The 69,888-nt window shown below is 54.4% G+C and overlaps 2 protein-coding genes across 3 annotated transcripts; both read left to right on the top strand.

The window, feature by feature from the left end:
- Positions 1–2,847: 2,847 nt before the first annotated feature.
- Positions 2,848–20,710, top strand: NPTXR (neuronal pentraxin receptor; the record flags this gene model as incomplete). Its single annotated transcript, XM_079714424.1, has 5 exons — positions 2,848–3,444; positions 16,133–16,358; positions 17,160–17,407; positions 19,995–20,174; positions 20,486–20,710. The coding sequence occupies exons 1-5, from the start codon at positions 2,872–2,874 to the stop codon at positions 20,708–20,710; spliced, it is 1,452 nt and encodes a 483-aa protein (XP_079570550.1). The 5' UTR covers positions 2,848–2,871.
- A 21,104-nt stretch (positions 20,711–41,814) lies between these two features.
- Positions 41,815–45,983, top strand: DNAL4 (dynein axonemal light chain 4). Of its 2 annotated transcripts, XM_079715950.1 has the most exons (4): positions 41,815–41,886; positions 43,514–43,597; positions 44,843–44,941; positions 45,674–45,983. In XM_079715950.1, exons 1-4 carry the CDS (start codon positions 41,818–41,820, stop codon positions 45,689–45,691), a joined length of 270 nt encoding a protein of 89 aa, XP_079572076.1. In that variant the 5' UTR covers positions 41,815–41,817; the 3' UTR covers positions 45,692–45,983. The 2 variants fall into 2 exon arrangements, with proteins under 2 accessions (XP_079572076.1, XP_079572075.1); XM_079715949.1 differs by lacking the exon at positions 45,674–45,983 and having other exon boundaries at positions 44,843–45,053.
- The last annotated feature ends 23,905 nt before the right edge of the window (positions 45,984–69,888 follow it).

Raw genomic sequence — 69,888 nt, 5'->3', positions numbered from 1 at the left:
CAGAGAGATGGGTTTCAAGTCCTCCCTGTCCTAATCTCCCCCCTCCACCTCCAGCAGAAGCCAGGGTTGCCCGTGGAGGAAACAGTTCTACAAGCATTCACCAAGCAGCTGCCCTGGGCGTGGCCCCATGCTGGATGCTAGGGATAGAGATGAATCACGGAAGAAGGAGGGGGTGACCTTCCAGGCAGGGGACAGCGTGAACAAAGGCAGAGATAGGAGACATTCTGGTGTTTGGGGGGAATTATGCACAGTTTGGTACTGCTCCAGCCAGTGAGGGTAGGAGATGAGGCTGGAAGAGTGAGCCACGTCCAGATTACCAACAGTCTCATAAACCAAGAGAAGCTAACATAATAAGGCCCAACGTTTATTAAGGCTTTGCACGTACTCTTATTCCCCCATTTTACAGACTGCAGAAACTGAGGCACAGAGAGGATGTCAGGAACTGTCAAAGACCTGAGACTTTACCCTCTTTGGAAACTAGGTCATGCAACTGGTAACAGCTAGAGGCAGGGTTTGAACTAGGCCTTCTGGCTCCAGAATCCATGCCCTTGACCACTAGGTAATACTGCCTCTTAAGGAATTTGGACTTTATTTCACAAAGGGATGGGGATGGGGAGCCACTAATAGGTTTGTAAGCAGGAGCGTGACGTGTTCATATCATAGATTTAAAAAGTCATTCTAGGGACTTCCCTGGTGGTCCAGTGGGTAAGACTCCACGCTCCCAATGCAGGGGGCCCGGGTTCGATCCCTGGTTGGGGAACTAGATCCTGCATGTATGCCACAACTAAAGATCCCACATGCCGCAATTAAAGATCCTGCATGCCTCAACTAAGACCCAGCGCAGCCAAAAAAAAAGTCATTCTAGGGGATAAACAAATCACTTTAAACAAAATTCAACTCCAGCTTCTGGACCCACTTATCCAACTGCTGTCCATCTCTCATGGAGCAGCTCACATAAAGGGGGTACCATTTAGTACCCAAACCACAGAGGCTTTGCTGCTCTTGGCAGCAGCCCCCTCTCCTGGCCTCCTCTGTCCTTCCCAGATGTAATGTGTGTGCTTCTGTCTTCACAGAACATACGTAGATGCACCAGGAGTCCCGATGCCTCACGCACCTGAATGACTTCACAGCGCCCCTACTGCCTGCCTTCACCTTCAGAGATCCTGGCCCACCTCTCCATCGGGAAGGCGCTTCCTCCGAGCTGTGCTGCTTGGCAGGTTTCCAGGTCACTGCTCCAATGAGTATTAACTCACGTGCACGCACATACGGCTCTGGGGGGGTTCATCGTGTACAGAGCTGGCATTTGATTTGCTCCTACTTTACAACTCAGGTAACCTTTGACTCCCAGAGATCGCGTAAGCAGGGAAGGCATTATCCTGAGGCTGGGGGTGGGGTGGGGTGTGTGGAACATGTGCCCAGGGACCACTGGGCAGGATCCGCATAGCCAAACAGGGTATCTCAGGGCTGTTGCTTCCTGAGGAATGTTCTGGTCTCTCCCCACCACTCTGCAGAGACCACACAGCAGCCATGGTGGTCCAGAGCCCCAGGGTGAGCCTTCCCTTCAAGTCAAGAATGCAGGCTTGGAAGGTTGACAGGCCTGGGTGTGGCCTTGGCCAGTGCTCGCACGAGCCATAGCCCCTCTCCTCTAACCCAGCCTTCCGAACACCCTTCCAGCTCTGGGAACCCACGCTGGTCAGGAGATGCCTTGTGGAAAACTGGAGATGGAGCTGGATTGTGAAGGATGGTAGAATTTTTTTAAACATTTTTAATTTTTAATTTGCAACAAAATATATATAGATTTTTTTTGACAGGAGAAAGTAAAAGCCTCCTGCATCACCCCCGCACCAGAGCCCTGGCCCACGCCTGCTTGTTCCAGCCAGTGCCTGATCCACATGCCCACCAGGGTCTTGCCATGCTAATGTAGTCTGCAGTGGGGAGAGAGGTCTTCTCTGGGACCCTCGATGTTCTGTGCTCCCAAAGATTCAGAGGGGGGAACTTCTGCCGCCCTCTGAAATCACAGGAAGATTCTTCTTTTTTTTGAAGGGGAGTGACCTCTGCTCCTTCAGGGAGTTGGGGGTGGGAAATGACAGGCAGGCGGCCATAATATAACGAGAGGTTGGATCAAAATCTCCAGTCCCCTGCCCCCAGCACTGGCCTCTTTCCTTGTTCTCCCCACTCCCACCCCAGCTCCATTCCATAGTCTGGGTCCAGTCAGATGCTCCTGAGCTCAAATGCTGCTCCCGCGCATCCTAGCCGCGTGATCTTGGACAGCGACCTGACCCCTGTGGGCCTCAGTTTCCTCATTTGTACCGTGAGTGTGTCCACGGTGAAGCTTAATTGTAAGCAAGCTCCTGGCTCCCTCAGCACAGAGCCCGACGCGGAGAAAAGCTCCCCGCAAGGTAGCAGGCGGCATCATGGGCTCCAGGAGGGGGCCAGAGCACAGGTGGGGTGGGGTGGGGGTCGCCCGGGAGTCCCGCCGCCCGGCCACTGGGTCGCCGCCCTCTGCGCAGTGACGGCAGCGGATAAGGCTCTCGCCGCATCCCGGGCAGCGCCCCCACTCGGCACCCGGCACGGAACTGGTGCGGGGCTGGGCCGGCCCGGAGGAGCCGGAGGGGCGGGGCCGCCGCGCCAGCTCCCCCTCCCCGCCGCCCGTCGCCTTCTTCTCCTCGCGCTTCCCGGGCTCAGAGCGGCGGCAGCAGCGGCCGCGGCAACACCTTTGGCTCCGGCTCCTCCCGCTCCCGCTCCGGCCCCGCTCGGCCCCACGCGCCCGGGCCCCGCGCCCCGACCCCGCCGCCGCGCCTGCCGGGGGCCTCGGGTGCCCCCGCCGCCCGCCTCACGCTGAAGTTCCTGGCCGTGCTGCTGGCCGCGGGCATGCTGGCGTTCCTCGGTGCCGTCATCTGCATCATCGCCAGCGTGCCCCTGGCGGCCAGCCCGGCGCGGGCGCTGCCCGGTGGCGCCGACAACGCCTCGGGCGCCGCCGCGTCGCCGGGCCCGCAGCGCAGCCTGAGCGCGCTGCACCGCGCGGGCGGCTCGGCCGGGCCCCCAGCGCTGCCCGGGGCTCCGGCGGCCAGCGCGCACCCGCTGCCGCCCGTGCCCCTCTTCAGCCGCTTCCTGTGCACGCCGCTGGCGGCTGCCTGCCCGTCGGGGGCCGAGCAGGGGGACGCGGCGCCGAGCGAGCGCGAGGAGCTGCTGCTGCTGCAGAGCACGGCCGAGCAGCTACGCCAGACGGCGCTGCAGCAGGAAGCGCGCATCCGCGCCGACCAGGACACCATCCGCGAGCTCACCGGCAAGCTGGGCCGCTGCGAGAGCGGCCTGCCGCGCGGCCTCCAGGACGCCGGGCCCCGCCGCGACGCCATGGCCGACGGGCCCTGGGACTCGCCCGCGCTCATCCTCGAGCTGGAGGACGCCGTGCGCGCCCTCCGGGACCGCATCGACCGCATCGAGGTGAGCGCCGCGCCGCGCGCCGCGCCGCGCGCCGTCGGGACCTGGCCGGGGGGTGGGAGGGGCCGCTCGAGGGAGTCGAGAGCGTCCCGAGGTCCCGCCGCCACCGCCGGCTGAGGGACCCTGGGGAGCCCCCGCGAGTCTCGGAGCCTCGGGTTTCCGTCTGTGCAAAGGGGATGGTTGGTCCTGCCTCCCAGGGGGAGAAGGGAGGAGTCCGGTAGCGCACACAGACCGCAGACAGACACTGTGACTGAGGCACAGGAGGCGCACAGGAAAGGCTCGCTCCAGATCCTTTTTCCTCTGTAAGCCTCAGTTTCCGAGTCTGTAAAATGGGTATAACGGTGTCCACCTGTAGTGTGGATTGATGAAAATGTAGGTACGTGAAAATGCTAGGCACGTACTAGGACCTCGTTAAATGTCCGTTTTATTTCCTTCTTTCAGACACCCCCAAAGCAGCACCAGCCACACACTCAGTCCCTATGGTCAGAAGATAGGAGCGCTGTCCAAGGGACTCGGGGTCCTCCTCTCCTGCGGAAGAGCAGGGAACAGTGTCTCATAAGCCAAACGTGGGTGCCCCTCACCGCCTCCACCCCTAAGCCCCCCACCTGGGCTCGGACCACGGGCTTGATAGCAGGAGCTCAGATGGTGGTAGCCCAGACAAGATGCCTGGAAGCCGGCAGCTGTGGGGTGGGGGCTGAGTGGAGAATAGGGTCCCACCTGGGTCTCTCCCCCAACACTCACCTTTTTCAGATGTTCCTGGCCCAGGCTCAGGATCAGACACAAGGGGTCCAACAGGGGGAATCCCCTCTTGGCTGTCCTGTGATCCTGGGCCAGCCATTTCTCCTTTGAAGCTGCCAGACCCCTACCTCCCTGTGAGAACTTATTTGGGGCCATCTGGAGGGGAAGCTGGACACACTAGGCAGGACAGACATCTGGAGACACTGACCACCCCCAGCCATCCACGACTTCCAGACTGCAGGGAAGGGGGTTAGCAACAAAACTGGATCCGTGGAAGGAGGGGGGGAGAAAGAGGCCACAGCACCAGCTGCCCCCTTTATTACCTCCTTCGAAACTGAGTGCAGCTGTCAAAGGGAAGAGAATGGCTGGAAGGAAGGAAAGACAGGGACTCCTCCTCTCCACGGCTTTCTCAGTTACATCCCTGGCCGAGCAGCACAGGAGATGCTGCTGGTATGGAAGGTTGGCCATGCCCATGGCCCAGTGGCCCTCCAGAAAGTCCGTGCTGGTGTCAGCACCCACCGTGCAGGGTGTCACAGCACAGCCAGGCAGCTGTCACAGCACAGCCAGGCAGCTATCACAGCCAACCCCAAACCCGGGGCTCAGAGACCTCCTAAGGTGAGTGACAGAGACAGGAGGAAAGCCCAGAGTCTTACCTGCTGGCAGCATCCCTTTTCCCACTCCAGTTCTGGGGAGTTCTAGGATGAGAGCTAAGAGCAGGAAAATAATCAGGGAAACACAGAAAGTCAGCAGTGAAGGGAAGTCTCAGTTTCCTCACCTGTAAAATGGGGACAGTATTAGCACCTACCTCATTGGAGTGTTAGGAGGATTAAGTGAGTTAATCTTTTGGAAGGGCCCAGAACAGTGTCTGGCAGAGGTATGCTCAATCAATTTGATTGCTATTTTTAACATTAAGCTCTAATATTACCAATTTTTTAAATAGCCAAAATTTTAAATGGGAACAAATCCTCCTTTTAGAAATAGATTTATTAATGTAAAAAAAAAAAAGATCTGGTCTTCAATAAACTTCCCCTTGCCTGCCCTAGTCCCTGCCCCCACACCCAGATGGCACCCGTGGTTCCTCCCACGTCTGGGGCTGGCAGGGCTGGGCTTGCCCTGGACCTGCACCTGTGCATTTGGCAGGGTGGGCTCCCTTCCGGTTAGCCCACTGAGGTTGGGGGTATCCTGGTGGCTGGGATTTGGCACCAGGTCAGCCTCCTAGGTGGGGGAGTCCTGCTTCCCTATACACACTCCTCTGCTTTCTGAGTGCAGTGGACGTGGAGGGGCTGCCTGTCCTTCTGAGCCTGGCAGGCACCAGAGCCAGTCTCTTTGGGGTGTTTGGCAGGGGTCAGGGTCTGGAGCCCAACAGACACGGGGTCAGACTACTGGTCTCAGCTGGACCCCATGCACCTTTTAGCCACTGACTAGTTTTTCCCTTCCGTTCTCATCCAAAAGCCTCAGAAGGATGCCCCCAGGTTTTTAGGGTGTACTTTCTCACCACTAGTCTCTCTCCCACTTTGGTACACTGAAAGTGCTCGTGGTGACGTCACCACAGTTGATAAATTGAACGGGAATGTTTCAGTCCTTATCTTTCTGGACCCCTCTCCAACATCTGACCCCGTTGATCATCCCCTCCTACAAATCTCCATGCGGTTGGCTTCTAGGTACCTCTCACCTGCCCCTCCACCCTCTCTGCTTCTCTGTCCCCTCTTGGGTCCTCCTCCTGTAACATGAGCGCCCCTCCTGGCCTTCCTCTCACTTTCCCTGGGTGAACTCAGCCACACCCTGAGGCTTTCCAACACCATTCCACCGTGATGCCCCAAACCAACTTTGTCTCCAGCCCAGGTTTCTCTCCAAGCTTCAGACCAACAGATCCAACTGCTTCCTGAGCACCTCCCTCTGGATGTCCCACCAACCCCCTACCTTCATCATGTCCCAACCTGAACTCAGGTGCGCTCTGAGAAGCCATACTTGGCTCCTCCCCTCCCCTCCCCCTTTCAGTCGGTCTCATCTCCCCGAGGCTCCTTGCAGCAGCCTCCTTGCTGGTCTCCCACCTGCCCAGGCACACCCCTCCATCCATCCTCCTCCAGGCAGCCCCAGGGATCTTCCTTAAGCCCACCCCGTGGGGCTCTCCTGTGGTGCAAACTCATCCTGCCCCCAGGCTGCCATTTTGTATCTGGCCCATCTCCCAGTTTCTTCTTCTTCTGCCTAGATTACCCCCAGCATAGCCATACTCATCATTTAAGTCTGCTCTGAGTACACCTCCTCCTAGAGGCCTTCCCTGATCACCTTCTGTCTCCTTCCTATGCCCACCTCTCTGCATCACTCCCTTCCCCAGCCCACTGGGCTGACTGCCAAAGGGGAGGAAAGGTCTCCCTCGCCCACCCTCTCTCCACAGGCCTCGAGTTGGAGTCACATTTGAGGGCTTAGGAGAACTTGTTTGTCTTCTACGTTTTTATCTTTGTTGTTATTTTTGTTGTTAATTGAAAAAATGACAAAAGATTTCGGGGGGAGTTATATTTAATTCCACCATTTTATTTGTTTTTGCACCCCCTCCCTTTTGGTCCTTTATCCAAGTGTAGACATTGTTCCTGAGTTGCTGGGTTGCTGGTAATTACCATTGTAATAATGGCCATAATATCCTGGGATCCATCTCAGGCTCCACCATCCATCAATCCTTCGACTGTCTCCTGTTGCTGGAGATGTAAGTTGTTTCTGATTATTTTTGCTTCTAGATGCTCATTGCAGGATCGATTTCATGCAGATAGTTGTTTGTTTTTTTCTTTTTAAGTCTGTTGAAGTATTTCTTTAGGCTGAATTCCCAGGAGTGGTATTACTGGGCCAGATGCTATTGACTTTTATGGCTGTGGCCAAAAACCACTTTTCAAAAGGACCATTTATGGGGCAGCCAGCCATGTATGCGTGTTACAGTGTTCTGTTTTTGCACTAACTTACGTGTAAAATGAAATTTCAAGATAGATTTAAGCAGCAATTTTTTGACATAAATCACATTCTTAATCCTGCCTGGCAAGCTAGCTGCCTCCCCTCATCTTGGGGTGGAAGCCATGAAAAGGAACACCCTGATGATGGTCGCAGAAGCTCCTGGACCTAATAACAATTATAGCTCATGCTTCCTGAGCACTTACCATGTGTCAGGTGCTGTTCGTTATCTCATTTAATCCTGATAAAATCTGCATGAGGAAGGCACTATTCTCTCCCCCTTTTACAGATGAAGAAACCAAGGTTCAGAGAGGTTAGGAAACTGGCCCAAGTTCACACAGCATTGGAACCTGGATCTGACCCTGTCCGTGTTTGGCTCCAGAGCCCTTGTTCTTCATCATTAACTCTAGATCCATCTGGAGGGGTCAGACCTCACCTATCTTCAGGAGAGTGAGAAAGACAGGTGAGGGAAGGGCCTCTTGTTGGATAGTGCCCTGGACCATTTCTGCCTCAGAGCATATAGGACGAGAGTGATGAGGGCCAGTCCTCAAAGGCTTGTCGTGCTGGCTGGCAAGATAATCAGGAGGCTGAAAACAATAAGTAATAACAAGTAACATTGATTAGGCACTTACTATGTACATGTTAGCTTATTCAGTCTTCAGACCTATGAAGCAGGCTGTATGCATTCCCATTTTACGGATAAAGAAATGGAGGCTCATAGAGTCTGGAGGAACCAGAGCCAGACAAATCGTCTCCTGCCCTCCCCACCCCCGGCTTCTGTTTCCCCTTCATAAAATGATACAGTGGGCAGATGCTCCCTAAACACCTTGCAGCTTGGGCTTCCCTGGTGGCGCAGTGGTTGAGAGTCCGCCTGCCGATGCAGGGGACATGGGTTCGTGCCCCGGTCTGGGAAGATCCCACATGCCGCGGAGCGGCTGGGCCCATGAGCCATGGCCGCTGAGCCTGCACGTCCGGAGCACAGAAAAAAAAAAAACAAAAACACCTTGCAGCTCTAAATATTCACTGAAATAGGAAGGCTGGGTGGCATAAAGTTGAGTTCTTCTTGCTTGTGACCTTAGGCTAATCACTTTCTCTCTCTGGGGCTCCTTTTTTTTATCTGTAAAATGGTTAGGAGGGGTTGGGTTTGGTCTGGACCCTTTGGGCTCTAAATTCTGAGTTCTTGAGCAGATGTTTCCTGATTAGGAATTGTGGTGGGGAGTATGGAGGTTCCGTGTTTATGTGGCCCCTGACTCCCCAGCCACACACTCTCAGACCGCCAGTTCCTCAGGGGAGTCTGCAGATAAACAAAGTGGCTTATAGAATCTTTTGGTGCCTTTTTAAAAGTCTATGGGTTGCTTTTGCTTTCCTCTTACATTCCTGCCCATCCTGGAAGCTTCTGCTCTGCAGGGGCTGGTTCCCTTGACCCTGCCTCTTTGGCCACAAAAGGGGCCAGCAGAGTGCAGTGAGAGAGCTTCTGCCCATCGGCCTTTTGTTGGAGGACGTGGAACCTAGTGCCCTCTAGGCCACCTGCAGACCCCGATGGCCCCTCTCCCTGTGGCTGGCCTCCCCCCATCTCCAGGTGGGGCACCCATACTGAGAAGCCCTTACCCCCTACTCCTGCCAGCGTGGAACCTGCATTCTAGCAAGAAACCTTGGTTTTAAAAAACCCCAGCTCTGCCACCTGCTCACTGTGACCTCAGAAAATTCCTTCTTCTCTCTGATCCTGTTTCCCCATCTGTCAGATGGACGCGTGGGCAGGACACCCAGAGAACCCCTCTTTCTCTGTCATCCTGTGCCCTGGAGGCGCCTCATCCCCGCAGGCCTTCGCCTGGGAAAGGAGACCCTTCCTGCCGTTCCAAGCCTGGCAAGAGCCGCTTGGGCGGAAGACAGGGACTTACCTGTGGGCCTTTTTTTTTTTTTTTTTTAAGGTATATCTTACCTTCAATATATGTAAGAGCTCACATATCTTACTTTAAAAAGACACAAATCTTAAGTATACAGCTCAGTGAAAATGTATGTATGGCTGCATCCATGAAAGCGCCACCCAGATAAGAGTCAGGACTTTTCTGGCACCCCAGAAGGCTCCTTTGTGACCCCAAAGTCCATACTTCCCCAGAGGTACCACTGTTCCAGTTTCTGTCACTGTAGGTCAGTTTTCTCTGTGTTTAAATGTCACTCAGATCGACTCAGAGAAGCTGCACCCCTTTGTGTCTGGTGTTCTCTTGCAACATTGTCTGACCTTCAGTCGTGGTATGTGTGTCTGTGGTTTGTTATTTTCAGTGCTGTGTAGTGTTTCAATGTGTGGAGATACCTTAATTTATTTACCTATTCTTCTGTGGATGGGCATTTGGGTTGTTTCTGGTTTGGGGTTATTACGGATAAAGCTGCCGTGAATGTACTTGTGATATCTCTGGTTGGCTAAAAGTCCTCATTTCTCCTGGATGTATCCCCAGGAGTGGGATGCTTGGGTCCCAGGAGAGGCATATATTTAGCATTAGGAGTTTCTGCCAAACGCTTTTCCAAAGTGGCAGTGAGTGTTTGCACACCCACCTGCTGTGAAGCTTGTCAACCTTGCTATGGTCATTTTAAAGACACTCCCCGTTCTGGTGGGTGTGTAGTGAACTCATTGTGGTTTTAATTTGTATTTCTCTGATGACTTATGATGTTGAGCACCTTTTCTCATGTTTGTTGGGCATTTTGTGAAGTGCTTGCCTGGCTGGCGCTCCCCCACCCCCTCGAGTGACAATGCCGTTGGATTTCCCCAGGACAGTCGGGCACGTGATCCCCACTGAACTCGGGACAGAGATCGAGGCAGCCAACCTGAAGCGGAAGCTCTTAGGTGCCCCCCCCACCCCTCATTTGACTCCAGGGGAAGCTGAGGCTCAGAGAGGCTGAGTGACTTGCCCAAGGCCACACAGCACGGCAGAACTGAGCCAAGATGACAGCCAGGATTTTCTATGAAAATGGGCTGAGGGTGGGGTGCTCAGTCTCTGCTGCAGATTCTTGGCCAGGGCCCAGAAGGTGTGTGGGCAGGCAGGGCCTAAGAGAGAATTTTGTGGCAGCTTGACGGGGAGTACTTGAAGGGAGAGGAGAAGGGGCCTGGGGTTGGGGTGCCTAGTCACTTGCTCTGGGGCCTCAGAGCCCAGGAGGGTGTATGGGCACACCCTCTGGGAGCCATCTCCCCTGCTCCTGACCTCCTCCCCGCCCACACACCGACTGCCCTGACCTGGCACCCTTGGTGCACAGAGGTCCATTTGTCTTCTTTCCATTCCAGCTGCAAATTGGCAGTGGGGACCAGGACAAAGATCAGTCCGGCCTCTGCCACCGGCTCTCCTGCCCCTTCCCTGCCAGGGTTAGATGGAGACAGAGCAGCCCGCTGGGCCGGCTCCTGGGGAGGAAGGCGGGAGCAGGACAGCCCCTCTGAGAGGCCTTCTCTGACTCACCATGCCCCCGCCACCCCACCCCACAGAGAGCTTCTTGCGGGTGCTGTCCCTGTCACAGCTCCCAGACAGCCTCCCCCCCAGCTGAGAGCACTGCTGTGGCAGGCGCTGGCCTTATTTGCCTAGGGAGCCACAGCACCTGGCAGTTAGTAAGAGGCATCAGGGCTGAGCACGTCCTCTGTGCCAGCCTGTTCTAAGGGCCTTACAACTTAGCTCCATGAGAACCATGGGACCGTTACTCTCCCCATTTCACAGATGAGGAAACCGAGGCTCAGAGAGGTAAGAACCTTGGCCGGAGAGGTTAAGCACCTTGGTTAAGAACCGAGGCTCGGAGAGGTTAAGAACCTTGAAATCCCACTCAGCTGGGATTTCAGTCCTTGGCAGTCTGGCTCCAGGGCCCACATCCACACAGTTACTACTCACCATGCTCTCCTGTCCTCTCAATAATAGCAGGAAATAATAATGGTTATGACTCTTTATCAGCCATTTTTATATGCCAGACTTTATGTATTTTTTCATTTTGTTATTATGTATATCCTAAGATGTAGACACTACTATTATCCCCATTTTACAATTGAGGAAACCGAGGGTCAAAGGAGTTGAGCAGCTTGCCCAGGGCCACAGATCCAGTTAGTGGGGAGCCTGGGAATGACCCAAGCCTGTCTGACCTGAGAGTCATGCTGGTACCCATGGCATCGTGTTGCCACAGCACATGTTGACAGATGGATGAATAAATGAATGAATGAGTGAGTGAGGACTCACAGTTCCTCCAGAGACACCCTCTTTCCCTTTCCCTTTGGCGCATCTTAGCTGAGTCGTCAGGGAAGCTGCCATCTGGAGGGTGAGGAGGCATTGGCCAGAGGAGGTGGGATGGGGGTGGGAAGAGTGTTCTTGGCAGAAGGAACAGCGTGTGCGGAGGCCCTAGGGTGAGAGGGAGCTGGGGACTTTCAGTCGGAATGAAGTGTAGCCTCTGGGGGTGCATCAGGGCCGAGATTAGAGGGGCAGGGTATGTACTGGTGGGAGAAGGGGGCTCTTGAAGGATTTCAAGCAACCTGCTCGGATTTGCAATTAGGTGCTTGCCTCTGGCTGCTGTGTGGAGAAGGGCCAGAGTCGGAGCCTCATGATGGTGGCCTGGGCTGGGGTGGGGGACGCAGGAGCCGAGTGAGGCTATGGTTAAGATTCACGGTTAGATTCCACCCTCAGAGACTCTGCTTTTGGATTTTTCCCCCGTTTTTTAAAAGAAATTTATTGTGAAGTACCTCAGAGATATACAAAGGTTTATAATACCATCCAGGACTACCAAAGGACTACCATCCAGGTCCCCACCCAGGCTCAAGACCCAGAAGAGTTGCAAACAGCTGATGCCCCTCAGCATCTCCCTCAGGTGACAGAGGGTCACCACTGTCCCAAATTTGTATTTATCTCTCCGTGCATTCCTTCATGCTTTTATATATACATGATCTATATTTGCAACTTTGTGTGAATGGCATCTAACTGTTCTTCTGTAACTTGCTTTTTTTCTCAATATAATGATTTTTAAAAAAAATTTAGAGGCGGAGGGGAGGCTCCTTCAAGAGATGTTTCAGTAGTATTAAACATACATGTTTAAGTAGTAATAGCCATAATAATAACTGATGCATAGCACTTCATGTGCCAACTCTAAGGGCATTATATCTATTAACTTATTTAATTCTCACTACAATGCTATGAGACAATATTATTTTTGTACCTTTTTTTGCTGATGGGGAAACCGAGGCATGGAAGCTTTACATAACAAGGTCACTGGGCTGGCGGAGCCTAGGTGTGAGCCCGGGCAGACTCACACAGGACTTGGGGGCTGAGCAGATGTGGGAGATAGGAGGCCTGACCCACACCGCTGCTGCCGGGCCTGCTCTCTTGCCACCCTGCCCTGCTGCCCCTGGAGCTGGGTCTTGTGCTGTCTGGGGGTGAGCTGTGCAGAGGGTGGGACCTTGACCCCGAAATCCAGCACCTTCCCTCTGCTCCCCCAAGGAAAGGAGCTGTCCCCACTGGGGACAAGGTGGTAAGGTCTTCCCCACAGCCCCCAGCCTCAGAGCCACCCTGCATAGGCAGGTCCCTCGCATCCAGGCCCCTCTGTGAAGCTGCCCCAAGGCACGGTCTGACACCACCTGCCAGATCCTCCCAGCCTTCTCATGGCACTAAAACCTCTTCTGCTGGCCCTTGAGGTAGGCAGGGCAGCCGACACCGTGCCCATTTGGCAGACCAACGAACTGTCAGGGTAGGCGTGAAGAATGGGAACAGGTTCTGGAATCAGAAGGGGCTGGACTGGGGTCCTGGGTCTGCGACTTCGCAGCGGTGTGACCTCAGGCAGATGACTTCACCTCTCTGAGCCTCTGCTCTCTCATCTGTAAAGTGGGCCTCCTTACTTCCCCAGGTTGTCGAGAGGGGTTGTGGAATGTTTGCACAGTGCTTCTGGAGTGCAGGGCCTGGCACGCGGTGCGTGGCAAGGACAGCTGCCTCTGTCAGCCTCTTTTTACTGAGTGCTAATGAGCCCGGCACGTTACCTGAGCTGGACCCGAACGCTGGGCTCTGGCTCCAGGCCCCATATACTTACACCAAACCCCACCCTGGACTCCCAGCACGACAGGAGTGGGTTCTGAGCCCCCATCAGGACCCTTGTGGGGTGATGGCATCATCGTCCCCCTATCGTCTTGTGCTGGGGGCCCACTTGGCATCAGGCCGAGTCCACGCGGCACAGCCCGCGCCCGCAGCAGATGGGAAAGTGGGGGGAGTCATGTTCTTCTGATTCAGACGTTGGGGTGGGGAGGGGGCCACACAGGATCCGGTGAGCCCACCTCCTCCCTGGCCTTCCTGCAGAGCTGGCGGCTCTGACAAAAGAACAGCTTGTGTGCCCACCTCCCTCGGCCTGCGCTGTGTCTCCTCGCAACAGCATCTGTGTAAATAGCACTTGACGTCCTGTTCCTTCCTGGCAGGTCTTTCTCACTCCAAGGGAGGAGGACGCTTTGCTAGAGAGAGAAGGCTTTGGCTCCAGAAGGGTCAGCTTTGCCCAGCCCCATCACTGTAGAAAATTCAAAAGGACTTCTGCCTCGGTTTCCCCATCTGTGAAATGGGGACACTAAGAGTACCAACCAAAACAAGTGGCTGTGAGGATTCATGAGTAAATACATGGAAAGTGCTGAGGGTGGGCCTGGTACACTCTTCTTCAGGGGTATGCCCCTCATGCCCAGCTAGGCCCAGTGGAAGGAGGGAAAGTGAGGCTGGAATGGTGCTGGGCCCGAGGAGACCCAGTCCCGGCCCTCCCAGTGCTGACGTGGAAGGCAATCCATGAGCTAATTGCCTCAGTCCAAGGTTTCCCGAAAGTCCAGTCACCTCAGATGCAGTGGGTGGCTGGCCCTATCGCTCCATAAGGTGTCTGTGGTCAAGGGAAGATTCTGGAGGTAGCAAGCTCCCCATCAGCTGATGTATACAAGCCTCACAGTGTGCATTCTGCTTTTACAGTCCACGAGGAGCTGTTACTTCCACTCTTCCATCCTTACATCTGTCCTGTGGATGGACAGAGTAGGGCCCGTTGTCCCTGTTTTACGGAAGGGGAGACTGAGGCTTTGTGTTCAGTCAGCACCAGAGTCAGGATTCATACAAGGAGCCCCCCGATAGTGGAAAGTGAAGATTAGTGTAACATGGGTGGGGCCGGGTGTACCGAGCGGCTCATCCATCCGTGCCCCGCCCCCCTCACCTGGCCTCCCCACCTGGTGGGCCAGAGCAGGTGTCTGCATGGGTGGGGGGTGGCTGTGTCCTCTCCCATGGGACACTGTGAGGGATAAAGTGGCCCACGCCGGACCAGGCTTGGGCTCCCCTGATCACAGCCCCGCGAGCCAAACACTCCAAGTCCCCACTTTATAGGGAAGGACAAATGACACCAGAGAGGTTAGCCCACCTGCTGCCACTCTTGGGGTGGAATGGAGGAGCCAAGTGTCAGTCCCTCCAGCTCCTCAGCGCAAGGTCACGTCACTGTCTGTGGTGGCCGCTCCCTTCTCTCAGGCGCTGAGTGTGGCAGTGCCACTCTGCCTGCACTGCCCTCCCCACCCCCAGCACTTTGAAGCAGGGGACACATATATCCCCTCATCACATGGAGCTCAGAGACATGTGCCCAATGTCACACAGCAAATGACCAACAAGGCCAGGATTGGGTCAGTGAAGCTGGGAGGGGTCTTCTGTACTTGCCCTGAGCTGTGGGGCCATCCCTGCAGGCACGTGGCACTCAGGGAATGCTAGGCTGTGCTCTTGGTTTTCTGTTTGGCCCTCGGCCGTCTCTTCAGCACCTGGTGCAGTGCCCAGCCCATAGTAGGTGCTCACTGAATATTTGCTCGGTGAAGGAATCATGAGAATTCAGTGAGCTCAGGTCTGGGGCTAAGCCTGTGGTCAGGGCCCAGGGCAGGCGGAGTGGGAACCACCAGGGCCCCTGGGCAGTGAGGAAGCATTGGGCTGTCGGTAGGCAGCGTGGAGGAGGGGAAAAGGGAGATAGGGGACAGGGATGGTCTAATTTGGCTGCTAGAAGCTCACTGAATTATTAATTTCCTACCCACGTTCCTGTGATGTGTCTGCCAGAGGCTGCGCCCTCCCAGAGTCAAGACTTGTGGCCTCGCCTGCCTTCCTCCACCCCAGAAGGGGCTTCCTCCAGCAGGTGGGGGGAAAGGAGAGGTGCCCGGGCTTGTGCCCCAGTTCTTCCCGCTGGGGTCTTAAGACAGGAAGAAGGGGGGCCTCTAAACACTTTGTCCTCATCCTGGGAAGGATGGGGGTGTCAGAGACCACCCTGGAACACGCTGCCCTAGACAGTAAGTGCAGTAAATAGGCTCTGTTCATGGGCATTTACCACATGTAATCATCCCCACAACCCTTCTAAATAGGTACCGTTGTCCCGTGTTGCATGAGAGGAACCAGGGGTTCAGAGAGATGGAGACATTTGCCCCAGGCCACACAGCAGGTTGGTTCTCGAGCTGGATTTGAACCCTGGGCTGTATGCCTCCAGAGTCTGTGATCTTAACCACATGATAGCCTGGAGTGGCCGCAACACTGGAGCAGTATTCCAGAAGCCCCTGATTTGTGCCCCCCGGGTCTGCCCAGTATTCACACAGAGCCTTGCACCCCCTTAGAGAAGGTTGACACGTGACTAAGTGAAGACTAAGACAGTCCACCCCTTCAGGGACCCATCGGGATATAGCCTGCCCATGATGAAGGACTCAGTAGTGGCTCTCAACCCCAACTGCACGTTAGACCACCCAGGGGACTGTTACAGCCTCTACTGCCAGCTCCCCACCCCACCATATGCTGAGCTGTCCTGAGGGCAGAAGCCAGCCTGCTTTCAGCTCCCCGTCACGCATCAGCACTGGAAACAGCCTGCTAGACACCCAGTACACGTTTGTTGCCTGAAGCTGGTATTGCCATCCCATTTTACATATGGGGAAGCTGAGGCTCACCTGGGGTCACTCAGCAGGGGTGGTGGGCATCTCTGGGCCCTTTGTCTCTTTCCTTCCTCCCTCCAAGTGACCTCGTGGTCCCTTTCTGTGCCCCGTGAGCAGCAGGAGCTTCCAGCCCGGGTGAACTTCTCAGCGGCCCCAGCCCCTGCGCCCGTGGTGCCCACCACCCTGCACTCCGAGATGGACGAACTGGAGGGGCAGCTGCTGGCCAAGGTGCTGGCGCTGGAGAAGGAGCGCGTGGCCCTCGGTCACAGCAGCCAGCAGCAGCGGCAGGAGGTGGAGAAGGAGCTGGGCGCCCTGCAGGACCGTGTAGCTGAACTGGAGCGCGGTGGGTCCTGAGCCCCACAGAGGGCATGGCAGGCGAGGCCTTGGTCCTCAGATGGGTCCTCAGGGTGGCAGATTCACTCGGAAAGCATCTTCATGCTCTCCAGAGGCTAAAGCTAGATGGGATGGTGGGGAAGAGGCTGTGAAACACAAGAGAGAGAGAATAATTGGGAGAGAGCGTTATCATTATTGTAAACAGGTAGCATTTTCTGGCCCTTATTGTATTCTGGGAGTGGACTAAGTACTTGATACATCAGCTGGTTTAATCTTCACAGACCATACAGGGGTGGTAGTGTTATTATCCCCATTTCACAGCTGAGGAATATAAGGCTCAGAGAGGTCAAGTGACTTGCCCAAGGTCACACAGCCAGTAGCAGATCTAGACCTTAAACCAGGTCTGACTCCAAAGTCCATGCATTTAACCACCACCACAGTAGTACCTTCAATGTCAGAATTTTGTCATTTGTTTAACACCTGGGGCTGGCACTACCGGGGGGTCAGAAAAACATGATATATTTGGACAGTGTACAGGTATGAGCATCAGGGGACCTGGCTCCTCTGTCACCTTGGAAGCTCACCTCCTCTCCCCAGGCCTCATTTTCCTCATCTGAAAGATGCGGATTTAGGACTCATGAGCTCTCAAGGACCTTTCATCTTTTAAACTTTGTGAGGAGCACCCTCAAGAGGCTTATAGATGAGTTGGGGCTACCAGGGGACTAGTAACCCTCATTCTGGAGTATGCCCTGCCCACCCCCCATCAGTGTCCACTGACCCCCACCGTGTCGCCCTTGCTCACCCCCCTCAGGGTCCTCAGCCTACAGTCCCCCAGATGCCTTCAAGATCAGCATCCCCATCCGCAACAACTACATGTACGCCCGCGTGCGGAAGGCACTGCCCGAGCTCTATGCCTTCAGCGTCTGCATGTGGCTGCGGTCCAGGTCGGGCGGCACTGGCCAGGGCACCCCCTTCTCCTACTCGGTGCCCGGGCAGGCCAACGAGATTGTGCTGCTGGAGGCGGGCCATGACCCCATGGAGCTGCTGATCAATGACAAGGTGAGTGGGGGGCCGAGTGGGAGGGATGGGGCGGCGGGGCAGGGGGGCCCTTTCAGGAGCGCCTGTACTGTGCTGGGCCCCAGACAGATGGGCCCTTTCAGTTCTCCTGCTCAGCAGAATCAGCACACATGAAATGCCTGGTGTGTGCCAGGCTGGGTTTTGGGAATCCAAGACAAGCCAGACCCGGGGCTGCGAAGAGGAGCTCATGTCCGAGAGAGGCTGTCAGCGGTGGTTTGCCATTTACAGAGGAGCATGTGAGGCTCACAGAGATTCAGAGACTTCCCCAGTGATGCAGCTGTAGGAGCAGGGCTGCAAGTGTCTGCCCCCAGGGCCCTGCTCATTCTTCTGGACAAAGAGAGAAGCAAGTGATGTCCAAGGACCTCTCTGGGGAGGGAGGGAGGAAGGGCTAGTGGATTCCTTGCCCCCCTCCCCCCTGCAACCAGCCCCATGCTCCTCCCCTACGTGGTGAGTGGGATACTGCCATGGTCAGGCTCTGGGCTGCATGCTGGATGTGAGGCCTAGTTCTGCCACTCACCCACTGTGTGACCTTAGACTAGTCACTTACCCTCTCCATGCCTCACTTTCCTCATCTGTAAAGCAAGAATAACACTGTCTACCTCATAGGGCTGTGGTGAGAAATAAATGGCTTAAATACATGTAAAGGGCTTTGAGCAGAGCCTAGCATTTAACAAACTTCGATAAATGTGCCCTGTGCTAGTAAATACTTTACCCATATTATCACCCTTGACCCAACTGCACCAGGAGGTAGACACCCTATTATCCCCATTTTGCAGATGGAAAAGCTGAGGCTCGGTGAGGGCAAATAATGCACGCTGGCCACATAGCTGGTGAAGGGGTGATGATGTGAATTGGGGTCTTGGGCTCCAGAAACCACCTCTTAGCCCCTCCACTGTTCTGCCCCTGGGTCACCCATCTGCCCCATGCCCAGGACTCCCACCCCCTCCCCCCTCCCCCAGCCTGGCTTCAGGGCAGGACAAGGTAGGGGGACTGGGGGCAGTGATGTGGCAGGAGCATGGTGATCAAGGGGGAAGGAAGGGGAGCATCTTATCACCCCATTCCCCCAAAATATCTTCCCTGGCCTGCCACATGGATTTGGGTCTTGCAGGCATGGTGGTCTTTTGAGACTCCCTGAAAATGCAGGCAACATATATTGCACCCACTTGTGACCAGGCCACAGCCACAGAGAGCTGCTAGGAGTGGCTGACACCCAGCAGAAGCCTGCTTAGCAGGAGGTGCCTTTCATGGGTGTCCTGGAGGAGGCGGAGGGAGATGGGCCCAGGGGACAGTGAATTTCCCTTGTAGCCCAGTAGGTCCTAAGACCACCAGGGTAGCTGGATGACATCTAGATCGTGCCTCCTGGTTCCCTTCATACACCCCCCTGGCTGCCATTTTTTGGCTCTGCCCACGGTTAGCACTCAGTTCTAGTAAAAGGAATTCAGCACCCTGGACAGGGCCCAGTTCCCTGAACTTCTGGGGCCTTTTGAGCACCAACCTCACAAGCTACTCACAGTACTCATTTTATTCCAACCTCTAAGCCTTTGCCTCTGCTGTGCCCCCCGCCACTTGGTTTGCCTTGCAGCGGAGTTGCCAGAGGCCGTTGTACTTCCAGATGTGTTTAGATTTCACATCTTCTGTTCCCACACCCCTCTCTCCCTCTGGGCCTTCACAGCCTCTGTACCTCCCAGATGGCCCCTATGTTACTCTGTCTTGTAATATTGTCCCTGAAGTCCTTCCCTCCTGTGCAGACTCAGCTTATTTTATGACCAGGACCAGATCCATACCCCCAGTGTCCAGAACAAGGCCTGGCACCAAGTAGGCCTCAGAGAATGCTGCAATAAATTGTGATGTCAGAGAACTTAGGAGATGAAAGAGCCCTTTGGGAGCCCCAAATCCAGAGGCAGCAAGTACCTTTCATATCACAGGCCAACTCTAATCAATCATCAGTGGCTTCTGAGAGCACTGTGATGAGGAAGATTCCTAGGGTGAGTCTAGGCTCATGATTGATTAGCCATGTCTGCCTTGGGTGGAGGAGGAGGCAGAGGTGGCTGCATATTTGCTATCCTTTGCCCAAACCCCTAACTTTACGGATGAGGAGACTAAAGCCCAGGGAGGAAAGGGCAGCCTCCCCAGGGTCCCACAGGGGGTTGGTTGGCAGTGCCCGGCCTCTGAGTCTAAGGCTTGTTCTACCACTGCCAGTACTTCTTGAGCCCAGCTGTGTGCCAGGCACTTTGTGTGGTATTCAGGGGAAGGTAGGCTTGTGAGATTCAGCTCCCATCCTGCATAACCTTGCAGGCCTGTTAGAGAGTGAATAAACCACCTAGAAACAACTGAAAACCAACACTGAATAGTCCCTTGTGATCTGAGTGAAGCTGCCTGATTATATTGATATATTGTGGGGAAAGAGGAAAGAGTGGTTGGGAAGACACTGAGCTGAGAAGAAGGGGAGGGTCAAGCCTTGGGTCAGTCCCTGGAAGGAGGGACACCGGTCTCCCCATTCCCCATCCCACTGCTCCAGCCTTGGGCCTTGTGGCACCTCTGACCTGGGGCTGGGGGAACCTCTTTTCAGGTGGCCCAGCTGCCCCTGAGCCTGAAGGACAATGGCTGGCACCACATCTGCCTCTCCTGGACCACAAGGGACGGCCTGTGGTCTGCCTATCAGGATGGAGAGCTGCAGGGCTCTGGTGAGAACCTAGCCGCCTGGCACCCCATCAAGCCTCATGGGATCCTTATCCTGGGCCAAGAGCAGGTAAGGCTCAGGGTGGGATGCAGCTAGATATCCCACCCACTCAGGGCCCCTGAGGAGGAGGGGTAGGTGGAGGGTCCCTGAAAGCACAGCAGTGAGCACTCAGTCTGACCCAGCCATTCTGCAGATGGCCAGACCGAGTGAGACCCAGAGAGAGCAGAGACTTGCCCAAAGGGCTAGAACCTTGGGGCGGGGCTAGAACCTGGAGGGGGTAGGACTTCAGCAGGGACAGGGGGTTGACTCTGAGTGCCTGCCTGTCTCTTCTGCTCCCTCACTCCATGTCTCTCTTCTTTCTCTCTGCTCTTTTGGTCCAGGATACCCTAGGTGGCCGGTTTGATGCCACCCAGGCCTTCGTGGGTGACATTGCCCAGTTTAACCTCTGGGACCACACCCTGACACCTGCCCAGGTCCTGGGCATTGCCAACTGTACGGGGCCGCTGCTAGGCAACATCATCCCCTGGGAAGACAAGCTGGTGGAGACCTTTGGGGGTGCAACGAAGGCCGCCTTTGATGTCTGCAAGGGACGGGCCAAGGCATGAGGGGCCACCTCGTCCAGGCCCCTTGCCTGCCAATTCGGGGGCCTTCCGGGGCAGGGTCACATTGCTTCCTCAGCCTACCCACACACTGGCCTCCTTTCTTGCCCCACTCCTGGCCACGCCTCCCGTTTCTGCCACCTCTACCCACACCTCCAGAATGCCCTGCCCTTGATGGCTTTCCCCTAATCCCACTCGGATGAGGACAAGCAACTCAAGTCAACAGGTCAAGCCTGGGGGGAGTCCAGGGCCTGGCAGTGGGTGCGTGTCACTGCCCACGGCTCTTCTCACACCCCCCCCCCCCCCGCTGGCATTAGAGTGGAGCCATCTCTCACCTCCCACTCCACCCTGTCCATCAACCACAACTGATTCCACTGATCTCACAGCTCCTCCCATGAGGTCGTGTATGGGGGACGGGCCCACTGTCTCAGTGGCAGGGCTGGTTATCTGCCCTCTTGTCCCCCATGCAACAGGCCTGTCCCCTTCCTCTTCAGGGCCATAACAGGCTGTAGAGCTGTCCCCCAGCTGAGAGGGAATGACAGAACCGTGGGAGACTCAGATTCAGCCCTCCTTTACCTTTCTACCAGCTGCCGGTCAAGGGCAGTGGGATCTTGATGGAGCCTCTCCCCCCACCCCACCCCCACCTGCACCCCTCTCTTCCTCCTCTTTCCTTGTTTCTTCGTGTGCAGTGGTTTGAATGTTGGTTCCATGCCTGGCCCAGCCCCACCTCAATTTCCAGGACACTCCCTTCCCAGCTTCAGCCTGGAGGGTTAGGGACCAAGACTCTGGGAAGCCAAAGGGCCATAGTCACCCCTTGCGCCCATCCACAGCTGTGCCCACTGGCATGGTCACCTCTCCCCTTCTACATCCAGGACAGGGCCTGGGCCACTTCAGCCTGGGCTGGGGACAGCATGGAACAGAGGCACATACCCCAGGGGACCCACAATACCTACCCGCTCTGCGTGGCCCTGCAGCCTTTGGGGGATGGAAAGAAGGAGCCGAGAGGGTAGGGAGAAGCATGGAGTAGTGTGCAGGGCACTGGATGGGGAGGGGGAGCCCTTGGTCCTGGTCAGCCCTGCTGCTCACCTGCTGTGTAGCCTTCTGTAAGCCCCCGCCCTCTCCGGGCTGACCTTCCTCATTTATGAACTGAGGCCCTTGCTTCAGTCATTTCTGAGAGCTCTCCAGATCAAAAGTGAGATGGTCTGTGATTTCAGGTGGATAGGGTGGGACAAGCCTGAGAACCTGCCTAAGGACTGAGGGGCACAGCAGGGGTAGGTCCTGGGACTGGGCAGCAGATGGGATCTGGCTAGGCTGGGTCAGGGTCAGGGTCAGAAGCTGGCTCCAGAGAGTCAGGGGCAAGGGCAAGGGTCAAAGCAGACCGACCTCGTACACAGATTGTAAAGATCAGCTCTTCTGGATTCCCCCAGCCTGGCACCCTTGCCTATCTGAGTGTCTCAAAGGGCTGGTGGCTTCCTGGTTCCTACCCTTGAGTCCCCACCAGCCCGCCCAAGAGAGTAGGAGAATATCAGAGCTGAGAAAAGCCACCCAGTCTGACCTCTTGCTTGTACAGATGGAGAAGAGCTCAGAGAGGGCAAGTGACTTGCACAGGATCACGCAGCACGATGGAGCAGAGCCAGGACTAGAAGAACCCAGTGCTCTTTCCCCCACACCCTATTTCCTGCCCATGAGAGCCTGAGTCCAGCCTATACCTGAGAGAATGGATATTTGAGAGGTCAGAAGGCTTTCTAGCATGCCCACTGGCCCACCTTCCTTTATGAAACATACAAACATCTTGGCATTCCCACCCCCCATCCCCAGAAGGTAGGGGAGGAGAGGTGTGATCCCCGGGCACTCTGGCAGGAATGGAGACCTGAGAACACAGGTGTCCCTCCCCTTGCCAGTCACCTACCAGGTGTCTGGGCAGCTGTTGGCTACCTGAGTCAGATGGGTACTGGTGGCTTTTTGCCCCCCTTTTGGGTCCCTGTCTCCGCTCCCCACGTCCACTTAGCCTGAGGCACTAGGCAAGAACTGCAGACTGTGGGTCCCAGGGCCATGGAGGCTTTTCCAAAACTTGTCGCTTCCAACCCCCAAATCCTCGTTTCCTTTTCAAGAGCACAGAAAGACCTTTCAGCCCCTCCAGCCCAACTCCGCCTAGAAGGAGTGATGGTGCACTTCAGCCAGAACCTGCCGAGATCTGGGTTGCCCCGGTAACAGCCAATGACGTCAGCCCCAGTGGGGGTCAAGCGTCTCATAATGACATATGCTGTTGCTGGGGTGACGGCGGAATTCAGAACTTAGATTTCGGGGACACTGGGTTTTATTGGGTTTCTGTTATTGTTTTTAAGGGAACAGCTTTTGTGGAGGCCTTGGGGGAAAGAAAGGGTCTTGAAAAGGAGGTGAAAGAACTTGTTTGATCACTTGAGCCCACCCAGAGGCATCATCCCAAGTCCTTTATGCTTTTTCGTGATCATGAGACATCTGACCTGTGCTGAGTCACCCTGGTCATCCCTCCAGAGGGAACAGGAATAAACTGGAGACACTTGTAGGCTCTGAGTCTGGGCCATTGGTGAGTGGCCTGGATCCCCATTTCCATTCCAGAAAGATGAACGCCCCAAAGTCCCCACCCCTCCTTTCATCTACTGATCATCCTTCTTACCTTTGCTGAACGCCTGCTGTTTGGACTCCAGTTTTGACCTTCAGCTGCTCCCAGGCATAGCCAAAAAGACGGGGAAGAGAAATGGTGCTCAGTTGCATCCTCAAGCTACTCCTGGCTGAAAATGAGGCTGGAGTCTGTTATGCCTTTTTTAAGTGTCAGGCGTCATGCTGAGCACCTCACGGGGATCAACTCATTTATTCTCACAACAGTTCTAAGCTAGGACTGTTCTTAGCCCCATTATACAAGTAGAGAAACTGGGACCCAGTGAGGTTAAGTAACCTGCCCATGTCAATCAGCCAGCAAGTGACAGAGTCCAGAGTTAAACCAAGGCAGGTGACATCCAGGACCCACCCCTCAGCCTGAGGGGACAGGCACTGCCACTGTCTGTGTAGTGGGATTTGGTCATCCATTGCTCCTGACCCCATTCACCCTACCGAGAGGAACAGAGATGCAGGATGGGCTGACCCCAGGGCCAGGGTCCCCTTGGGTGAGGCCGTGGGAGGGTTCTCAGCCCCTTCAGGGAACATGTCCCTGTGCGGGCTGCCCTGCTCTCACCAGCTGGAGTTTCCAGGAGAGCTGAAAGGGGAGAGGAAGCTGGGCGTCTCCTGAGAATCCCAGGCTGCAAAGGGGAGAAAGTTGATATTTCTCAAACCCCTGCTTTGGGTCCAGCCCTGCACCAGGTGCTTCACAGCGCTTATCTGCCAGTTTTCCCACCTTGTGGCACATGGTGCCCCTAATCAACATCCCAAGGGAGCAGATCACCTTGCCACCATTGTGCGTGACCCAGGACCACAGATTTGGGCAGGAAGGGCTCCAAAGCCCTCGTCTTACAGAAGAGGATGCCAGGGCCCGGGGGCACCCAGCCGGGACACTGGGAGACCTGACTCTGCATTCAGTGCTCTCTCCGTGACGCAGTGGCCCCCGTCCCCGTCCCCCCCACCCCCGAAATGGGTCCCTCCTTTTCTACATTTCCCAGCACCCTTGCTCTGAGCAAACTGGGGAAGGGACACCCGTCCCAGAGATGGACTCACTCTCTTCACCCTCTTTGTCCCAGCTGCCTGCCACTCTAAACTCCTCCTCCCGGCACCACCCCCGACCCTGCTGGGTGGGGAAGGGGCTCACATGGGCCCAGGCTGAGCAGTGAGAGAGCATGTCGAGCCGTCGGACACTGTGAAATTAGTGCATCCTACTGGCGACCCGCCTCCCCCTCGCCTTCTCCTGCCTGATTTTGTAAAGTGACATGAGATGCAACATGCGTGTGCGCGTGTGCGTGTGTGTGTGTGTATGATATGTCAAGGTTTTGTTACTTTTTTGTTTCTGTAAATTTGAATGTTCAAAATAAACATGATGTTTACTCTGGGGCTCTTCTTGCAAGGGTGGGGCTACCCTGGGGCTGCCGGAAGGGAATGAAGTGGCTACTACTTGGGGCGGGGCAGTAGGCAAAGCCAGAACAGGTGCCACCTTGGTGCCCCAAAACCTCACCCAAACCCACCTGTGCCCCCCAACCAGGCTCTGCCAGGTCCCAGGTGTAGACACACCGCTTTTCCCAGGGTTTATACAGGAAGGATGTAAAGAACACAGGTCCCACATGGAAAGTGTCCTAGTTCTGATAACTGGGCTTTGGCCTCATTCCTAACACCTCATCCCCACCTCGTGCCCCAGTTATGGGAACCAGGTCCCTGACTTGTTCCCTGAGACCCAATCTGCCTGAGTTACTTGCCTGGACCCCCAGAGTGTTGCCTCCCTTGGGGTCCTGGGGAGATGGGGTAGGGGAGAGGGAGGGCCCTGTTGTATTTCAACCCGTCCCCTCCCCACAGTCTACCTGGACTCCTCTGACTCATGTGGCCTCTAGACTGACTCTCGGCCACAGGGTCTGCTACCCTCACCCACCCCTCCAGCACCCCCACACACAACCCCTGAGAGGTCTTGATCTGGTCCCCAGCCCTCCCTGTGCCCACCGTCTTAGGGGCACAGCCTCCACCCTCCTGCTCCAGCAATATTGCCACTGCTCTTAGTTGGACCTTAGATGGTCCCTGTGAAATGCCAGGGGACCAGTCAGGGGTAACAGGGGCAGGTCACACCAGCAGAACAGCTTTCTCAGACTTTTCCAAAGTTTCCCAAACTTCCAACAAGAGGAATTCACCTCATAAGGAGCAGGGGGTATAGCCGGAAGCAGCACTTCAAATAGGAAAACCATATTTCAAATCTACCGAGTAATATGTAAAACTCCTTTCCACATTCTACTCCAGAATGAATCCAGATTTGCTTTAAAATATTGCTTTTAATTACTTACCACTGAGCAAAATTAAGCTGCAGGCAGATACGCCTTGTTTATCCTCTCTTGCACTGATTTACTTACAATCACCCTCTCTCCCTCTGTCCCACTTAGCTGGCACTGTCCAACCTTGGTTAAATCCCGCTGTCTACCTGCTTCGTGCCAGCACCTGCACAGCTGACCGCTGATGTGGAAAGGCACAGGGCTCCGAGGTGTGTTGACTCTCATTTTAAATTCATGGGCAGAGATCTCCAAGGGGCGTTTCTTCCTTTCCAGCAAGTAAAGTCTCTCTGGAGGAAGATACCATTATCCAAACTCACATATTTTGTTACACAAGGTTTGGCCTTCAATAAGAAATTATCAGACATATCTGGAGACAAAACTGAATGACTGAAAATCAAGAGAAAAAAAATTTTAAGGGCCAATAGACCTACACATATAAAATTGCATGGAAGTAAATAAACACACATATGCACACGCACAGGCACACATGCACACATATACACACAGGTACAAGTAAAACTGGGGAAATTGGAATAATATCCTAACAATGTCAGTATCTTAGTTGTGATATTGCATTATAGTTTTGCAGGATATTACTATTGGGGGTAACTGGATAAAGGCACATAAAATCTCTATTATTTCTTGCAACTTAATGTGAATTTATAATTATCTCAAAATAAGAAGTCTAATATTAAAACGATCTCTATAGGAGATTCATAGAGTGGAGTTATAAGACCCAGGCTTGAAAATAATTATGATGAATATAACTAAGAATGTTGATGACAAATAGAATTTCAACAGAGAACTGTAAACTAAAAAAATAATCAAATGAAAATTCTAGAACTGAAAAATACATTAACTGAACTTATGAACTCAATAAGTCTAACAGCAGCCCAGACACAGATGAAGAAGGAATTGTGAACTCTATGACCTCAAAAGAAATGATCCTTAATAAAGACTGAGGGGAAAGAACAAAAGTACAGGGAAAAAAGCATAAGATTAATATGGATAAACCCATGCACATATGGTCACCTTATCTTTGACAAAAGAGGCAAGAATATACAGTGGAGAAAAGACAGCCTCTTCAATAAGTGGTGCTGGGAAAACTGGACAGCTACATGTAAAAGAATGAAAGTAGAACACTTCCTAACACCATACACAAAAATAAACTCAGAATGGATTAAAGACGTAAATGTAAGGCCAGGGACTTCCCTGGTGGCGCAGTGGATAAGAATATGCCTGCCAGTGCAGGGGACATGGGTTCGATCCCTGGTCTGGGAAGATCCCACATGCCGTGGAGCAACTAAGCCCGTGTGCCACAACTACTGAGCCCACGTGCCTACAACCCGTGCTCTGCAACAGAGAAGCCACTGCAAGGAGAAGCCCGCTCACCGCAACGAAGAGTAGCCCCTGCCCTCCGCAAATACAGAAAGCCCGTGTGCAGCAACAAAGACTCAACGCAGCCCAAAATAAGTAAAATTAAATCTTTTTTAAAAAAGTAAATGTAAGGCTAGACACTATAAAACTCTTAGAGGAAAACATAGGCAGAACACTCTATGACATAAATCACAGCAAGATCCTTTTTGACCCACCTCCTAGAGAAATGGAAATAAAGACAAAAATAAACACATGGGACCTAATGAAACTTAAAAGCTTTTGCACAGCAAAGGAAACCATAAACAAGACAAAAAGACAACCCTCAGAATGGGAGAAAATATTTGCAAATGAAGCAACTGACAAAGGATTAATCTCCAAAATATACAAGCAGCTCATGCAACTCAATATCAAAAAACAAGAAACCCAATTCAAAAATGGGCGGAAGACCTAAATAGACATTTTTCCAAAGAAGACATACAGATTGCCAACAAACACATGAAAAGATGTTAAACATCGCTAATCATTAGAGAAATGCAAATCAAAACCTCAGTGAGGTATCACCTCTCATCATCAGAATGGCCATCATCAAAAAATCTAGAAAAAATAAATGCTAGAGAAGGTGTGAAGAAAAGGGAACCCTCCTGCACTGTTGGTGGGAATGTAAAGTGATACAGCCACTACGGAGAACTGTATGGAGGTTCCTTAAAAAACTAAAAATAGAACTACCATATGACCCAACAATCCCACTACTGGGCTTATACCCTGAGAAAACCATAATTCAAACAGAGTCATGTACCACAATGTTCATTGCAGCTCTATTTACAATAGCCAGGACATGGAAGCAACCTAAGTGTCCATCAACAGATGAATGGATAAAGAAGATGTGGCACATATATACAATGGAATATTACACAGCCATAAAAGGAACCAAATTGAGTTATTTGTGATGAGGTGGATGGACCTAGAGTCTGTCATACAGAGTGAAGTAAGTCAGAAAGAGAAAAACAAATACCGTATGCTAATGCATATATATGAAATCTAAAAAAACGGTACTGATGAACCTAGTGGCAGGGCAGGAATAAAGATGCAGATGTAGAGAATGGACTTGAGGACATGGGGGGGAAGGGGAAGCTGAGACGAAGTGAGAGAGTAGCATTGACATATATACACTACCAAATGTAAAATGGATGGCTAGTGGGAAGCAGCCGCATAGCACAGGGAGATCAGCTCGATGCTTTGTGACAACCTAGAGGGGTGGGAGGGAGGCTCAAGAGGGAGGGGATATGGGGATATATGTATACATATAGCTGAGTCACTTTGTTTTACATCAGAAACTAACACAACATTGTAAAGCAATTATACTCCAATAAAGATATTTTTTTAAAAAGGTTAATATGGGACATAATGAAAAAATCTAACATGTAAGCAGCCCCAGAAATGGAGAGAGCAAATAGGGCAGAAATAATATTTGAATAGACAATGTCTGAGAATTTTCCAAAAACCATTGAAAGACATTAAGCCAGAGATTCAAGAGTCTCAGGGAACTTCAAGAATGAGAAATGCAAAGAAAACCATAACTAGGACTCTGATAGTGAAACAGCTGCAAATCAAAGACAAAGAAAAATTCTTAAATGGTCTCAGAGAGAAAAGATGCATTACCTTCCAAGGATGGATGACCAGAACAACCGCTAACTTCTCAATAGAAGGAATGGAAAAAGGAAGACAATAAAATGACATCTTCAAAGTGCTGAAAGGAAATAACTGCCACCCTAGAACTCTATATTCATTGAAGACCCTTCAAAAATGAGGATGACATAAAGATGTTTTCAGACAAAGGAAAAACAGAATAGTTATTACCAAAGTTTTTTGTTACCAACAGAGCTTCTCTTAAAGGACAGACTAAAGGAAATTCGTTAGGGAGAAGGGGAAAAGGTCCTGAAATAAAGTATGGAGATTCCAATGAAGAACAAAGGAAAGGGTGAATATGTGGCTAAATCTAACTTAATATTGATTGGAAAAAAATTATGTCTGTGAGCTTTGAAATTCATGGCAGCAACAGAATTAAAAAGTGGGAAGAGGTAAAGGCAATTAAAATATTCTAATGTCCTTGCAGGGTCCTGGAAGTAGTAAAAGTATTAATTTTACATTAGAGTTTAACAAGTCTAGGATTGATATTGAATTTTCCTAGGGTAGTCACTAAAAAGACTGTAAAAGAATATGTAACTAACCAGTTAGTACAGGAGAAAGAAATAGAATAATAAAAATCCAAAGAAGGCCAAAAAAGGGGAAAAGAAGGACCCAGAAAGGGAGGGATAAGTAGAAAATAGTGAGGTGATTGATTTAAACCTAAACTTAATATCAGTGGGTAAGTACATTAAATATTAAAAGATAAATATTCCAATGAAAATATTAATATTGTCGAAATGGACTTTAAAGTAAGTCTATAGAAAGGTTGAAATTAAAAGGGTAGAAAAATATATACCATGCAAACACTAATTCAAAGAAGGTTGGTGTAGCTATACTTAGTTCAAAGTAGACTTTAAGACAAGAATCACTGCTAGAGATAAAAGGCACATTTCATGATGATAAAGAGTCAGTCTCTTAGGAAGATATAACAATTATAAATTTGTATGTGTGTATTAACAGCATAATTATTTAAAGTAAAAATTGATAGAAACAAAGGAAACTTTGACAAGTCTGTAATTGTAGTGGGATATTTGAACACACCTATCTCAATAATGTATAGGGCTAGCAGAAGAAAAACAGTTCAGCATGAGTATAGAACATCTGAACAAAATGATAAACAAACTTGACCTAACAGAGCAACTACAGAATAGACATTCTTTTCAATTACATGTGAAAATTTTACCCATACTGACTATAGTAAGTAAAATAATGCCCTCCTCCCCCCACCAAAGATGTCTACTTCCCGATCCCCAGAACTTGTGAATATGTTGTCACAAGGCAAAGGGAAGTAAGGTTGCAGATGGAATTAATGTTGCTAATCAGATGACCATGAGATAAAGAGATTAACTAGGATTATCTGATTTGGGCCCCAGGTAATCACAAGGGTCCTTAGATATGGAAGAGGCTGAAGAGTCAGTGTCAGAGGAAGGCAGGAAGTGTTTAGAAACTGAAAAAGGGAAAGAAATAGGCTTCCTTAGAGCCTCAGGAAGGAACGCAGGCCTGGGGATACCTTGATTTTAGCCTGCTGAGACCCATTTCAGACTTCTGACTCCAGAACTGTAAGATAATAAATTTATGTCATTTTAGGTCACTATCCTTCCAATATCTGTTACTTGCAGCTGATGCAGTTGCTAACTGATTCCAGGGTGTCCACCATTAACCGCTCTAAACAGCATGAACAGTGCATGAAGAGGTGTAGCTAGAATGTAGGCTGAATCTTGGGGATCGATAAGAGCTGAGTCTGAAGAAGTAGGGTAGGATCCTATCCACCCCATTCATTTATTCATATAGTTATTCGTGAAACATTTACAAAGCACCTACTCTGCTGGATCCTGTGTGAAACACCGAGATGCAGACATGAATAAGACAAAGTCCTTCCTCTCAAGGAGCTTGTAGGGGAAGACGGAGAATTAGACTCAAGTACAAAACAGCGGAGAAGAGCAGAGGCAGGAACATGCACCCGATGAGATCGGAGTACAAAGGACTTTTCTGGTCGCAAGTGGTGGAATCCCAACGTGTGCAGGCTAAGACCAAAAGAGTATGAGCTCCTATAGCCAAAAAGGAGGGACGGGCAGAGGAAGAATGTGGGCAGAGAGGATGCGTGAGCAAATGCAGGGAGGTAGGGAGCAGTGTGGAATGTGTGGAGAGCCAGGAGAGCTGGAGTGGCTGGAGCATAAAGCACAGGGGAAGGAGACACAAGGAGATGGAGGTGCCCACGGGCCACGCCACAGGCTTGAATGCCAGGTCGTGGCATCTGGATGTCACTTGGTAGGCGCTGGGGAACTGTGGAGGGAGGGAAGCAGTTGTTAAAGAGAGGAACACAGTGGTGAAATTTGGGTTTTAGAAGTATCACATTGACTGTGGTATAGAGGGTGAATTACAGAAGGGCAAGACTGCAGTCAGGTAGTCCTATTAGGAAGTTATTGCAGTAATACAGGTGGGATCGTGGCGCTGTGCACATGAGGAGTGCCATGAAGATGGCCAGAAGGGGCTGTACTCAGGACATAGGAGTTAGAATCAGCAGGCTTGTGATTGATTTGAGGTGGGTGATGGTAGGGGGAAGGGGGAAGGACAAGATTCCCTGATTTCTGATGGAGGCAACTGCAGGTGGTGGTGGTGCCATTTACTGAGATGGGGATGCAAGAGAGCCAGTTGGAGGAAGATGGGTTCACTTTGGGACACTGAGTTTGAAGGGTTTGTGGGACATTCTGGTGGAGATGGCCAGGGGGCATTTGGATATTTAGGCCTGTAGCTCCAGTGAGAGGCCTAATCTGGAGAGAGAAACACAGGAGCCATCAGAATCTACAAGGACATTGACAATGGAACAGTGGGAGTGGTTGAGATCCCCAAAGGACAGTCCTTAAGGTAGCAATTCTCAACAAGATGTGTGTGGGGTGACATAACTCCCTGGAAGAGTGTTTGGAATCACCAGAGAGGTTTTCCAAAATACACACCCAACCCTCAATTCCAGTAAATACTCTAGGCAGCATGACCAAGGGAAACTCCTGCTGATGAGCAGGTGACCTAGGGTAGGAAGGAATTTGAGACCATTGATAAGAGGAGGGTCAAGGTGGGCACGGAGATCAAAGGAAGAAGGAGCCAGAAAGGAAGAGAGTTTTGAGGAGACCCAGGAGAATGAGGTGCCCCAGGTGTTAGGATAGAGCAGTGATTCTCAATGGCGAGTGTGCACCAGGGGTGCTTGTGAAAAATACAGATTACTGCCCTTCACTATTCTGATGCTGTGGGGCCTTGGAATCTGCATTGTAAAGAGTTCTGCAGACACTATCTTTGGGGTGGAGAATTTCACGTAGATGGGTGTAGTCGACAGATGTATGCCAGCAGGGGGATGGGTCCACTAAGATAAAGACTAAAAGGGTCTATTGGATTCTGCTCTTCAGGAGGTCACTGGTAACCATGGAAGAGGGAATTTTGGTGGTGTCGTGGGAGTGGAAGCCAGATTGCAGTGGGCTGAAGAATGAATGGGAGGTGAGAAAGAGAAGACAGCAAGTGTGGACCCCTTTTGGGAGAAGTTTGGATCAGAGGCGGAAGCAAGAGCTTCATCCCCCTCAAAGTCCACCTTCCATCTCTTGGAGAAACTTGGCAAAGAGGATTGAGGAAATCTGGAGGCTGAGTCAGACGTCCCATGGACCCTCAGAACACACCAGGGAGGCAAGTTGGGAATCGGCAAAGGCCTGGCGCACCTCAAGCTTCCAAGTCTCAAAGCTAAACCTGCTGTGCCTGCCTTCACCTACCCATTCCAAATCCAGTCTACCATCTTCTCCATCCAAGTGATCTTTCCATAACTCAAATCTGCCCATGTTTCTGCCCTACTTAAAACCCTCCAGCAGCTACTTTCCCCCACTCTCACCTCACTTCTCTGAACCTGGCATTCAAAACCCTACTCCCCTCTGCATCTTCACCTCCACTGTCTTCACCATCCCCCTTCCCACTTGCACCACATTCATCATCTACCCAGGCCTCATGAGCCACCAGCAGTTCCCCAGTGAACTTTGTGTACCCTCCTAGCCGCTGGTCATCTTAGACTCAGCCAACTCAAGCACCACCTGTTCCGAGAGTTAGTTCCTCCCTCCTTGGAGAGAACCAGCACCTTGCCCACACCTCTACCAGAGCACAGGTAGAATGAATTACTCTCTACCTATTTGTTGACAAGACTTTCCCCACACTGGACTGTGCCTTCTCTGGGACCAAGGTCCTCATCTTACTCCCCTCTGAATCATCAGCACCTGGCCAGGGCTGAGCTCCCAGTAAATGCCAACGAATGTGAAGTGGGGTTCCACCCAAAGTACCCATCATGATAGGGTAAATGGTTAAAATATGGAGCACCCCACTGACCCTTTGATCCACCAATCAAATAATTGAATCTGCAGGTTCTTCTCCCCTCCCCCCTTTCCCTTCTCCCTAGTTGTACTCATATGTTCAGATTAATTTCTCCTAAGGGAAAGAAAAGGCAGGCTCTGGACAATGGTATCTTTAGGTCAGATGGTACAATGTCTCCCACGACTAGCACTAGGCAACTATGTGAGGGTGTGCTGCTGTGCAAGAGCCCCTGGGTTCCTTCTCCAGGAACTTAACCTTGATTTTTTCCTTTTACAAGCTACTTAACCTCTCTGAACCTTAGTTCAGATGGATGTGGTCACGAATACTATTCGAATAGTATTTCGTAACCACATCTCATTGTGGTGAGAATCAGGTGCGATTACTCATTGTAAAAGCCCTACATAATGCTACTTAATATTAGGCTTTTGAGATCCCAATAAAGTGGCATCTTAGGGTCACGACACCGACAAATTGCATTTGTTATTTCGAATGACTAGAAGAAACTCACCAGGCAATACTGCTTTTCAAAGTTTTTCTGAAAGGAGAACTTCTTAAGGTGCCCGGCTCCTCAGGCCCACTTAAGACAACTATAAGTGAAGCCCCACCTCCCCAACCTCTAAGCCACGCCCCTTTCATCGCAAATCCCTACGTTGTGGGCCCTTCAACATTGATTGACGTCTTTATTCACCAATAAGAAGTAAAATTTCCGTCAACGTCCGGTGAGGGGGCAAGACTTCCTTGCTGTTGCTAAGACACTCTTGTTTCCCTCCTTGACAACGCTGGTGGGGGGGTGCGCTCGCTGAGGCCCTGGCTCCGGCCCCCGCGGGAGCAGGTGAGGCCCGGGGGAGCGGTGGGCAGCCGGGCGGGGAGGGCCGGCCCGAAGTGGGGCCGGGAGGCATTGCGGGGCGGGCGGGGCCTCGCCCACCGCGGAGGCCCCACCTCAGCCTCTTGCCTGTTGGTCCCCAGTTCCAGGTCCTCCCAACCCCCATTTCCCTCCACCACCACTTCGGGGACCTGCGAGCTCTGTCGAGACAGTTTCGCCGTCGCGACCCTGCAGGCCGCTCCTCCCTACCCTCCCGAGGTCCTCTCCAGCTTCACGATCCCTCATCCTCCCTAACCCAACTCCTCCTCGCGCCTTGATCCTCTGTCTTTCGCAGGGTAACCCCCTCCTCCCGCGGGTGGGCCGGTGGTCGCCATCGCCTCCACCCAGACCGCTTCACTTGGGCAGTTGACGACGTGCTGGGACTCGAGGCTGGTCATTTCCCTTTTTGGCCTCAGTTTCCCTATTTGTAAACGGGAAGTTAGGTTGAATGATCTCTAAGGTCTCTTTGACGCTGGCGTTCTAGGATGTGATTCTTTGACCCAACTGTAGGCTTCCCTGACCATGTGGTCCTTTTGGGAAGTTTCGGGTGTAGTGAAAAGGACTTGGCAAACCTAATTTGGATTCCCAATTACAGGACCCTAGCAAGTTACCTAATCTCTCTGGAGTCCAGTCTGAGTATATATAGAATTAGGATACTGCAGCACATCTCCTTTGGGGATTCTGAGGATAATATGAACTTCCTTCCTCTGTCTCTTATTTCCGCACATTTTCCCCGTCTGAGAAGTGTCACCAGCTCCCTTATGGTCAGCTGTCATTTCTCCGTTTCTCCTACAAATCCACATCTCTAGCTCTGATCTTTCTCCTGGGCTTCCATGGTTAGGGAGACTTTGGGAGTGGGGGTTGGAGTAGAGATTGATATATTGATGTGATGCTTGGGCTTGATGGCTTCCCTCCTGCCCCTGATAATCCATGATTCCATGATTCCCTGCTCCTGATGAGACACCTCCATTTGTGTATCTCACCAACAGCTTAAACTCAGGAGTTCAAAAATCAGACCAGCCCGCATCTTTATCTATCCATCTGTTCTACCTGACTTCCCCTGTCTGTCTCAGTGGCATCACCATCCTCCTGGGGCATCCTCCGTCACTCTGCCACGCCCATCCCACTTAGGCAGTGTCGGGTCTTTGATTGTGCCTCTGCAAGGGTCTCACATTCTCTCTATGCCTAAAGCCACCGTCCTGGTTCAAGTTTTTAATGCCTGTCACCCGGGCCATGGCTGTAGCTTCCTAACTGGTGTTCCTACCTCCAGTCTCCCCTCCCGTTAACCCAGCCCACCAGAATAATTGCCCCAAAACATGACCATGTCACCAGCCCCCAAGACACTTCCAAAGGGCTTCTCTTTCTCCACTAAAAATATCCATACTTCTTAAGCCTGGGTCTTAGGGCCCTGCTATATATCCACAACCTGACCCCAGTCTTTTTTCCCAGCCTACTTTCTCTTTTCTCCCTTGCCAAGTTCTGTCCTCAGGCCAAATTGGACTGTTGGACTTTCCCAGAAAACGCTTCGAGCTTTCTGCTTTGACATCACTGTGTTTGTTCATCTCTCTGCCTGGAAGGTCTTGCTCACCTTGCCCACCCATCAGGATTCCCACTCACCTTTTAAGGTCTGACTCAAATGCTGCCCCTACCACCAAGCTTTTCTTGCTGTCCTCTGCCCCCTCCAGAATTCTCCTATTTCCTCTATCTTTGCACCCAGCTTGTGGCACTTACTGCTTTCTGCCATGAACCATAGTTAATTCCTTGTGTATGTGTGTTGGTCTGTCATATTGGATTGTATGCTCCTTGAAAGCAGAGACTGTCTCTTGTTTATAGCAGAGTAGTTGAAAAAGCTTAATCCTGAAGTCATATATAGCTGATTGAATCCTAGCTCCTCCATTTATTAGCTGGGTGGAAAGTCACTTTGCTTTTCTCAGCCTGAGTGTTCATCAGAGAAGTAGGGATAATAGTGCCCATCTGACAGAGTTCTTAGGGGGAGTAAATGAACACCCATCCTGTTGTCTTGCTCAAGGTCAGTGCTTGATAAATGTTATTGAATGGATTTGATAAGTCCTCTCCCTTCCCAGGGGGCAAATGAAATATAATTTAATTACAGTTTAGATATTTGTTGGGCTTCTGCCATGTGTCAGACATTGGACTTGTCAGAGAACAGAGCAAGTCCTTCAGCCCCAGGTGATTGTCTGGACTCACGACGCACTGCTGAGTCGTGACTGGTTGTGAGATGTCACCAATAGTTAGCGATTGTGACTGATTTTTTTAAAAAAGTAAATCAGGGCAAACTCCAACTCATTTCTGTGATAACGTCATTCTTAGTCCCTTACGTTCAAGCAAATCTGTTCTCTTGAGTGGGAAAGGAGGAGGTAGGTGGGAAAGTGGGGGGTGGGAGACTGTGTAATCCGCTGTCTGTAGTAAGCATCTGTTCTCCTGTGGAGCTGATGTCTGTGATAGTTATGGCTTTTTGTTGTACTTTGTATCCTGACAAAAATGTTTGGATTTGGGTATGTCCATGAGGGTGTACCACATGAGTCAGTGTTGTTTATTGCATCATCTTATACATAAAGAAAATGTCTTGGTCTCTACCTCCTCATCTTTCTCTCTCCCTCTCTCCCTCTTTCTTTCCTTCCCTCCCCCTGGTTTAAGACACATCAGAAGTTTTCACTGGACCTCAGTGAAATGAGAAAAAATAAGGGTGATATGAAAAAAAAAAAGCCTTTGTGTGCATGAAAGGTAACTTTTCTTGAGCAGGACTGTTCTTTATCCTGCGATCGTCTCTTTCTTACTCTTAAAACTTTCTTTTATAGTAGATGATGCATTTTTTTTAATAAATTTATTCGTTTATTTATTTATTTATTTATTTTTGGCTACGTTGGATCTTTGTTGCTGCACAGACTTTCTCTAGTTGCGGCGAGCGGGGGCTACTCTTTCTGGCGGTGCACGGGCTTCTCATTGCGGTGGCTTCTCTTGTTGCGGAGCACAGGTTCTAGGCGCACGGACTTCAGTAGTTGTGGCAGGCAGGCTTAGTTGCTCCGCGGCATGTGGGACCTTCCCGGACCAGGGATCGAACCCGTGTTCCCTGCATTGGCAGGCAGATTCTTAACCAGTGCACCACCAGGGGAGTCCCAGATGCATTTTATTTTATTATTTATTTATTTACTTACTTACTTACTTACATCTTTATTGGAGTATAATTGCTTTACAATGGTGTGTTAGTTTCTGCTTTATAACAAAGTGAGTCAGTTATACATATACATATGTTCCCATATCTCTTCCCTCTTGCGTCTCCCTCCCAGATGCATTTTAAACTGATTGTGAAATCCAGATCTTCCGTGTTGTTTCCTGACTTCACCACTGACATCTTAGACGAATGCTCTCAAGTCCTTAGGTTCCTTTCTCCTCACCTTACGAGCTTTGCCCTTTGTTTGCCAGAAGGCAGAGGGCGGACGTGTCAGGGAAAGGCAGGAGGATAACCAAGGTGCCGAGTGTGTAGCCCCGTTACGGCTGGAAGTAGGAGGCCTGCCTGGACAGGGGGCTGGACCAGTGGCTGCCGAGGCTTGACATTATTTGTGTTACTGTCTTGTTTCCTACTTGCTTGTGACAGGAAAGCAAGCACAGAAGGTAGCGTCAGAAGAATAGACATGGGCTCCGATCCTGGCTCTGTCATTGCTGGCTGTGTGCCCACAGGCCAGCCCCCAAACCTCTCTGAGCCCCAGTGTCTTGTCTGAGAACTGGGAGCGGGTGCCGCCCCCACAGGTTGTTATGGGATGAAATGAGGCGGTAAGTGTGAAAGCGCAGTGTCACCACACCACAGCCCCCGGCCCAACTGTGTTTACCAAATTTCCTTGTGACTCCTTCCTGCTTCAGTACTAACAGCACTGGGAGGGGGGGAACTCAGTGAGTGTTGGTTTGTTTGGCCTAGCATTTAGCTGTTTAGTTGGCTGGAATATGAAGAAGGGCATTGCACTTCCCCTTCCTTCCACACCAGTAGCAAGAGCTGACATTTACTGTGAGGCAGAGTCTATTCTTAGGCCCAGTTTCCAGATGAGAAAACCAAGGCCTAGAGATGTAAACGCTTATCCGAGACAGACCGAGGTGTGAAGTCAGACCTGCCTGTGGAGCACGATGCCGTGCTCCAAGCGTGTCTCCCACCTCTCGGATGCCGGAAGGTGGTAAGGGGTGGCGAGCCGTGGTCCACGAGCCAAGCGTGTTCCAGGCGCTGAGTGGCTTGGGGTGGGGGGTCGGGGTGCTGGCTGACACTTTTGGCCTTATTTCCCAGAATTCATTCACTTTTCCTTCCTCCTTCCCACATCCCCTAAGCCTCTTAAGGATTCTTCCCAAACACTTCAAAAGCAAAATAATAAATAGGGACTGAGGTCATTGCCACAGAAGAACAAGGGGCACAGGCTTTGACAAGAGGATGAGATGGAGAGCCCCGCCTCTGCCTCCTGTTTCCTAGGAGAAGCCTCGCATCAGACATGGGCGAGGCTGTGTAAAGCTTCAGAGGGGCCCTTGGGTAAGGAGGAGAATAAAGGGCAGAGAGGGAGCAAGGCTGCCACTGGCTCTGTGTGCCAGGACAGGCCCCAGGACGGTCAAGCTCTGGTACCCAGGAGATTCAAGTGCCCTGGCCAGGGGCACACTTACATTATTAAAGGGCTCTCTTTTAGACCCAACGCAACTTCTTCCTGGCCTGATCCTGCCAGGCACACACTCATTTGCATGGAAGATTTATAAGGTTATTAAAACCTCTAGTTCTGCTATTTTCGGTAGCATTCTATCAGCAGGGTTTTAAAATCGTGGCTGAATGACTGTAGCTGTACTGTAATGATACAGCATCATAAAAAATTCTCCTACCTCTCTGGGTTTGGAAACACATCATCTATAACTGTTCCTTTTCATTCTGTGAGTCTCATTCCTTTTGGATTCCCCAGGAGTACGTGCAGTGGGTAGGAAAAGTATTTGCAATCGTGATACTGAATAAATGTGGTGGAATTATATTGACAAAGTGCTGGCTGATAACATGGTGGCTGTAAGAGCAGTGTGACGCTGAGCGCGGAGAGCTCTGCAATTTCAAAACGCTCACGTGGGGCTTCCCTAGTGGCGCAGTGGCTGAGAGTCCACCTGCCGATGCAGGGGACGCGGGTTCGTGCCCCGGTCCGGGAAGATCCCACATGCCGCAGAGCGGCTGGGCCCGTGAGCCATGGCCGCTGATCCTGCGCGTCCGGAGCCTGTGCTCCGCAACGGGAGAGGCCACAACAGTGAGAGGCCCGCGTACCGCAAAAAAAAAAAAAAAAAAAAAAAAGCTCACGTGCATCTACTTGGTGCTCTTGGCAGCTCTCTGAGAATGAGAAGGTGGGATTATCCCATTTCGCTGAGGAAACCAAGACTCAGGAGGTTAAATTACTTGCCCAAGGCTGCAAAGCAAGGAAGAGGGCAGAATTGATTTCAGTTATAGAGCTAGTATTCCAGCCTTAATATTCCGCCTCGTGATCCTGTCCTTTCTCTTCTCTACAAGGTGATGTCCCCCCTAAAAAAAACTGTCCCCGTGGCTTTTCCACTTTGTTCCTGAAGAATGGGCTTTGGTAATACTTCTGAAGTCTTGTTTCATCAGGATTCCATGTGTTGAAGCAGAGTCCAAGCAGCGGTCACAGACCCTGACCTCCCCGAGGGCACACGTATGCACAGTTGCCTCCCAGCTCCCCTCCACACTAGCGCTTTTTAGCCCAGAGGATAAATTGGATTGAGTTGAAATATTCAGGTGGAAGGGGCCTAAGCAGCTGCTTCAGCACTGTAAGTTGTTCCCACTTGAAAACCTCAGGAGGCAATGGAAGCTTAAAGCCCTTATTCTTTTATCATCAGTGTGGCCCCGCACCTTCTGTCACCCCTTGGTGATGTGGAAGAGGAGGCAATAAAGTGGCCTTTACCGAAGACAGCTAGGGGGACAGGGCGCAATGGGACCCTGACATTAACGAGAAAGGACAAAATGATTCACTGGCTTTTGTGAAATAAGAAACTTCAGCAGAGAGTACAATGAGATTGTACTTGGTAATTTGCAGGCTTATATATAGAGACAAACAGAAACTGCTAATATCTGAGTGGTACAAATGCCCAGAACGATGAGGTAAGAGGGGCTGTCTGTCCGCTGGGAAATCAGAACGTACCTATGCTGTGGGGCGTGGGGTCGGTGCCAGACTTCCAGCCTCGCTCGAGGGGGCCGACCACATGGAGTGGCGCTGAGGACTTCTGCAGCATCAGAGAGTGGGATAAGATCGAGAGCACAGCCCAGAAAAAGTGCACGGAAAGCTCAAGACTTGGCCAAACAAGGGTCAAGTTCGCATTGGAACAGTAGACACCGAAAGGGAAGATCAAACGTTCCTCTCACTGCTGGGCTCACAGGAGCCATGCTAGGGGTCACGCCCTAGAGGTCAGGCGTGCGGGCGCCCACTATGTGTCGTTGCCGTGCGGAGGCCTTGTGAGGAGGGGTTGGGGTGACCGTCCCAGATCAAACCCCAGCTTTGCCCCTCAGTAGCTGAGTGACCCTCCATTCATGCAGGCCCTAACTCGTGGGGTCGTTGGTGGCATGGGGCTGAGTAAGCACACGTGGAGCACTTAGAACAGTGTCTGGCCCACAGGAAAGCCAAGAGATGTCACCCGTCATTACCTGCCCATTAGTTACTGCGCTAGGCATCTTCAGGGTTCGGTGGCCGTGCACTGAAAGCAGATTTATTTGGAAATGTGAGAAGTGCTGGAATAACATTATTTGGCTGTATTTGGTCCAATAAGGATGGTTACAAAGGACTTAACGACATGGCAGTTTGTATTTGTTTGTATTAGTAGTACTTCTGAGATTAAAAGTTCTTTGAATTATAGGATAAAGAGAAATACCAGAATTTCCAGCACTGCTTCCAGTCCTTTAGGATCCAGGCCCATCTCTTTAGAAAAAGCCCCATCTGTTTTTCCATAACTAGATTTGGAAAGAAAAACAAAAATCTATACATGTGTATTAGGCTTTATAACTTTTCAGTCATATCCTTGTGTGATTCCCCCAGGAGCCAGAGGGAGGGAAGGACAATTTACTGAATGCCTACCATGTGCCTGGCGTACATTGTCTCATTTGATTCTCATAACAGCCCCATGAGATAGATTGGACTACCTTTGTGTTACTGATGAAGAATCTGAGGTCCAAGGCCACGCAGCTAGTGAGCAGTAGGACCAGTACTAATGCCTAAGCCTCCCAGCTCCTGGGCCAGCCAGACAGGTGGCCTGAGGGAGTGGATGAGAAGAGCTGGGCTGCCAGGCATTCTAGGGAGGGCACAGAGCATTGCTGGTCCCCTTCCTCCCACAGAGCAGGGACCTGCGGAAGGAGGCACGTGTTTGCCCATAAACCCAGGACTGTTGAACGTGACCTGACATCTCACTTCCTAACCAAGTCTGCTGGGGAGCAAGGACCGTGTACATAGTGGGCATGCAGAGAAGCTACATTCCTTAATTGCGAGCTCAAGGCTCCACCCTCAGCCTGGCCCGCAGTCAGTATTTGTCTTGATAATGACAGTGTGGGCTTGCAGCATCGTACCAACGTGTTCTTAACTGGGTCCCAGCATCTCGTGTTGACTCATCCTCCCGTCTGCAGACTTGCTGGCCATTTGGAAAAGGATGCAGAGGAGTTGAGATGGGGAGGTGTCAGATTGTTACTGAGACATTTCTAATTTGCGATGTATGGTTTTTAAGCCAACTCATTTCTCCTGGTTTTTCCTGTTTCCTACAGCACCCCTTGGAAAAAGACATTTTCTGCTCCCACCAAGCTGGCTGGGCCTGCTTCCTGAATCTCCTGGGTGTGTCTTAATTACCCGTCCCAGCACCTCCTGAAAGCCCCACTCTCTCCTCCTGGTCACAGAGGAAGGATCATGGGAGAAACAGAAGGGAAGAAAGATGAGGCTGATTATAAACGACTGCAGACCTTTCCTCTGGTCAGGGTAAGCCCTGGAGGAGGGAGGCAGGTAGCCAGCAGGCCCCACAGAGCCTTAGAGAGAGGCAGGGGGAGCTTGTCCCCTGCAGAATAGCAGTGGGAGGAAGTTAAGAAGGGCTCTGTTGGCCAGATCTAGAGACCGAGGGGTCAGCAGTGATTCATCCTTTCATTCATTCATTCACTCGACAATTATTCATTTAGGCCACCTACTATATATCGGGCACTGTTCTAGGCACTGTGGATGTAGGAGTGAACAAGACAAAGGCCTGGCCCACATGAAAGAAAGGTTTAAAGAACATAATTTCAGGTAATGAGTGCTATGAAGAAGAATAAAGCAGGTATAAGGGGCTGGAGAATAGAGGATGGCTTCTAGAAAGGTTCCTCTGATCAGACACCTGAATAAAATTAGGGAGCAAGCCTTGTGAAAGTCGGGGGGAGAACTTTCCCCAAGCAGGGGAGGCAGCAGGCACAGAAAGCCTGAGTAAGCTCAGCCTTTGGGAGGAACAGAAAGAAGGCCAGTGTGGCTGGAACAGGGTGCTAAGGGGGTGGCAGGACATGAGTGTCAGCGTGACAGCAGGGCCAGGCCTCAGAGACCTGGGGGCCATGGTGAGAAATGTGGATTCTATCCTGAGTTCAAAGGGGAACAGTAAAGAGCTTCAAGCAGAGTGGGAGTGCTGGGATCCGTTTTACATTTAGCATTTCTAAAAGATCACTCTAGCTGTTGGAAGGAGAATGGATTTTAGGGAACCAGGGTGGAAGTGGGGAGACCAGTCAGGATGCTATTGCAGAGGCCCAGAGAGATGTGGGTGGCCGGGTCCAGGTCACAGAGTAGAGGTGGCAAGACATGGTAGGATTCTGGACAGATCTTGAAGCTAGAGCAATAGAATTCACTGGCGCATTGCATGCTGGGTACAAGGGAAAGCAGGCCAAGGGTGACTGCTAGGGTTTATTTTGTCCTGAGCCTGGGAGGGAAAACTGTGTCGATTACCAAGAGAGGGAAGACGGAGGAATAGGTTTGTGGGAAAAATCAAGAGTTATCTTTCAGACATCTGAGGTTGTCAAGTAGGCAGTTGGACACAGGAATCCGGAGCCCAAAAAAGAAGTTAAAGCTAAGGATGAACATGTGGGAACCCTCCCTGCATAGAAGATGTGTAAATCCACGGAGCAGGGTGGAGTCCCTAGAGAGCAGATAGCTGGAGAAGAGGCGAGGGTGGAGACAAAGCCCAGAGGAGGAGAGACATCCAGCAAAGTGGCCCGAGAAGGAGCACCCAGAGGGGCAGGAAGAAAAGCAGGAGCCCTCAGAGGGGCCACACCATCTCTTCAGGCTTCTGGGCGAGTCAGCTGTGCTCTGAGGCTACTGGTAAACCGTGCCCGTGGCCGGCAGGCTCCTGCCTGGGCCAGCCTTCATCCCGTGTCTGTCGCTGTAACACGTTGGTTGCACAGGGGCCCGGGGCGTAAGAGCCCGCGAGGCTTAGCTTGATTCCGTCAGGAGATGGGTCATCTCTCTGGGCTCTGCCCGGGGCTGTGCCGGGGCAGCTCCCCGGTGTCCGTGCCTTACGCTTGGGACAGAGGCCAGCCCAGAAGGCAGGTCACAGGCTGAGGCGCTCTCTGTTTGTCCCCTGCCTTGTCTCCAGCACTCGGACATGCCAGAGGAGATGCGAGTGGAGACCATGGAGCTGTGTGTCACGGCCTGTGAGAAATTCAACAACAACAACGAGGTATTGCCATCAGTGCAGGCGGCCCCTCATGTCTTTGGTGACCCCTGTGGCCCCAGACCCCACAGCCAGCTCCAGAGGGTCCTGCTGGGACCAGGCTAGAGCCTTCCTTGGAAGCATTCGTACCATGGGGAAGGCCGGTGAGGGGAGAGACCGGTGCTGTCTCCGGTACCGATCCGATGCTCACGCCCAGCCCTAGAGGGAGAAGAGCCAGAGGGCTTTCCGTGACGCCCCTGCCCATGTTCCCAGTCTCAGGGGGGCTGCTGAATAGGGTACCTTTCCCCTTGGCTCCATCCCAGTGGAGAACAGAGGCCCGCCCAGGCATTCCTTCATGTATCCATTCATCCATGCAAGAAAGATGTTAAACACATCCCTTTGCCAGGCACCGTTCTAGGTGCTGGCGATAACGACAGGTCAGCATCGACGCAGGGATGTCATTCATCAATCTGGTCGTGAGCAAGAAAGAAGTCAGTGTCATGGCAGCTCGGGTGAGGCCGGCCCTGGCTAGTGAGAACCCAGGCTTTGGGCCAGGGAGGCCCAAGTGCACGTCCCTTCTCCAGCCCCTCCTAGCTCTTGAACCTTGCACAGGCCATTTCTTATCACCCAGTGGCCTAGTCTATGGCCAGGGGTGAGGGCGCTGCCAGTGCCCGGCAGGTGCCTGAGCACGGGGCTCACCCCGCAAAGGCTGGGCCTCCGCCCCACCCGCAGACCTCTTCTCGAAAGAGTGAGCACAGGAAGGAGGGAGCTGCTGCCGTAGCCGAGGGAGCCAGGCCAGCTTCTGTCCCAGAGCTCAGCAGACCCATCGGGGAAAAGCCTTTCTGTTCCCTGAGGGTCAGCCTGACACCCTGTGGTGACGATGGTAGTCCATGCGGTCTGCGGCGTGCTCTCCGGGGGCTTGTTCACTGAGTGCTGAGAACAGCCTTGTGGCCCTGGCACTGGACGCGGGCACTAAGGGCAGAGCCAGAGCTCCAGCCCGGGGCCCTGTGTCAGGCCCGAGGCCCGCTCTACCGCCTCGCCAGTGTCTTCTGACTGATGAGGTGGTGTCTGGTTCCCTGTCCCTGTGTAACGACAGCCCCTGGCAGGAGGGTCCCCGCGCGGAAGCCCTGTCCGAAGGTTCCGTAAGCAGAACAGCAATATCAGGCCACAGGCCTTTCCCTTGCCAAGACTTCTGCGTTCCGGAGTGGCACTGACTCACGCCCACCCTCTCCCCGAAACCTCCCTCCCTGATGAGCGTCCTCTTGGTTCCAGAGCGCCGCCAAGATGATCAAAGAGACCATGGACAAGAAGTTCGGCTCCTCCTGGCACGTGGTGATCGGCGAAGGCTTCGGCTTTGAGATCACACATGAGGTGAAGAACCTCCTCTACCTGTACTTCGGGGGGACCCTGGCTGTGTGTGTCTGGAAGTGCTCCTGACGCTGTCCCCCACCCCTGCCCCTGTCCCCCCCAGGCCTTCTCCTGCTGTTCCCCTGGGGTGGGGAGCAGCCCCAGGCAGGTCCTGACTTTCCAGAGGAAAGCCGGGCTCTTTTCTGTTGTCCTGTTTCCTGAGCCACGCCCAGTGTGTGAATTTGCTGACATCTCTGTCCCCAGGCTCGCAGCCATCTCACGCTGAGTCCCAGGGTGTGAGGGGGCGGCACGGGAGGGGTGGGGAGATGTGACAGGGTAGAAGGAGCGGGGGAGGTGGAATTTCTCTCACAGGGACGTGCCAGCCCCACCTCTCCGGGTGGCTGCTCAGCCCTCACAGCCCGGGAGCCCCTCGCTCCCACCCGCAGCACTGCAGGCAGGTGTCCGCTGTCCTCGTCTTTACGGGCCATATGCAGATGGCCTCGAGAGGGAGTCTGTCCTCGGGGGTCACTGGCGCTTCTCTCCTTGTCCTCCGGAGAAGTGGTGACCCCCACCCCACCCCAGAAGCCCCTTTCCCAGCCTGACCCCCGGCTGAACAAGCCACTGCGTCTCGTCCGGCCGACAACTCCACAGCCCCGGGCTTTGACGTGAGGACCAAGCAGCCTGTCCCCCTCCGTCCCCTCCCCGCTCCCCAGCCTCCAGGCTGCGTGAACCTGTTACCTTGCCTCACCCATGCAGTTGGTAACCAGTGGCTGAGGGTGTGGGAACTGTGACCGCGCAGTTTCTCGAAGTGTCACTGACCTCCGGTGAGACGCCTGGGCCAGGAGTGCCCTCGCCGTGAGGCCTGTTTCAGCAGGGAAACCTGGCCTGCCACTTACTTCTCATCAGGGACCGCATGCTGATTTGTACTTCTTATCTCTGCTGGGTTTTCTATATTCTTTTTGAGTGTGGGGAGAAGGGTTTTAGTAGAAGGGTGAATCCTATTTTACACAGCGGTCTTATTTATATGAATGTCTTGGTTTTTACAATTAAAATAACCAAAAACTGACCTTGATCTACAGTCTCTTGAGGTTGGGGGGAAGGCAGGCTCAGTATCCTCAGGCTGTGCTGGGTCCCAGGAACCCGGAGAAGCTTCTGGCCGGACCGCAAGGCTGCCGGAAACCCTGTGCCCAGGCACAACCCCGCGCGCCCGGGCCCTGCCCCCTCCCTGTTCCGTCACGGGTGCGGACTGAGCGCAGTTGGATGGGGCCCCGTGGACACTGACTGAGACACCCTTGGTGGCCAGACTGAGCCACTATAAAGACGTTTTCGGTCTCACATAATGTAGTTCAGTTCAAAGATGTTTATTCAGCAGCATTGAGTGCCAGGCCCCGGGAGTGGGGACACAAAGATGGAGAAGCCACAGACCCTGCCCTCAGTGAGCTCACAGTCTATCTCAGAAGAACACTTGAACCCAGTTGTTTCAACTGGCTGTGAAAAGTGGTGTAATAAAAGAGAGGACAGGACGTGGTGGGGTGGAAGGAGGGCTCCATGCCCAGCCCAGAGAGTGATGGGGAGCCTCCGAGGGGGGTGAGCCCTGAAAGCCAATTCTTGAAGCGAGAGTGGGATTTTCCCCAGGGAGGAGATGCTCCAGGCCGAGGGACGGTGGGGATAAACGCACAGAGGAGGAAGTGGCTTGAGGATGAGGGGCTGCACTGCAGGCCCGAGAAGCCCCTTCAGCTCAGGGGCTGGCTCCGGAATCTGAGTCTTACACCCCAAAATGCAGGGTCTGGGCAGAGCTGGGACGGCCTGTCCTCCTCCCCAGCCCACTGTCCCTGCGCTCACGGGGCCTCCTAGGACATTCAGGCCTGGCAGTCCTGGCCCCTGGCCCAGTCACAGCCTCCTGAGGCTGAGGGTCCAGTTGTAACGGGATCCATCAGCAGCTTTGCTGGACAGCATCCTGTCAGTCAGCTAAGCTCTGCTCAAAGACCCGAGTGGCTGAGCAGGGAGAGGAGTGCCGTCGGTCCACCTGAGAACCTCACACGTGCTCGCTGAGTTGCTGCTGCGCGTGGTGAGGTCCTGAGCTCAGTGCAATGGGGCAGAAAAGAAGGAGAAGTCAGGGTCACTGCCCCAAGGCTGACCATCTGGATCTAACTGTGGAGCGGGTCCTGGCCCTCTGGGATTTGGGGGGTGCAGGGGGCAGCTCCTTGACCTCAGATCTGCGCTGGCCCGAGCCCTGTGCCACGCCGGGTGCTGCCGGGAGATTGGCGAGGCGTGCAGATGGGAGTACAAGGAGAGGGGGTGCAGAGGCCCGGAATAGCTATGGTTTAGTAACTGCCAGCTTTGCGGCTGTTCTCTCCTTTAATCTGCCACACGTGGGTGCCAAAAAGTAAGACAGGCTCAGCCCGCATCCCAGGCGGTGGGGTGGCAGTGGGGAGTGTGGGCTCTGAGGTCCACAGAGCTGGCTCAGGCCCAGCCCTGCTCTTCCTAACCTCTCTGTGCCTCAGTTGCTTTGTCTATAAAATGGGGATAAAAGGAACCAGCTCCTGAGGTTGCTGGGAGTCTCAGGCCTGCACCTGGAGCAGGTGGTACCCCTGCGGGGCACACTCTGCGTGCTTGGGCGTGCTGCTCTCTTCCCAGCTGGAGATGGGGTGCTGACACCCAGCTCCCCCAGGACGGGGTGGAAATTCAGCAAGATTTTACAAGCCGGCACTGTACTGAGTGCTGGTGTGGAGAGGGCGGTGTGCCCACTGTCGAGATTGGGCCAGGTGACCCGGGGCCGTCGCAGCTGTGTTTCCCAGACACTTCTTCTCTTGACCTCAGTGGCTTTCCTTTCCTCTGCTCCCTGAGACCTGTGCCAGCCGTGGTCACCCTGACCTTCCTCACAGGCCCCTCCCTGCTCATGGCCAGTGATTCAACAAGCAGTTGCTGACAGGGGCTGCAACAGGAGAGGGTCATGACAATGCGGAATGCATCGGAACACACTGGGCTTGGCAGTGAGGGGCTGGCAGTCCATTGAGGGAGGCAGACCCAGGAGCAGAAAAGCAGGATGCATTTAAGTAATCTGCTAGTGGGGAGGGAGGGTGGGGTTCAGGGGAATGTGGGGTTCCGGGAAGGGAGCAGCTCTCACTGCCCAGGGAACTGGGGGAGGTGTCACAGAGGAAGTGGCGTTGAACTAGGCCGTGGCATTTCCAGGGGAGGGATGAGACGGGGGAACGCCTGGGGAAGGCACCCTCGGGTGAGGGGGCAGTGGCATGTGCAGAACTACGGGGGCCTGAGGAAGCTGGTGAGGTGGATGTGGAGGGCAGTGGAGGACTTGGGGGTGCAGCTCCCAAGAGGGCGGAGGGAGGAGGAATGGGCTGAAGGTGAGGGGTTTCTTCTTTTTTTTTTTTTTTGCGGTGCGCTGGCCTCTCGCTGTTGTGGCCTCTCCCGTTGCGGAGCACAGGCTCCGGACGCGCAGGCTCAGTGGCCATGGCTCACGGGCCCAGCCACTCTGCGGCATGTGGGATCTTCCCAGACCGGGGCCCGAACCCGTATCCCCTGCATTGGCAGGCGGACTCTCAACCACTGCGCCACCTGGGAAGCCCGGTGAGGGGTTTCTGGGGTTGAGGACGAGGAAGCTTCCAGCTGTTGAGCTTCCCCCACTTGGCAGGCACTGGGCTCCCTCCCTTATGACCGCGATGTCCTGTATCCTCAACAGACCTCCGAGGTGGTGATCACTGTCCCCATTTACAAATGAAAACACTGAGGCTGGGTGGGCGAGGTATCTTGCCCAGGTCCAGTTAGGAAGCGACTTCAGCCGGGACCTAGACCCCGGCCTGCCGGCCTCAGCGGCCCTGCTCGTCAGGGCACAAGCTGCGTTCATAGGCCTGCTGTTTACCTCCCACCCAGTGGAGAGCTGGGGTCCCCATGGCCAGTCCGCGCCTCCGTCCGTCGGGCTCCCAGCAGCTTCCTTCCGCCGGCAGCAGGCCTCCACCTCCCCTCTGCTCGGCCTGCCGCAGCCCCCGGCATTCACTTAATGGTGGCAGCCACCACCAGCCCCAGCCCCTCCGGAGCCGTCTGTGTGTGGGCAGCGGTGACTCGCCCACCGACACCTCAGTCCCCTCTGCTGGGCCCAGACAGAGTCGGCGTAGGGGAGATCGCAGCCTTCTCTGGACACGTCTGGAGGCCGGGTCACAGGCCCCGGCCCTCTGCCTGGGAGAGCAGTGCGCGCCGGCCAGGGAGAATGAAACGCCGGTCACCCCACTGGGGCCCGCACAGACGCCAGAACCGCAGGCCTCACCAGCAGGGGAGGGTGGGGAGTGGGAGGGGGCCAGGGGCACCGAGGCCGTCAGTGGGAGGAGACGAAGAGCAAGGACTTGGTAATGGGGCCCGTGGCATCCAAGGCGGCACGCACGCGGCCAAGGGGGCGGGCCTGTGGAGAAATCTTCTGGTGAATAGTTAATGTTGTCTTGGAAGTGATGCAGAGACGCTCCAGGATCCCGCTTAGCCTACTTCCTGCTCCTCTGGAGAACAGAGCCTATGGGCAGGCAGGGGGTGTCCCCTTGGCTTGTGGGCTCCCCAGCCAGTGTCTCCCCCTCCCCGCGGCACGACTGACAGAGCTGTGAAGCAAGGCTTACCTCCTTGGGAACAGGGAGCAGAAACATCGGAGGGTGTCCTTCAGACCCCTCCCCCAAGTCTGGGGGGGGAATTGTTCAATTTTAGCCATAAGCCACCACCCTGTTCTATTTTCCTTTTGTTCTCCTCATCTCATATTTAAAGCAACCACCTCCCACTGCCAGCTGCTGTCTTCAATCCTTAGAAAGATGGGGCGGGGAGGGGGTGGGGTGGGGTAGAAAGGGAGCAAGCTTAGGAGGCAGAAGACCTGAATTAGTATTCATAATATTGCCAAACTATTGGGTGCCCCAAGTGTTCCAGGCCCTGCACTAAGCATTTTAAACTCTATCTCATTTAAGTCGTACATCCCCCCGTGAGGAGATACTCTCAGTATCCCCCTTTTACAGATGAGGTATCCCAGAGAGGTCAAGCTCCGGGTCACACAGCCAGGATTCACCGTAGGCCTACAGGACACCAGAGCCCAGCTCTTAAACCTCCCCGGGAATCTGCCCGCCAGCTGGGCCAGCCACTCTGCTTCTCAGATCTCAGTTTTCTCACCTGCAAAATAGGGTTCCCAGCTTCTGCCCTGCCTCCTTCCCAGGGTTACTGTAGGGCACCAAGGAGATGGTGGCCATGGAGGTGGAATTGCTTTAAGGTTAGAAGTGCCGATTGGGGATTGGGGTCAGGGCCAGTCTGGGGAGCCATCTGCTGCCCTCGGGCCCCCACTTCCACTGGGAGACTTGGGAGTCTGGAAGGTTGGGCTCAGTAGGGCAGGTAGGTAATTTCCTCCAAGGCCCTGTCGGCACCGGTGCCCTGCAGGGTCAGAGCATGAGAGGCAGGGTGACCACACACACACACATCCAGTGGCCAAGGATCCCAAACAGCCGGGACCAGACCTTCCGTCTTGAGCCGGGAAAGACAGTCCCAATAGCAGGCTGTGTCTGTCCTTCCAGCCTCAAAATGGCCCATTGAAGTGAGCTGGGTAAATTCCCTGAGGATCCCCTGCCCTAACAGTAGGGAAATGGCTTCATAGAGAACTTGGGATGTGCCAGAAATGGGGGCTGGCCTGGGGCAGAGGTTTCTCCTCCACATATCAATAGCCTCAGAGATGTGGTAAGAGTGGTGCCAGCTCCTCTAGGACTCTTCCCCCCTTGTGGTCCCTGGACACTCCATCTAGAGGGTCCCTTTGTGTCCCCACTATGCCTCATCTTCTGTCCTGGTATCTACACTTGCTACGTTTTATTGACTTGATGGTGGAGACTATGGCTTATCTCTCTATCACAGGGCCTGATGTGTATCAAAGATGCATTGTGGGGCTTCCCTGGTGGTGCAGTGGTTGAGAGTCCGCCTGCCGATGCAGGGGACATGGGTTCGTGCCCCGGTCCGGGAAGATCCCACATGCCACGGAGCAGCTGGGCCCGTAAGCCATGGCCGCTGAGCCTGCGCGTCCGGAGCCTGTGTTCCGCAACGGGAGAGGCCACGACAGTGAGAGGCCCGCGTACCGCAAAAAAGAAAAAAAAAAAAAGATGCATTGTGACTAGTGAGCAAGAGAATAAAGATGGTTGGAGGGAGGAATGGATGGATGGATGGATGGATGGGTGATAAATGAGAGGAAAAGTCTTCTCTGGGAAGCTCAGAGCAACAGGGCACACGAGGCAGGCACATCAGTGACAGCTGGGTCAGGGGCGTCCCTTGATTTCTGATGCCCTCGGCCAAATTTCCTGGCCCCTCACAGGAGGCCTCAGGTTTATTTGGGACTCAGAAAGTCACTCCCCTTTGATCTGGTTCGTAAGAAAAGATGAAGACTCAGAAGCAGCACGAGTGGGTTCCCAAGGCTGGAAGAGCTTGCTAAGGAACAGTGAGAAGAGCATCCGGGTTGTGGTCAGACCTGAGATCCAACACCAGCTCCACCACTTGCTGGCTGTGTAGCCTTGAGTGAGTCCCTGTTCCTGAGCCCCATTCTCTTCATGGGTAAAGAGGGATGAAGTCCTTGTCCTCGTATCCCAGAGGTCACTGGGAGGATCAGGCATAGGAGCAGCAGTTGAAAGGGGGTCAGGGATGAGCCACTGCTATTACAGCCTCTGCCAGAGCGTCGTCATTGGCAGGTGAGCCTTCAACGCGGACCCTGCACCCCAGGTTGGCCTGTGACGACCGCCTTTTGCCTGCTCTCCTGGTGCTCTTCCCGGCCATCACTCAGCAATGATTTAATGAGCTCCGGAGGTGCCAGGCCCTGTGCAGAGGAAATAGGCACCCACTGTGGTCCCTTGCCGTTGGGGAGACAGTCTAGGGCAGACGAGCTCTAAAGAGGCTTCCTGGAGAATGCTGTGCAGCCCGAGCAGAGATAAGCTGGTGGGTGTTCAGCAGACGCACATTCCAGGCAGAGTCCCCTGCGGAAGCCCCCGATTGCCCTGGCAGGCGCAGAAACTCTCCCTTGAACACTGTCTAGTCTGGAGCTCTTTCGGGAGCCTGGAGCCGAGGGGCTTTGCATTATATAACCCCCTACAGGGCTTAGCACAGGGCTTTGTACACAGCTGGTGCTCAATAAATGTTAAGTGAATGCCCTTATCATGTGCAAAACCTTTCAGCACATTCTTTATGCTGCTTCTGCTGGGGTCAGGGACACGGGACAGTGGGACAAGCTTGCCGACCTGGAGGAGCTTGCAGTTACGCAGACACGGAGCTAGCAGGACAGCTCCATGTGCAAAGTGCCATCGTGGGGCATGGGTGCACCCAGGAGGGGCGCCGAGACCAGAGGAGGGACATTGAACTGAAATGGACCTGAGTTCAATGTGAGGGGAAGGAATTGAGGCAGAACTCGGGATGTGTACACAAGCCCTGAAGACAGAGAGTGTGACATTTTCAGAAAACAAGGCCATTCGGTGGGGCGGGGGCGGGGGAGATGAGCAGGCTGGGGGGACAGTTGAGAGACGCCTCTGGAGAGTCAAGCAGGGGCCAGGCCTTCGTGGGCCTTATTCGCTGCGGTAAGGATGGAAGTGGGGGCAATGAAGGAGGTGACAGCATCCGCGTGGCAGGGTCTAGCTGCCACACAGCGGGCAGGCTGGAGGTTCAAGGGGAGGCCTGCACTGGGATGGAGAGGGTGCTGAATCAGGGGAAGCAACAGTGTGCAGGGACCCACTGAGTGTTGGGAACGCAGGGTTGGATGGAGGGCCTCGAGGAGGCGTGGGGAGGGGTCGCTCAGTCCTTCCTTGGGCCGGGTGGTCCTTGCATTTCCCCCGCCCCCAGCTTAGAGCCCCTGTGGACCTGGGAGGGGCAGTGCCACCCTGGAGATGGACCAGCATCTTTGGAGGTTTGTCCAGGGCCAGGAGTGGGGCAGGGTAAGCATTCTGTTACTGAGGAGCCCAGAGCCCAGCCCTGCCTTCCCCTTGGCCCTTGACCTGTGGCCCCTTCTCTTAGTGCTCCTAACCCCACCCCAGCCTACCTGGCTAGGGCTCCCTCCCTTGTCCCGCCTCCACTGCATCCCCAGAGCCTTGGGCACTCCCTGGACTCCATCTCTGGGCACCGCTCCAGGAGATGGCCCTCCCTCCGTGGCTGACGCCAGCAGATGCCACCTTACTCTATCCTTGCAGTATCTGCGCCCCCTTTGAGGCTGCCTGGGCGACCCAGCTCCCTGGCCTTCCAGCTATTTGCATAGCGGCCGTGGTACCACCTCCAGATCCTGGGACTCATCTCGGTGGCCCTGCTGCTACACTTGGCTTCCCCCTCCTCTTGGGCCCCTTTAGGTGGCCTTGTCACAGCCAGGGCATCCCATGCCTGACCCCCCCCGCCCCAGTTCGGGAGCCCCTGGAGGCACTTAGCCCGAAGCCATGGGGGCTTCAGGAGCCGTAGGACTTCAAGGGTGGCAAGGGCTCTGTGCAGAAAGGGGCTGCCCAACAGAGCCTGGGGCCACAGTCCTGCAGGAGGGCCAGGGCGAACGGGGTGAGCTCTCTGCCCACCCTGTCTACACAGCTGTGTCACGCTGGGGGAGAAGGACAAGCTCTTCCATGTCACCCAAGGAGAAGTTCGCTGACCAACAACGAGAGTGCCGAAGGGACATTCAGGGACTCTAGGGTGGGGCTCAGCTGGTTTCTCCCTCGCCTCCGGGCCCCTCTGTCCCAGAATCCCTCTGTCCTGTCTCCCTGCATCCCTCTCGCTGGATGTTGTGCATGCCAGTGGGCCAGTCCCTGCATTCAGCAGTGGCTCAAACCCTGGGCCTTGGCTGAGAACCCTGCTAACACGGTGAGCGCTGAGCTCCCACAGGATGCGGGTGCCAGGGAGAGGCCTTGCTGCCCAGACTGGCCAGGAGGGCGTCTCAGAGGAAATAACATTTGAGCTGGGCCTGGAAGGGGTTTCTGCAGGCCCCAGGGAGGTGAGGAGGGGTCAGGGCATTGCAGCTAAAGTCGCTGTGGGTGGGAGTGGACAGAGCTGGAACCGAGGCTGGGTGAGGCACACACCTGTCATCCAGCCGGCAGCAGGGAGCCAAGGAGGGCTTCGTGAAGGATCCTGATGCCAGAGGTCCAGGAGAAAAGGTCTCCTGGCCTCTTCTCCCAGCTCGGAGGGCTGACAGGAGACAGCCAGTGGGCCAGTCACCTGCCCTGCTAGTCAGGATGAGCTGGGCTGTGAGAGGCCACGGCCTCCTAACCTAGTTCCCTTACCCACATCTCACTCACCCATCGTGACTAGAGGCTCCCTGGTTTAACCCCCACCCAATAGATTCCCCACTGCCCCAGGATAAAACCCAGCTCTTCACCCAGCCCGCAAGGCCCAGCAAGGCCTGGCCTCACTGCTTCTCAGCAGGGCCCAGCTGCCTAGGCATCCAGCGCCAGCCCTGCCCCTTGGGTGTGGGGTTCCAGGGTCAGTGAGGGCCAAGCCAAGTTGACAGAGCCGCCCAGCCAGACCCCCTAGGGCACCTACCTCACCTGGTGATGCTCCCACATCAAGGGGGCTGAGTTGTACCCCCAGCATGACCAGCTGGGCCCATCCTGATGGAAGAGGGGCTGCCAAGAGGGTCGTGGCCTTGGGTACAGCCAAGTGCACCCCGTGGCCCCACCCCATGCTCCCCATCCACCAGCCCTGCCCTCCCCGACCCGATCTCCACCTTGCAGTCCAGAAGTCTAGGGAAACCCAGACAAAACAGCCCCAGCAGCAGGCCCTCTTCAGATCCAGAAGATGAGGACCTGGGAGGGGAGCTCTAGGCTCTGCCGTGGGCTACCTGTGTGTCCCCAGGACAAGCCACCCCCCTCTGGGCTCATTTCCTCCTCTGTGCCGCTTTTGCAGTGCCCTTTGGCCAACGCTTCCATGGTACAATTCTCCAACCCTGCTCGGGCAGCATCCTGCTTCCTCCAAGGTGAGTTCCTTCCTCCACCACTAGGGGTCCTCTGGGAGGCTGGTCTCACTGCTGCTGGCGGTGCGGGGCGACCTCTCGTGGACACATGTGGGCATAACATGGCTCGTCCCTGACTGCCCCGGCCGGGACCGCAGGAGGCTCTGGGAGGGCCGGCCCGGCTCTGCCCACACCCTGCTCTCCTCCCAGGCCCAGGGGGCCACAGGCCACCTCCTAGGGTTCATTGGGCCCAAGTGGGAAAAGGCGTGGTGGCTTTGAATCAGTCGGACCTGACTTCCTTCTGCTCTTCACTGGCAAACATTTACTGAGCACCTGCTGTGTGCCTTGCCTGTGTGGGTACTGAGACAGCCACCTAAGAGCTGGCAGGTCCCCACTGTCACTGAAGTTGTGGTCCAGCCAGGCCCCGGTGCCTCCACTTCACACTCCAAGCCCCACGTCCCTCCTGTAACTTTGCCTGCTCGACAGCCCCACCTCGCAGGGCTGCCACGACAACAGAGGTACCGGTGCTCGGGCCCTGGCCCAGGGCAGACACCTGGGACCCGGTGACTCCCTTGGGAGGTCACCAACCCCTCCTCCCCCACACCCCCACCTCCACACTCTGCTGCCCCTTTTCCCAGAGGGTTGTTCCAAGGGTTTCCAGCCGGAACCCCCCAAATCCCAATGCCTGAGCACCTCCCCCCATGCTGAGCCACCTCCTCTGGGAGATCATTTCGGTGCTACCCCCGCCCACCCAAGGAAGGGGTCAAGTTAATGGCATTTGACTGGGAAGCTCTTTATAAAGTAAAGATCCTTTCATAGACTGAGGGAGTGCTCTAAAATTTGCCTTTCAGGCCCCTTTGGATTTTCTGCTCAGTGGGTTTGCTTAAAGCGGGACAGTTCTGAGCCCCTCCCCCCTCCAATGGCCAACCCAGGCCAGAGCATCTGGGTTTAAATACTGTCACCCCAGGCCCCAGAGAAAAACACAGGCTGGCCCAGTCCCTCTCAGCCCCCAGGGAGTCCTCCCAGAAAGCAAGAAGGCAGACCCTTGGTACTTCATTCTGTGGCTGGGAGTGTCCTGTCCAAAGCAGGGGAACCCCAAGCCTACAGTCATCCTGGGGAGGGACTCTTGCCATGCTCCACACTCCTCCCCAAAAAAAGAAAGAAAGAAAGAAAAAAAACCCAGGGACATTCCTCCACAGCCACTCACGCATCTGTGATTTACCTGGTGAGGCAGGGTGAGTACACTGAAGCACAGAGAGGTTTAGTATCCTGCCCAGGGTCACACAGCCATGGGAACTTCTCAGAGAAGGGAATCCAGAGCAGTCTACAAGTGCAGTGTTCTGCAGAGACCCCAGGCCCATTTTCCTGGACCATCTGGCTCACCTTCAGAAAGGTCTGCCTGTGGACCAGTTTGGGAAGGAAGCCAGGGAGCCGGCAGGTAAGTGTGAGGCTCCCTGCTGGTTCTCATTTCATCCTCACCAGGGTCTCTCAAGGTAGATGACACTATTCCACTTTTGACAGATGAGGAAACCAAGACCCAGGGAGGCAAAGCCACACCCACGGTCACACAGCTCTCCCACAGGTGACGGATTCTGTCCCTGACGCTGCGGGCAGGTTGCTGACATGCCCCCTCCACCCGGACAGCAGGTCTCTGGCCTCGAGTGTGGCTTCCGACCGCTGGGCTCTGGGGTGGAGGGCCAGGTAGGGAGTGGGCAGGGGGCCTTTCCATCTAATGTCAGGCTGACCCAGGACCAGGAGACCCCTGCCAGCTTCTACTTCTCTGACTTTGAGCAACACAATTCAGAAATGGCAGCTTTTCTCCTGGCTGGTGCGCCTCCCCCAGCCAGGTTCCTGGCAGCTCTGGGCCTGCGCCTTGGGAGCACAGACAGATGGGCAGACCTCCTCAAGCTCATCCCGGCCCTGGGGTTCCCTGCCCCCACCCCGACTCTCCAGGGACAGATTCTTCCCCTGATGCTGGGCCCCGAGCCTGGGGACCACCTGGGGGTTGGCATCCATGGTGTGTCAGACCCTCTGGCCTCATCATTCACCAGATGCTTTCCTTGGACAAGCCCCTTAATTTCTCCAAGCCCAGCGTCCGGTGAAGGTGATGATCACCTTACATCTCACTTGTCAGAGATTTTAGTGAGCTAATAGGTGGTAGGAAAGTTGCCTAGCACCTGATTAACAGGCACTAAATAAAAGCGGGTTTCTTTCCCTTGCCATTCTTCTGGGGCAGAATCCTGGATTTCTGGAGGTCCCCGTGGCCGTGGGCCAAAGGGTGAATATTATCAAGGAGATGTGAGACGTCACTACAGCAAGAGAGCTCTGCAAAAGCTTCTTCACGTCCCCAGGTGAGTGGGCCCACCTCTCCAGAGTCCCCGGCCTGGGGAGACAGGTGAACTGAGAGCCCTTCTCATGCTGAGCCATCCCCTGAGGCCTTCCCCTGCCCACTCTGTCCCCCACACCAGCCACACCCCAGCGCTTCTCCCTGGGCACCCCGCGTCCAGGGTAGACGCCGACGTGGTCCTCTGGTCTCCGCCTACTCAGTCTGTGAGCTTCTCCTTGCCAGCCCCAGAGATGGAGCCTCAGACCCTGGCCTGTCTCTGGCAGGGGACAGGGGTACTGTGCTAACGACAAAGGCAGCAGAGGTTACAGGGTACTGTGAAGGGACACATAGCCCACCCTGGGGTCCAGAGGGACTTCCTGGAGGAGACGCCATTGTCACTAGGACTTGAAAGATTTAAGGGCGTTGGGGTGTGTGTGTGTTTGTGTGTCTGTGTGTCAGCGTGCGTGTGTGTTAGATGGGAGTTAGCCAAGAGAGCAAAGGTGAGACAGGCTGCCAGGTAGAGGTCACAGCACCAACAGAGGCATGGAGCCTGGGAACAGCATGATGGGTGAGGGAAGCATAGGCAAGTCGCTGAGGCTGTTATTGGAATTTGAGGAGAGAAAGGAACAGACTGGGGACTGAGGTTCGGAGGAGTGGAGTGACTGACCGAGCAACACGGCCAGTGAATCAGCCTGGCTCCCGGGCCTGTGCTCTCTCTACTATCCCAGGCCGGCTACAGAGAGGTTGTCAGGATCTGGGCACAGGTGTTGCTGGGATCTGGGCTAAGTGGCAGAAATCACATCAACCAGAGGTGGGTGCAGAGTCAGAGCCCAAGGGAGTCACCTCTTCCTGGCAGAATGTGGGGCAGGGGTCCTTCTGCCCCCCCACCCCTGACCCCATGCCCAGCATCGGGGCCGGGGCCTTGCATGGGCTAAGCCTGGGGAGCCTGGGGGACCTGCTGAGGGACAGGAGCCAGGCAGGACCTGCCCCAGGACCTGGCCCACTTGGCACCGCCCACGGCCTTCATCCTCCCTCAGCAGAAAACCACGTATGCGCCTCCTACCACGCGACGGAGCCCGCACTGTGCGGCAGCCCCACGTGTCGCAGGGCTCTGGGGTCCCCTTTCTGCCCAAAGCCAGCCTGGCCAAATCCCACAGCTGGGGCAGCCCCTCCAGATGCTCCCACAGCAGGAGCAAGGAGGCCAAGAGAGTCAGGGCAGACCTCTCATCTAGAACAGCTCTGGTCAAGCCACAGGCCTCCTTCTCATTGCCCACCATGGTCCCCCCACTTCTCCTCTAAGGTCTAGGGCAGCCACTGGTCAAAGGGAAAGAGGAACGTGCTTCGGAGTCAGAAGGCCCTGGCTTTGTTAGTATCTGGCTGTATGACCTTAAACAAATCACAGCTCTGAGCCTTAGTTTTCTCATCTGTAAAATGGAGTCAGCAATGCCTACCAGGGATGTTATTCATTCATTCAACAGGTATTTATTGAGCTCTTACTATGTGCCTGGCCCTATATTAGGCACTGAGGGTATGGCAGTGAACAAAACAGGTCAAATCCCTGCCCTCAGAGAGCTTACTTTCAAGAGGAGAAGTACCGACAATAAGTAACAACCACAAATAAGTACAATGTAGGGTGTGTTTGATGGTGATCTATGGAGAAAAGGAAACAGGGAAGGTGGGCTGGAGGGAGGGGTAGGTGGGACTGTTCTTAACAGGGCGGTTTGAGAAGAACTTGGCCTCACTGGGAAGATGGAGAAGGAGCCACGTGGCCATTGCAGGGACGGGCCCCAGGCAGGGAGCAGCAGAGCAAAGGCTGAGGTAGGGCTGGAGATCACGTGGCTGCAGCGCCTGGTGTGGTCCAGGCACTGCCTCTTCTCCCCACCAGAGGTCAGGCCCCTCGAGGACAGGCATCGTGGTCCTGCTCACTGGGAACCCCAGGGCCTGACGCGTGTTAGATGAATTAATCAGTGGCCACATCCTTTACTAGAGAAAACCGAGCCCCAGAGAGGAATAGTGCCCGAGCCGAGCCCCTTCCCCAGGTTAAGGGCACAAGTGGGACTGGGGCCCCGTCTGCCAACAACCCCCAGGCCCTTTTCACGGCAACCTGAGCCTGTCGGCCGTCGCCCTCCTCCCTGGGCCCAGCCTGGCCTGGCCATCTCCCCATCACTGGGGTGGCCGTGGGCTGCCTGGCGCTGCTGAGCCAAGCTGCGCCCCCCTTTTCAGGCCTCCCTCTCAGGTGGAAGGTGAACCTGGGCTGCTGTGCCAGGTCCAAGGGACTCCCACCTGCTCCCGTCGTCAGCGTGACCATCCTGGGCTTCCTCCTGGGTGAGAAGTGGGCGCTGGGAAGCCGGCCAAGCCAGTTGTCCTTTTTGTTTGCTTGTTTTGTTTCTGGCAGCAGAATTCTTTTTGTGAACAACATTGTCCAGGGAACCCCAGTGTGGGGAACAGAGAGTACAGACCAGCTCTAGTTGAGGGGATGGGGGAAGCCCGGCCTCCAGGAGGCCCCTGAGCCCCCTCAGATCTGAGGGTACACTGGGCGAGCAGCTCTCTTGGCCACATGCCCATCCTCTCTGTGGGCCGGTGGGGCTCAGAGGCCTGAGCTCTCTGCAGCTGGTCAGCCTGGCTGGTAACCAGGCCCACTGCTGCCAGGCCTGTCCTCCAGTGCTGGCTGCGACCTGGCTCCTGACTCCCTTCTCAGTGGGTGGGCGCTGCAACCTGCAGTCTCCCCACACCTGAGACCCCGCCGGCCTCCCTGTGGTCCCCTGTGGCTCCCCTCACCCGGCTTTGGGGAGCCTTCCCGACCTGAGCATTTCTAGAGTGACAGTAGCTCTAAGTCTTTGATGGGCAACCCCCTCACTATTACCCCAGTGTCCCCGCAGGCCCTTCCTACCTTTACCTGGGAACGCCCCCAGGGGAGGACCCTCCTCCCTGCCTTATCCCCACCACAGGGAACTTGCGCCACTACTGTTATGAGAGGTGCCAAAAGTGCGGCAAAGACAACTTTCTGCTACACCTGGCCAACAGTTGGAGGTTAGGCCAGGACCAGCAGGGGCCCCTTGGGAGTGTGTGTGCGTGTGTGTGTGTGTGTGTGTATGTCTTGGTACGTCTCTGTGTATCTCAGTGTGTCTCTGATGTATGTGTGTCTCTTGTGTTGTCCCTATGTTTTTTTTTTTAAATAACGGACTTCCTTTTTTTTTAATATTTATTTATTTGGCTGCGCCGAGTCTTAGTTGCAGCATGCAGACTCTTCATTGCAGCATGCGGGACCCAGTTCCCTGGCCAGGGATCGATTCCGGGCCCCCTGCATTGGGAGCACGGAGTCTTACCCGCTGGACCACCAGGGAAGTCCCTCTCTGTGTGTTTTTATGTGTTCGTGTGTGTCTGTCTGTGTGTGTGTGTCGGTGTGTGTTTGGAGGTGACCACAAACTTCCCTCTGTCTCTCCAAGTGCTAGGGGAGCAGGGGAGGGCTGCCCCGGGGGTGTTTTGCCTGCTGTCGCTCTGAAGACATCCATGAACCACCACAGGTGAGGTTCAGATATAGACACTGAGTTTCAGGTCTGGGGAGACCCAGAGGATACACAGCGCCACCCCTTCTTTATCCTAAAATGTGCAGCACAGATTCATTAATTCAGTCATAATATTTCAAATGAGTTTTTTTAAAAATTCATTTGAAATAAAGATCATTTCATGTAACCCTCACAATAACCCCATGAAGCATTATTGTCCCCAGAGAGGCAGCTTCGAGGGCTCCATGGCCCCTGCTACACACGCACTAACAGCTGCTTCCTGGCTTATTGCGAAGTTGCATCAGTGGCCTCACCCATCCCACGCCGACCCTGTTTGAGGCCATGGCTGAGTGGGCTACAGGGACAATCAATCCCCTTCTAGTCCCTCCAGGGCAGGGGGCCACTGGGCCTGAGGCCAGGGTAGCTCCATTCAGAGAGCCTTGTGGCCCTTGGTGATGTGGCCTCCCTCCTGATGGTCAGGACAGCAGTGACCACCCCAGGATGGGCCCCGGAACCCCAAGGACTAAGGAGGGGGACCATTTCTAACAGCCAAAGCCCGGATTGCTTTTCTGTCCTTCTCGAGTTCTTTCCCTGCTGCCCAGCCCGGTGTCTTTGCCAGCTGCTCCAGACCGTGGTAGGAGAGGGCGTCCCCAGCCCCTGTCCAGCCAGGAGTATTGTCACCAAGACATGAATCAAGTCAGATGCCCTGCCAACTGTCACGAACCCAAACCTCAGGCTCACCGCACTTCACAGACAAGAGGGTGCCCCAAAAAGCTACGTTCAAAAATCAGTCTTTCATTTATAACACACACAAGAGGCTTGTTAGTGACAAAGAGCTCGAGAAGAGAAGGGGTCCTCCTTCACCTCCCCTGGTCAAGTGAAGAAGCTTTTGAGAAAGGAATAACCACCTCCTAACTACTTAGGGATCCTCGTATCAGCCAGCATAGGCCCGGGCACACTTGTGCCCACAGCACAGGGTCACAATTGCCACGGCAGAGGGCAGGGGAGGACTCGGAGGAGGCGGCCTGCGTCCTGGTCTTGCAGGTGCAGATTGGCCCGCTAGGCAAGCGGGGAGGTCAGCTCCCGAAACAGGAGGAGCAAACGCATGGTGGCGCGAGCAGCCCTGGAGGTTTGGGTTTTTTAAGTAAATAGCTCTTATGTGTTGTTTTTAGATTAATTAGTTAATTTATTTATTTTTGGCTGTGTTGGGTCTTCATTGCTGCGCGCGGGCTTTCTCTGGTTGCAGCGAGCAAGGGCTACTCTTTGTTGTGGTGCACGGGTTTCTCATTGCGGTGGCTTCTCTTGTTGCAGAGCGCGGGTTCTAGGCGCTTGGGCTTCAGTAGTTGTGGCGAACGGGCTCTAGAGCGCAGGCTCAGTAGTTGTGGTGCAAGGGCTTAGTTGCCCTGCGGCATGTGGGATCTTCCTGGACCAGGGCTCGAACCTGTGTCCCCTGCATTGGCAGGCGGCTTCTTAACCACTGATCCACCAGGGAAGTCCCCTTCACGGAGTATTTGAGGAAGGGTCAGTGTGCTGGGGCGCCCCAGAACACCCCAGGTTCCATGATTCTCTAGGAGGACTCACAGGGCCTGGCCGAGTCGTAGTCATGGCTATTTTCGCAAAAGAATACAGAGATTGATTAGCAAAGGGAAAGGGCATGAGGGCCACGTCTGGAGGAAACCAGGCTCAGGCCTCCGAGGGTCCCTCCCAGTGGAATCACAGGCACTTAACGTCTGCTTAAGGAAGATCCTTCTGGAAACTTTATGGTGTCTGGAGGGGAGGAGGGACAGCTAGGGGAAGCTGCAGAAATCACCCAGAGTCCAGTTCTGGAACTGGGGTTCACTGGAGAGGACAACAGCTTGAGAGGCCTCAGGTGGGCAGAGGGACTATTGGGCGGGAAGGGGGAGGTGGCACTGCGCTGAGGGGTCCTGGGGGGCAGGGTGGCAGAAGGTGGTGCAGGATCCAAGGAGCCTGTCCTGGGAGGGCGGCTGGTGGTTAGGGGTGGGGGTGGGCTGGGGCGTGAGACAGGGGCAGGGACCCAGCTCTGGAGGATCTGGGGTGGGTGCTGGGCGCTAGAGAGAGGCCGGAAGAGGAAGGCGGAGAAATTGCCTGAATTACGAATAGCCTCAGCCTCCTTGGCCCCTAGAGCAAAGCTGCTGAGAATTAAACACAGGAGGATGGAGTAACTGAGAACTAGCGGGTAGGACAGGGAGATGCAGGCGAAAACAGGAGCATTTGAAGCACGTCAGACAATAAGCAAAACAGGCATCAGCTCAGGCCCCACCCCTCCCAACACCCCAACCTTTCACAACACCCCCCACCCCTCCCAACACCCACAACACCTCCCAACACCCCCCACCCCTCCCAACACCCCCAACCCCTCCCAACACGCCCCACCCCTCCAACACCCCCAACACCTCCCAAACCCAACACCTCCCAACACCCCAATCCCTCCCAACAACCCCAACACTCCCAACCCCCCCAACCCTCCCAACACCCCCCACCCCTCCCAACACCCACAACCCCTCCCGACACCCACAACACCCCACAACACCCCCCACCCCTCCCAACACCCCCAACACCTCCCAACACCCTGCACCCCTCCCAACACCCCCAACCCCTCCCAACGCCCCCAACTGCTTCCAACACCCCCAACCCCTCCCAACCGCAACACCTCCCAACACCCCCCACCCTTCCCAACACCCCCAACACCTCCCAACGCCCCCCACCCCTCCCAACGCCCCCCACCCCTCCTGACACCTCCAACACCTCCCAACACCCCCAACACCTCCCAACTCCAACACCTCCCAACACCCCCCACCCCTCACAACACCCCCCACCCTTCACAACACCCCCAACACTCCCAACCCCCAATGCCTCCCAACACCCCTGCACCCCTCCCAACACCCCCAACACCTCCCAGCACCCCGAACACTTCCCACACCCCCAACCCTTCCCAACCCTTCCCAACACCCCCCACCCCTCCCAACATGCCCAACACTCCCAACCCCCACAACGCCTCTCAACAACCCCCACCCATCCCAACCCCCCCAACCCCTCCCAACACTCCCAACTGCTTCCAACACCCACAACCCCTCCCAACCCCAACACCTCCCAACACCCCCACCCTTCCCAACACCCCCAACCCCTTCCAACACCCACCACCTCTGCCAACACCCCCAACACCTCCCAACTCCCACCCCTCCCAACACCCCCCACCTCTCCCAACACCCCCAACCCCTCCCAACACCCCCCACCTCTCCCAACACCCCCAACCCCTCCCAATACACCCCACCCCTCCCAACACCCCCCACCTCACCCCACGACTGTGGTGTCCATGTGCCGCAGGCACTGTGCCAGGCATGGAGTCACGTAACTCACTCCCAGGCACGTCCTGGAGGCTGGAAAGTTTCGAGGAGGGTGATTGGAGCAAAGACGGGGGCAGCTACGGCCAGTGTGGAGGGCTGAGCCTGGGGTGGGCTCTGGAAGGGACCACAGAGGCAGTTCATTCAGCCCCTGGGTGGGCAGGCTGAGGCTTGCCCCAGGTCACGTCATTCCCACATAGCAGCCCCGGTCTACCATCCGTGTTTTCCACACCCTCAGGCATGTGCACGTGTGCACACACACACGCCCCAGCTGCTAAAGGCAAGTCCTGTCTTGGACGAGTGGGGTGAAGGGGCAGCCCCAGGCCATCCCTCCTGGGACCCGTCCTCCCCTCCCACCCTTCGGAGTCAAGGAGTCAACATTCCTGAGCCCGCAGCTCCGGACCACCAGGCCCGACAGCCGGAGCAATGGCCTGGTGGAGTCTCTCAGGGGCACAGACTGGGGGCCCTAGGAGGTGTTAGTGGAGGCCAGCCCATAGGCCTGAGCCAGGCAGGTGACCACATTTAATCTCTGCAGCCCTGCCTCGCTCCACCTGTGTGCCACCAAAGCCAGCCACCCAGATTCCCCTCCACCTGGAGGGCTTTGGCTCTCGGGAGTAGAGACCTCCAGGAAACGGGCGGTGGGGGCCATGCTGGGCACAGAAGGTGGACTGAATGAACTGGGGTCCTCAGACTGAAATGCCCTCAGCCATGACCCAGCGCCCGCCAGCCCTGCACCCTCTCTGGAGACCACACTGAGTGCCTCGTGATGGGACATGCCTCCCCAGGCAGGCTGCAGTGCTGATGGCTGGGTGCTGAGCACCCCTCTGAGGTCTGTCCTGCCTGGGTGAGGCATGCTGGCCACACCAACGATAACACTGTGGCAAAGACTGGCCACCTCGTGAGGACTCATGCAGCCCCTTCTCCCCAGGCCTTGGAGAACAGGGAAGGGCGGCAATGACCCCCACGCCCCACCCCACCCTGTCATGCAGGTGGGAAAGCTAAGACTGGGCCGGGGAGGAGGGAGCTGGGCGAATGATGGAGGTTTCATTGGGATTGGGGAGGGGCTGGGGTTGTGCTGGGGCGTCTCAGGTTAGCCTGGGGGACAAGAGTGAAGGATCCAGTGACAGGGCTGGGATGGGGCAGAGGCTGTCCCCGTGCGGTGGGCCTAATCTATCTGGCAACGTCCCCACGAGCTGAGTGCTCTCCCGGCTGTCCCCTCTGTCCCCAGGCTACTCTTCCCGCCCTTCAGGTCACCATCTCTGGCAGCCTCTGTGACTCCCCAGATCTGGGTGAGGAGTCACAGGCAGACCTTACACGCAGCAGGCATGATGTCAGGGCCCACGGAGATGTTTTAATTATTTTTATCAATCAGAAGGGGGGAAAGTGGATATAATCCAGCCTGGATTATATTCTTCTTTATAGCAGCACAATCACAAAATAGAATTTTTAATCCTTTTTTGGAAGAAGGGGCCCACAGAAGTCATACTGAGGCCCTGGTCACGGGGGACCCTTAGAAGCCTGTGTGCCTCCCAGGGCCTTGCTGTGTGGTGATGATCTGCTCACTTGACGGCCTCCTCCAGAAGGGCCACGTCTTACTGTCAGAGCAGGCACACAGTAGGCAATGGGTGAATAAATACATGCTTGTAAATTAAAAAGTGGTTTACACTGACTGAGCACTTGCCCTGTGCCAGGCACTGTGCTCAGCTCCTGAGAAACAGACATGCCCATTTTACAGATAAGGACATGGAGGCTGAGAAAGGCTAAATGACTGGCACGAGCTGTTCACCAGGAAAGCCCAGGTGTCAAGCCTGCACCACTGGCCAGCAATGTCCCCGCGGGAGGTGGAGCAGCTGGTGGATGTGTCATCTCCAGGAGGGACAACCTCACATAGATATCAGGCAAGTCCCCTGATGTCAGCCCATGAGTTCTGACACATGGGCCAGTGCCCTTGAGGGCCCCAGTGCCGCCCTGACCTTCCTCCAGCCACAGCCCGTGCAGGCTGCTCCTCCACGCGCCCAGGCGCTATGCTGGGGGCATGATGAGTGATCATCGTAGCCCACACTCACTGTGTACCAGGCACCAGCCTGTCTAACCCTCACTGTACCCCTGGGGGCTGCAGGTGACTATTATTCCCGTTCCAGAACACCGCCTGAGAAGTGGGCAGAGAGAGGGATGCGGGAGCCATTCCTTCCACCTTGGGAACTTGGAGGCAGGGAAGCAAGCCTTCATGAGACAAGACCTTTGAGTGCATCCATGAACGATTAGGATTTCATTAGGTAGAGAAACAGGGCAAGGGCATTCCAGGCCCGGCACAGCCTGAGCAAAGGTGTGGGAGTGGGAGGGGCCCCGGGGCGCCACTGCAAGTGAGGCCGCAGGGAGTATGGGACTGCTGGCTTTCCGAGGCTGTACGGGGGAGGGGGATGTTTGAAGATTGGGGAGCTGCAGTCAGGTGGGCACTTGGTGCACGTTTATCGAGCATTTATGAGGAGCCGGGCATTGTAATAGGCGGTGGGGGAACAGAGATGACTAAGGCACAGTCACCCACTAGAACCTGCCTGGGAGAGTCCATCTGGGCGGGGGATCCACATCTGTCCCTGGCGCCCTGGCTGGCCCCGGCGTCTTTCCCTCCTCGACTGGACTTCTTCCATAAAACAGGCCTAACTGCACTTGCCACCTGGTGACGGAGCTCTTTGAGCTCCCTGGATAAAAGATTCTGTAAATACAGAGCCCTGTCGCCAGACTGGGCGGGGTGGAGTAGGGAGGCCGCATCAGATTCCCAGGAGGCAGAGAAACAGCCTCTGGGGGGCCGAGGGGGCACCAAGATCCTCTGAGGTTACCGCCTCTTGCTGGCTGTCAAACGTGTTCCTGCAGCCAGGAAGTTTGACATTAAAGTCCCCCCCACCCCCACCCCCACCCCCACCAAGGCTACTCTGCCTGTGATGGTTAAATGACAGACGCCAACAGACTGTTGGCAGGGAGGAAGAGATGGAGGGGCCTTGGCTGCAGGGAGGTGGCTGGAGGTGTTACCCTCACCCGTGTGTGCATCTGACACAAGTGTATTGAGCACCTACTAGGATCAGTCCTGGTGCAAGTGTTGGGAGTCCTGGGGGAGGCAGACAGGGACACGGCTCATTCTGCCACTACGTGGGGGGCGGGAATAGGGAAGCCCGGTCTCTGGAAGCACGGAGAAGCTACCTGACTTGACTCTGAGTCCAGGACAAACCCGTCTCCCTTCGTCTCTCAAAGACCGCGGCGGCAAAAGCCCTTCATGCTGAAGCAGCGCCGCTTCTCACCTGACCTCACATCCGAGGAAACAGAGGCCAGGGAGCCTCGCTGGCTTGTCCCAGGTCACACAGCCAGTTGTGTAACAGACAGGACAGTTATTATTTGCATTTTACGAACGAGAGGTGTAGTGGCTGACAGAGCAGGCCACAGAGCAAGCAAGCAAGCGGTGCACCCGGCCTAGACCCAGGGCTGCAGATCGCGGGTCCCCCTTGCTTTTCGGCTGATGTGGGACTTGCCACGGCTGCTGCTCCTCTGGGCTGGAGCGGAAGAAGGTTCCAGGGCCCCAGAGCACTCAGGTTGGCCTCTGGCAGGCAGGGGTTGGGGCGGGAGCCAGTCTGGGCTCCTCTCACTGAGCTGTTCCCCGGCATCTCCAGCACAGAGCCAGCCTCTCCATTAAGCAGAGCAGAAAAAAAAAAAAAAAAAAGCAGAGCAGGCTCAGCTCCCAGGACGCAGGATGCTTCAGGGGCCCACGGAAATGTTTTCATTTCATTTCTTTTAACACCGGAAGCAAAATTAAGCATAATAATAATGAATACTTACTCATGAATCAAGCCTAGATTAGTCATCTTTCTACCCACGTGGTTGTAAAATATAATTTTTAAAAAAATTTTTTATGAAGGAAGGGGCCACTGAGGCAAAAGTGCCTGGCAACGGAGAAAGCCATTGTGTGGCCCCACGGCAGTGGCTGCACCGTCAGCCACCCAGAGCCTGTTCCAGCTGGGGCAAAGCTGGCCACCTCTGCCCTGCCACTGTTTATGAAACGATGACAGAAGAAAGGAGGAGCAAGAACAGAGCAGTGAAAAGAGACGAGGGGCGCTGGGAGAAGACTAACAAATGAATGGTGGCCGGACAGAGAGACGAGTCTGAAAGGGCAGAGGGTGGCTGAGGGAGAAGATGGCAGAAAGGCCAGGGGCAGCGGAGATGGGGAGACAGAGCTGTGTGTGGTCGCACAAGTCTGACGGGTCCCATCAGTGAGGATGGTCAGGACAGAGGGAGGGGCCTCACACAGTCCTGGGAGCCTTGAACAACAAGACCAGGAATTTCCCAGGGGCCCTAATTACGTTCTCGTGGCTGCTGTAACAAATTACCACAGATTTGGTGACTTAAAACAACAGAGATTTATTCTCTCATAGTTGAGAAGACCAGAAGTCCAAAACCAAAATCACTGGACGAAAAGTCAAGGTGTCGGCAGGGCCTTGCTCTCTCTGGAGACTCTAGGAGACACTCAGTCCCTGGCTTCTCCCAGCTTCCGGTGGCCGCCAGCACTCCTTGTCTCGTGGCCGCACACTCCAAGTTCTGCCTCTGTGGCCACATTGCCCCCTCCTCTTCTCCTCTGCCTCTCTCTTAAAAGGACACTGGTGATTACATTTAGAGCCCACTCTGATGATCCAGGATAATCTCCCCATCTCAAAATCCTTCCTTTAATCGCATCTGCAAAGACTTTCCATGTATGGTAACATTCACAGGTTCCAAGAATTAGGACCTAATATCTTTGGAGCCCGTTATTTACCTACTACAGGCCCACAGAGGCAACACAGTTTAGTAGAGGGCTGCCTCTAGCCAGCCTGTGGCCATGGCCCTTGCCTGAGACCAGTGGAAGGCACATGGCCTCTTGCTTTACAAACCAGCACATCCTGGGAAGGGGGTCCTTCTGCCGGGATCCTTGGAAAGGAGTGAAGCAGGCTCTGCAATGAAGGTGGCAGGATATGGAGACTCCCCTGGAACTGGCTAGGACAGAACTGAGGCATTAAGCACCTCGGGGTGGAGAAGGTGTCAAGAGAAGCCCCCTCCCCTACCTGGAGGCTGACTCTAAATCTGATTTCAGTTCTCACTTCACTCATCCCACGTTCAGCAGATACTCAGACGTGAGCCAGCCCTTGTCTTCAGGGAGCTCGAAGCCTAACCCCAGAGGCAATCACTGTTGTCTTCAATAGATTGTAACTGCAGGTGAGGCCCCTCTTTTCCGGGTGGGGCAGTGGAGACCCAGGGATGGGGGGGGTCATCTTTGTATGGAGTTGACTTAGCACCAGGGCTTCACATTTCCTCAATCCCCTACCCCCAGCGTCTTCCTGTCCTGATTTCATCATTTCTAGTCTCTTCCTCTTGGCACTTTAAAAGTGAAGTAACAACACTTTCATCTTCCCTTAGAAGAGCTTGCCAGCAAGTGACTCCTCCCAAGCTGGGCACTTTCTGCATCTGTAGAGTTGGCCAGTGGGGAGCCAGGGCACAGGACCCTTGAAGTCAGGCAGCATGTTATTCATTCAATATCTATCAAGTGCTCTTTCCACACTCAGATTTGAGTAAAGCAGGGGAATAGTAGGTAACCAGCCTTGCCTTCTCAGCACCAACTGGGGCAAGCATCCTCCTTAAAATGAAGAAAAGCTTCTGCCATGAAATTTGGGGGCCTCTGAGGGCAGACTGAGAAGCGGCAGAGCTTCCTGCCAAGTCTGGAATCCCAAAATCAATCCCAAAATGGAAAAAAAAAGGGGGGGGCTTGGATATGTAGAGAAGCTTCTAATCTCAGTTTTGCCTCGTTCAAGCTGTGTGACTAAGCAAATCACTTAAAAACTTATGAACCT

Source organism: Hyperoodon ampullatus (assembly GCF_949752795.1).
Source record: "Hyperoodon ampullatus genome assembly, chromosome: 11".
NCBI lineage: Eukaryota > Metazoa > Chordata > Mammalia > Artiodactyla > Ziphiidae > Hyperoodon > Hyperoodon ampullatus.
This window is presented reverse-complemented; position numbering and strand designations above follow the sequence as displayed.

Bases quoted from the DNA above. Each gene is read 5' to 3' on its own strand.
- DNAL4 (XM_079715949.1), top strand. From the start codon at position 41,818: ATGGGAGAAACAGAAGGGAAGAAAGATGAGGCTGATTATAAACGACTG. The intron at 41,887-43,513 runs GTAAGCCCTGGA...CCTTGTCTCCAG, and splicing joins AGACCTTTCCTCTGGTCAGG to CACTCGGACATGCCAGAGGA. The intron at 43,598-44,842 runs GTATTGCCATCA...TCTTGGTTCCAG, and splicing joins AATTCAACAACAACAACGAG to AGCGCCGCCAAGATGATCAA.